Consider the following 72,089-nt stretch of genomic DNA (forward strand, 5'->3'; position numbering starts at 1 on the left):
TTTTCATTACATCATTTAGACTTCCCCCAAGTCCTCTTCCTCGACACACTGTTTTCTAGAAGCACGCTAAGAGAGTCTACAGGGCCCAAGGTTTGCTGAATGTTCTTTAAAAAAAAAATGCCCCTCATGTAGGCTTATAGGAAACACACTATCCTGTATTCTATGATGCCTAAACCATGTGGAACTTTGAGAGTTCTCTCTGAGTCCTCTTTCCTGCATGGGCTTCTGGAGGCCCTGTGCCCTTCACTCTAGTTAGTATCCAGTGATGGTATCTTACCAATAGCAATAGAGAAGAGAAATATTTCAGTCATTTACAAATTATCTGCTGTTTCAGACCAACCAAGCCCCTCTCTTGTGGGGCACTCGAAATCCTGCCTTTTTAGAAACGTACAGGTTACAGAGCAAAGTATGATTATAGGAGGGTAGATTGTATTGAGATTATAAAGAGCCAAAATATTTGCCTTGAGGGAAAAGAGGAACTATTTCACTATGGATGGTCAAGGAAATTTGTTTCAAACTGTACCAGAAGCCAGGTCATCAGGAGCACCAAGGACTATATTTTAGATACACCCCAGATTTGCTTGATATAGATGGAGAGGGAACCAAAGAGAAGTTGACCTCTGATCTTACAGATGTCTAAGGTTTGATTCCCAGACCCTACATGGTGGGAATCCTCTCATTCACACCAGTTCCAGGATACAATGCTTTCTTCTGACCTCTGAAGGCATCAAACACGTAGGCTGTAAACTTTAAAAACTCAATCACAACAATTAAACACATAAACTAAGTAAATCTTTTTAAAAATAATAGCCAGTGGCAATCCATTGAAGAAAACTGATGTTCCTTCTCCAAGCAGGTATACATTGCAAATAGAACCTATGTTGGGGACTAGAATTTATACCTCCTTACCAGTTGTGGGAATTTTTTTTTTTCTGCTTGAATCTGTGCAGATCCCCTACATACTGCCATAGTCTCTATGATTGCTTATGTGTGTCAGTTCTGTTAAAGACCTTTTTCTTTGGAATCAGTCATCATGTCTGGCTTCTATAATATTTCTGCATCTTCTTTGGCACACATTCCTGAGCTTTGAGGGTGGAGGTTTGATAAAGATGCTCCATTTATAGCTGACTGTATAATGTGGTAGCCTGAATAAGAATGTCCCCTAAGGGCTCATGTGTCTGAAGGCTTGCATCAGCTGGCAGAACTGTTTGGGAAGGATTAGGAGGTGTGGCCTTGTTCAGGGAAGTGTGTCACTGAAGGTAGTTTTTGAGATTTGGGCTTACGTAGCAATGATAAAATTGTAAGAGAAGAGCCCAGTAAAGCCTGGTAAAAGTATTTGATGCCAAATAATATCCTAAAATTAATTAAATTTAGGAAGCAGAGATACCTTTTTTTTCTAAGAAAACTGAATAATTGCCATGCATGAAACATACAGAGAAATTCAAAACTTATGAGTACTAGAATCAATCCTGGAAAATCTAAACAAAAATAGAAAAATTTGGAGCAAGTCCCCAAACATGACAATCCATAGAGAATAGGAATGATCATCAACCATCATTAGTAGTAAAATTCTTCACTACTTTTTTCTTAAACTACTGGTAATCACCTTCGTATTTTTGAAAACTGTATAAAAATAATGTGTGAGGTTCACAACACTGTTAATGTGTCAACATGTGGCAGCTCTACATGAACTTATGCTGTGAAAGGTATTTCCAAATTGCACACAAACTACTTTTATTCTGAAAGATCGGTTGCAAATATCTAATACGCATTCAAATGTTAGAGCAATCACTTAAAACTCCATGGCCTTAAGAGCTACAGTTTCAGTCAATCTATTGTCCAGTTTGAGAGCTTTCTATTTTATATCCTCAAACATAGTGACTCTTCCTTCAGCAGTGTCTCTGCCTTTCTTACAACCCTATCAAATCAAACACATTTCTGCTACAGGCTTTCTTTCCTCTACTTAGAAGTTTTAGGTATTTTTTTTCCCAGGAATTTTAGTCTTCTGCTTATAGTACCAATAGTTTTTCATGCAGGATGCTTTACCCATTAGTGCCATTAGAAGGTATTTTAAATCCTTTATATGGAGACATTCTGGCACAGCTGCTCTCTGCTTCCTTTGTCTCCACATTCTGCAGTTTCGCCTGTAGCTTGCCTTGTGATAGGTTGTTCAAAACAAGATAAAGTATCCTATGTAAAAAGTACTGCTTTTAATAAAAAGGTGGTAAGGGCATTGGCCATGAATATAATCTGTCATCCTATGTCTATATCTTACTCTTTTAATATGCTCAAATCTAGTGATGTGACCCTCCTATAAGCTTTAAACAGTCATGCAAACTAGAATTGATATAAAATAATAGAAGCTATTTTCTACAATGGCATGATAAAGAATAAAATTTTGTTTACAATAAAAGCATATTAGACAAACTTAAGGGCCTTTATAACAATGCTTGGGTGGCTTAATTTAACATTAAAAGACAAGAGCAGCATTAAAAAATCCTCCTCATAATATACATTGCCTCATTCTTTTCAATTAAAATAACTATTTGAAAATATGCACAGATAAAATTTGTTTGCAAATTAAAAGAAAAGCAAAATTGTTTCCAGAAAGTATAGGATCATTTATATTTGCTACTGATTAACCTAAACCAATTTGTCATTAAAAATTGCCCTTCAGAGAACAGAGCAGATTTTCAGGAGATGCTATAAATTAATATTGGTTATCTATGAAGAGGTTGGGAGAAGGGAAAAGGACACAGGGAATCCTAGGAATCAAATTGATTTTTGCAAAGAAAACAATAGCAGAAGCTTAGGGTGACCAGAAAGGGAGAACATTGCAAAATGCTTGGGAAGTTCACTATGCGTGCTGCTCCTCTGATATATTTTGTATTTTATTTATTTATTTAGTTATTTATTTATTTATTTATTTATTTATTTTGGTTTTGAAGATTTATACCTGGTGATGAGCTTCTTCACAGAGCTACATCACCAACCTTCTAGCTCCAAATCTTCATAAGGAGTCCATGATTTCTAATCAGAAAGGCCGGCCTGGTGAGCTGTAGTTTAATCTCAGTGCCAATTGTGGGCAGGAGGTTTGACAGAATAAAGGTTTTAAAAGTTCACTGAGAATTAAGCTACCCCTTTCCAGGTGATCCTGTATCTGACACTACAATTATGATGAAGACGTTAAATTTCATAGATTTTATAAAGCAGAAGAAAGACAGTTTGGGAATGATTTCAGTATAGAGTAATATGTTGGTGGCGCTTTCCAATGCTGTATTTGCTAGTAATCAAATTCATGCCTCTAACTTCAAAAAGAAAAACCTGTCTATATTTGATCTGTTTCATTTAGTAAACAGATTGATTTCATTTATCTTCAATTATTTTTGTATTATGGGGTGAATATATGCATGTGAATACAGTTACCTGTAGAGGCCAGCAGGGGAAATTAGATATCCTGAACCTGGGGTTAGAGTGTTGTAAACCACTCAACATGGCGGCCAAGAGCCAAACTCAGGTCTTTGGGAGAACAACAAGCACTTTAAACCACTCTGACTCTATCTTATTTCACTAAATGCCATTGATTATGTTGTAGAGCAAACCACTGGTAAATGATTCTGTATAAAACAAGATATCAACCACTTCGGTTGGTAAAAATGGTCACTTAATTTATACTTTACTCATTTCTGTATTGCTCATGACAAACCAGAATATTATGCTTGCCTTTAACAACTACACTTCCAAGACTGAGTATCTACACTGGCAGAGGTTTCTCAGAAGTTCACCCTGCTATATCTAGGCAAAAGAAGCAGAGGTGTTGCACTAAAGACTAAGTTGGGGAAGTTCAGAGTAGTAGTTTGCTATATATGTGACAAGACAGACATGCAATAGGGTTTCTACCTGTGTGTGTAGCTTCTCTGGTACAATTCACAAAGACAGTTTGAAAAAGGAAGAATTTCAAGATGGTCTAATATAACATAGTTCCTTTAAAGGAAAGGGTTTCTCTAAGCTTTTTGTACTGTAGTAAAGTTTGAGTGTCATAAACTTTATCAACGATGTGGAAGCAGACATTAAGCACCCAGTGTGGTGGATGTGCAAGGAAAGAGAGAGAACTTCACAGGTCTGTAGTCTTCTTCTTAGTTTTTCAACAAGTTTTCTCCAGTATTGAGGGGAGACACAAAAAAGAACATACTCATTTTATCATAACTGGAATGTACACAGTATATTTATACATACCAAATGATGCAAAACCTTGATCTATGAATCCTTTGGATTTCTAATTGTTAACATAAAGGATATATACAGCTGGGGGGTAAAACCCATAAATTAGTCTACTAAGTACTGAGCTAATAACTCTGATTTGACTTTGAAATGTAGAACTACTTTCTTCCTGCAAAGAGTAATATACTGGGAAGTGAATTAATGATTCCTGAGCTTGACTACAATTCTGCAAGTGGACTTCCTGAGTTGGTGATGTATTCTGCATGCCTGGTTAGTGGAAAGAGTGATTCTGGCCATTTTATTTAAAATGGCTCACCCTGGCAATGTATTAGGCATGCTTCAACTCCTGAAAGTAAAATTCCAATATATAGGAATATAAATGAAGCCAATCTGGCCTGAAGAAACCTGAACTAACTCAACACATAAGAGAAGAGCAGTTCTCATATCCACCACTCAGTAGCACATGGACGAATCATAGAGAGTCGCTTAGAATTTTTTTAAAGATATGGGTCCCATGTAACCCACAAATTGGCCAGTCCTAAGACCTTATTATTCTCATAATATTGTTAACTATCATACTTCAGTGAAAGATTGCAAACTGACCACCTATTGACCACATTTGCTTCACAAGAATGTCTGAATGTCTGAGAACTCCTCCTTCTTATTATTATTATAATTGGGCAAGATTTTTCTATAAATATGTACAGGGAAATTCATTACAGAAGCACTTCAGAAGTCTGTGAACTACAGAAAGAGTGGTTTTTGTTACTTTTAGGATTTTGAAGGTATATTAGTTTATTTTTCTGTTGTGATAAAATGCTCTATTAAAATTAACATAATGGACAATGAGTTTGTTTTCATTCACAATTAAAGGTATTGGTTTTCATAACAGCATATGAAAACAGCATATCCACTATACCACAAATAATAAAAACTATGAGACAGATATTGGGGTTCAGTCCGAAGACCAGAAAAGTAAAGCAGACAGCCACTGGCTCTCTCTCACCTTTACCTCAGACTGAAATGGGTGTGGTCCTGTCTCCATGAATCCTCAAATTCCACATCATACTGAGTTCCTGTCTCTTTTCCTTTATGTTCCTCTCTCTGACCAACCATATCACTCCCATCTCCACCTCCATAGTGCTGGGATTAAGGATGTGTGATTCCAAATATTGGAATACCCTTTCTCTTTTTGTTTTTTTGTTTGTTTGTTTGTTTGTTTCTCTTTTTGACAGACTCAATCTTGTGTAGTCCATGAGGGCCTTGAAGTCAGACCTTGCTCTGCCTCTGTCTCCCAAGTCCCAGTGTTAAAGGTATGTGCCACCACTCCCTGGCCTGTTAGTCTGACTAGTATGGCTGCTTTGCTCTCTGATCTTCAGACAAGCTTTATTTATTAAAACACAACTAATATACCACTATGATCTACAATTATAGAACAGAGAGAAGAAGGCATATTTATTACATTTTGTAGTCTCTGTTTATAAAACAAGGCATGTCTTTACACTTAATGTCATCAAAACAGTCCTTAACAGGCATGTACTAAGCCCAGTCATTAAGATGATTCTAGATTCTGACAAGTAGACCACACTAACCGTCACAACTCTGTCTCTAATGAACTTGACACCCACATACATCACTTTTAAGCCACAACCTACCACTCCTTATTTGGCGAGGCTCACAACTATGTCATAATGTAGTACACTTAGTCTAAACTGAAATGTAATAATGTAGTTCATTTAGTCTTTGAAAGTTTCAACATGTTAGGTGACTAAATCTCTTAACTGTGGGAGTCTACAAAATCTGAAAGTTGTTTCAAATTTATAAGTTATGATGGCAAACCTATGTCCAAAATTAAAGAACTGGGGAGTATAATAAAATGATTAGACCAAATCAAAAGCAAATTCCAACAGGGAAAGCAGGAAATACTGCAGATCAGTGTCCAGCATCAGTGACTTTCTCTGAAATTGGCTAGACTTCAAAACAGTTGGGTACTTTTGTGATTAAATTTTGATTATTTTTCTTAGCATTTGTTTTGATTTCTAGATGTGGTCCAACTTAAGATTTACTTTTTTGCTTTTTTTTTTTAATTTGATACTGAGATATGTCTCTCTGATGACTGGCTATGGATTTGAATCCATAGTTGCCTGGGAAGGCTGGTTGGAGAGGTTTAAGTTGTACATCTTGATAGCTAGCTTTGTCCAGCAATCAGACTAATGCTTGTGTATTTTACAAATGTCTAAAAGTCCCCTTCACAGGATCCTTAATAATGTCATGGGATAAGTTGGTGGCTATTATCTGACTTGTACCCAGTTTCATTCTTGCTGAGATATCTGTCTTGAATGATAGTGTACTCTTGGGTGTAGATCAAAATACAAAGGAACTTCTTTCAATTCATGTTCTCTCTCTACCCGTAGACCTTACTTCTGCAGTAGAAAATAAAGTCCAGAATTCTACAAGAATTCCTTAATCAGAATATACTTCAGTTACATTACTAATTTCGTAGTTTGCACAAACTTTTATGTTAGATGCGCTTAGAAATAAATTTGATTGTGCAGGTATTGGAAAGAAAATAGAGCTAATAATACTGACTACTCAGTGAGCTCCATATGTTATGGAGTCAATCCTATAGTCATTGATGTAGCTTTATTCATCTACCAAGTAATTCATATCAGTGCTGGGTACAATTGAGACTTGTAGGGTGATATGTTATTCAATGTGATCAGACATTAAATTAACTTCTAAAAATATCCAGGAACAGCTGTAGAAGCTGATTGTTTGTACATAATAGGAAAGGTTATATAATGTGAACAACATGAACAGCAATAGGTTTAAAAATACATATAATATTAGAGGCAAATTGTGAAATGGATAAAATTGCGATGAAAACCAAATAAATGATCTCAATATTAGTTAATAACATTTATAGTAGAAGTAGTTCAAAAGCTGTCTTACTAGGAACTTGTGTGCAATCTTGCATCTACTTTTGAAATACTTGATGAAATAAATGTATTTATATGTTCATATTCTATACTAGACTACTATTTCATTGAAAACAGTTACTATTTGTTATGAATGTTCCTGAGTTTGTATGAGTGAGCAATTTTCTTGAGTCAGTGAAAGCAGGGTCTTTTTGCTGTATGTCACGGGAAACTCTGAGGCCAACCTCTACAGCCCTGCACGAGGCCCACCTCCTGATGAGCTGGAGACAATTGGATTTCATATCTCTCCAGAAATTAGATTACTAAATAGCAGCAAAACCCAAAAATACTAAACAGACACACTAAAACCAAAGCAGCATTTTCTAACCAAGAGGTATAGAAGTCATCCTGGTATTAATAAATTTGAGCAGATTTTTTTTAAAACTTAAATTATTGGTTATTCAAGGCAAATATTCTTGGAAGAAATAACATTTTTAGAAAGGTGGTATAAATAATTCTCTGTAAATAATTATCTTAATCTTTCACCAAAAATAGGTATAGTCAGTGAAAACCATTAACTAATATTTTCTGGTTATGTAGTTGAGGGAGGGAATATTATTTTAATGAAAAATGTATAACTCTGTTTGGTAAAATCACTCATTATTGCTGCTATAAAAGCTCTTGGCCTGTTGATTCTAGGTGCTTTTTCTCGCACTGTGACTAGAATCACAATGACTGCCTCCACACAATGAACGGAGGGAAAAGTTCTCTCTCTGGCTCCCTCTTTCTTGCCAATCAATATGCTGGCAGAAAATGTCACAGACTCCATTGAAAGTAATAGGTTTAGATCACCATTGTGCTTTCTATTCAGTGAGCTGAGGCTGTTTGGGCCAGCCATTTCTGTGAGAAAATTCACCTGTTTGAAAAGATTCATTTGATTCAGCGCAGTAGAAGGAAACAGCAGAACCGTGAGACCGTTACATCTCCAGCTCCTGCTGCCCGTTTTCTCTGCTGTGCATTCCTTTGCTTTGAAGAGATGCAAACTAAATCTGATTGAAATATTTAGAGATTTCAGGAGCAGAGCTATTTGCAACAGGTGTAACACATATCAGGCAGACATCGTTCTTGGTGACCTTCCTGCTTTTTCAGCACTCCTCCTCTGAGGCTTCTCTGAAACCCACTCTAATGTTCTATCTCGGTCCACTCACTGCAAGAAGTCCCAGAATAGAGTCTTTAATCTGGGGTAAGCTACAAGATCCATGAACACGCTGCGTTATGAAATCATGACCAATTAAGATTTGAATGCTTACAGAAATACGGGAGTGCTGGCCTATCACTTGAAGATAAGTTGACAGGTTAGAAAATCACGATCTGTTGGATGAAGCCATTCATGAAGATGCATAAAGGAAGCTCTACTCACCCCAAAAAGGAAACCAGTAACAGGCCAAAACAGGGATAACACTGGAAAGCAATTTTTTCAACTTTGTAAACCGATGAGTTAGTTGAGGGTATGGGACTATGTATGGGGGTTACTTACAGAAGCAGAAATGGCTCAAAGACAACAACATCAACAAAGACCATCCATGGGTGACACATCACAAAAACTGTAAACCTGACTGAAGTTTACCTCTTGATCTGCTGGCAATGCAACAGGTTGGACACTGTCCCTTTCCAGGTATTTAAGTTGGCTGAGACTCTTCCAGGAAGCTGGGCTGTTCTCTGTTACTTCCATGCAACTTAACTTGTCCAGGAAGGCCTCTCAGAGGTCCTTACGGTTTATATTTATTTCTGAATAAGAGTTCTAGTGAATCTTGCCAGTTTCAATGACTTCCCGAAGCTATTGTTTTTTGCTTCCTGAATTAAAATACTTCCATGTAGGATGGAATACTTCATTTGTCCCTGTTGTTTGACCATCAATTTAATATCTTCTTCCTTAACAAGTTTTCCTCCAAGATGGGAGGTTTTAATCACAGTGGAACGGTCTATATAACACCATTTTATCTTTAATGAGTACTGAGTACAACATGCTTCAGAGAAGGCTTTCCTGGGACAACCAAGCAGTCATTTCCTCCTTTTTGGTAATTTGTAAAAGAATAAAAATATTTTATGTTTCATTTCTGTGTGGTTCATCTGAAGATGTATTAGTCCAGAATAAATATATCTCATTATATGTTTGATTTTTCATCATCTCTATATAACTTGGTGTCATCATAGTTCAGATGTTAACATCTGAAGTCAGCCGGAAGGTTCTGAATCTCAGCTTGCTGACTGACTAGAAATACGGCCATGAAAGACTGGTTTTTATGCTTCTCGGCCACAAATTTAGGGACAAAATGGCTCCTGGAGTTGCACTGCAGAGTTGGAAACAAACTTTGATAAGCAAATCTTTCCACTTGCGAATAGAACTCCTTTGTATTTCTTTATGTTCATTGAACAATGAATTAGAGGATTCAACAGCTAACTCCTTGGACTCAAGTTGCAGTATGGAGTGATGGCATTAAAGGGCACTAACAAAGGTGTGGAGATGTAGGGAAAGACACACAGACTTCACCAAATCCTGTTGTCTCCCAAGACTGACAGTCACAGCGTATATTTGGAAAACATTCCAATCAGTTAAACAATGCCCCAAATTTGCTTATTAAACACACTGTGACAGTATCATCTTTTAGGGATGCTTATTGTAAGTGAGAAATGATTAAAAGTTCAGATTCCTAAACACTGGGCAGCCTTGGGTCTTCAAATAATTTAGTCAAGCAAAGATAATTCTCATGCTAATGGGGGCAAAAAAATTGGATTCCCAAGCTTATAGAGAACACCAAACTGAGCAAAATTGTCAGCATAACATTTAAATTACTTTTTTGATAAGCTTGGCTATTTACAAATCATCAGACAATTACATCTTCCAAAAACTATTTAGCATCAATTCACTCTGCCTTTTCAACAGTGCATTTGACTAATTCCAAATAAATTGAAAAAAATTACCTTGCAGATTGCAAGGAACTGACCAAAAACAATCACTAGAGTTTTAAATTATATATTTTTAAATAAAGACTTTTATTTGTTTTAGCCTGTATGATCCAGATATTAACTCTTTAGAAGACATAGAAGGACAATGAATATTATATCCAAGACCAAATACTTACTGTGGGATTTCTGTGCAGTCATTGCCATTTCATTTAATGGTGTGGTGTAAGGTCTATCTCTGACATACAATATCCCTGTAAAGTTTGCTGATTAGCCATGATATTAAGGTTATGAGAAAGCTAATAAACAAAGTTGCAAATGAGTTATGGTTAATACAGAGACTCACAACTAGGCAAAGTGTTGAGAATAAGTAACTTGTTGAGTGCTTAGCCTTAAAGAGTACATCTGGATAATCCCCCAACCATTCCCAGAGAAAAACACAGAAGATGGGGGAAGAATGCAATTCTTATGAGTCTTCTATCTATGTCACACTTGTGCCCCCATTTACTCCCAGCAGCTGTATTTGCCTGTATGAGCATTGAACTAGATGTGGTACATGGGCATCCCATTAGGAGTGAAGAAGGATCTTGTGAAACCTGGACCATAGCTCAGGAGTTATAAGCGGTGGGGGATTGTTTGAGGGAGTATTATTTTTTTTTTTACTGGTATAGGCAATGGTAGTTGCAAATGTTCTACTAAATAACCTTCTTTCTGAGTTCATACAATAGCCTTAATTAAATTCACAGGAGGAATAGGAGAACCATGGGTAGTCCAGGATGATGATGATCATAAAACATGGTAGACACATGCAATTGTACAAAAACTGGGATAACCATATTCAAGGCTACAAATCTAGACCACAAGAGACAAAATATTTTCTGTCACATCAATGAAATCTTCAAGAGTGAGTCCTCTCCCAAGACACTCTCAGAGATTTCTCAGCATTATAGTGTTGTCTTGTGGAATTTGTCTTGAGTCTCAGGTGTAAGAGAGAATAACTATTCTGGAGTAGACCTGAAACAAGAACTTCTCAACCCATCCCCATGCTGGCAGGGTCCACAAGAGTACTGACTTCTGGAGTTCACGCATGATCAAAAGTATTTCAAGATATTAGCTCTCAGATATATATGTAAGAATATTTGTCAGATATTTTGTATTCTAAGATAGGGTACTTTTTTATCCAAATGTTTCTTCCTCCCCTGATCCACACATCATTTACTCAGAGAAAAGTTAATTTATTATATAAAATCCAGAATTCTTTAAGAATAAGACTATTAACTGTTGTAGACTATTACCTATATAAAGATGTGTTACATTTGTTTATGTTGCTAAATATTCCTTTAACTGTGTAAAAGTGTGTTATATTTGTTTATGATGTATTTGTTTAATTATGTAAAGGAATGTTACATTTATTTATCCTGCTTTTGTTTAATTATGTAAAAAATGTTGCTGTTTTACCTTACCTAGTTAAGGCACTTACTGGTCTAATACGAAGCTTAGTAGTGATCGATAGCTAGACAGTAAAGGAATGGGCGGGGCTTGCAGCAGAAAGAATACTTAGGAGAAATCTAAACTCAGAAAATAGAGAGAATGAGGAAGAAAGTGTAAGAGAGCCGGAGCTAGCTAGACAGACAACTAGCTGCAAGGAAGAAGGACATGGAGAACATATAGAAGGAAAGAAAGAAAGAAAGAAAGAAAGAAAGAAAGAAAGAAAGGAAGGAAGGAAGGAAGGAAGGAAGGAAGGAAGGAAGGAAGGAAGGAAGGAAGGAAGGAAGGAAGGAAGGAAGGAAGGAAGAAAGAAAGAAAGAAAGAAAGAAAGAAAGAAAGAAAGAAAGAAAGAAAGAAAGAAAGAAAGAAAGAAAGAAAGAAAGAAATCCCAGAGACAAAACATTGATGAAGAGAAGCAGGTTAAGTTGTAAGAGCTAACAGAGAAATGAGTATTGATAACGGCTAATACATTGTCTCCATGTTATGATTTCAGAGTTAGTTGGTGGCCCAAAGGAAAGCCTGCTACAATTAACTTTAAAGTACATGTTCACCATTTGCAGTTTCAGAACTGGGGAGCTTATATCAAAGAAATCGTGAGTTTAAGCTAACTTGAGCTACATAGAGGAAGTCTGTACAAGAAACAATAAACATGTAACTTAACTCGAGGGGGTCAGAAGCTTTGTGTTTGCTTTTCAACTCTGCTCCGCCACTCTCAGTTTGCCTTCTCAACGGGCCACCTTGAAGTGCAAGCAGACTCCACTCATAAGTCATAAAGAAGCTTAGGACCCTGTCTCAGCTCTCTTGCTTCCATGTGACCTTATCTGAGACATCAGTTTCTATGAGTTCAAAGAGACTGCAGCACTGATTGGTATAAAATACCTATGCAATGAGTTTCTCTTGATCAAATTGATATGAATGTCAAATGTCTTGGTGGATGCACTGCTTTTAGGAGCAATTCACCAGGCAAAAGGGGAATTTCACAAGGAGCTTAGGACAGAGAGGCATACAAAGATGCCTCCGGGATCAACATGTCTGGAGACTGCTCTCCTTCCAAGGCAAAGAAGGAGATTCTAGACGTTGCTTGTCTTTTGTTGAGTGATACATAACTCTGTCTTCTTATAAATCAGGGTCTTGTAGGGACTTTGGGAAAGGTGAGGAGATTGCCATTGTATCACTTATCAGGGGATAGCATTACAGGACAGTGATTAAGGAAAGACATATTAACAGTCCAGTGACCAAAAACCCTCCACTGAGGACAGTTTTGGACAAAAGTAATTAATTTGATTTACAACAGCTACTGATCCTAGAATACACTCGAGCTGGCTGTCTCTCTGTAATTATTGAGAGAGAGTGTGCGCTAAAGAGAGCGGAGGGCAGAGAGGCAGTGTTAACCCTTCCTTATTTGTATGGCTGTCTTCCTTATCTGAGAAGCTGTTGGATACACTATATGGTCTTAGGTTTAATTCCATCGAAAAGTCATAATGGCCCTTTCGCTGAGTGCTTATAACTGATCATTAATTTAGCTTCAGGGCATGAATACGAAAGGAAAAAGGATACCAATTAAATTGCAATTGGCTATTTTTTAAGGCTGCAAATGGCAGAATCTCCATTCCAGTTTAATTAACTGAGTGAGTTAGAAAAAAAAATGCGCTTTCATATTTTGTACTTTGCACACAATACAAACTTTTCAAAGACGTTTCTTTTTTAGGTTAACAGGAAATGAGCATAGAGAACAATAAGAAAACAGATAGTACTGACTACAGAAGACTATTATGGCTGCCCTTATTATAAACTTGTATTGTATTGCACTACAAACCGAAACAAAAGTCCGGGTGATGAAAAGGCATATGGTATCTTCTTTCTCTTTCATTCTCCAGCCTCCTAGGTTAGCGGAGGTTCAGCCATCCTAGACAACTTGAAAATCTGTCAAATGAGCCAAAGAGAAACTGAAAAGTGACATTTGATGTTGTGCATGAAAAAGGCTATTTCTGAACCGAAACAGAGGAGGAGTGCATGGGGTGGCGTGGAAGGTAGGTGTGCGTGGGAATGGGAGGAAAGGAAGGAGGGGAAACTTCGGTCAGGAAATAAAGTAAATGAGAAATTTAATTAATAAAAAAGAAGCCATTTCTTACACAGGAAGTAATACACCTTTCATGATCGAATGGTGAAGAGCTGGAGACAGGAAGACAGCTAATGCTGGGAACTATTTTGCTTTAAGCCGTAGAATTCTTTCTTTCCTTTTCACTTCTATTGTTCTGCCAGGCCACAGCCAGCATCACCTTTAGATGCGGAATTTTCGAAGGTGTCTATCTGAACCTGAAACAGTACTGTACCTCAGCCACTAGAGCTGTTCTTGAAGGATCCCTCAAACGCAAACGCTTACTAGAAACATGAACTTTAATGGTATTTAGAACCAGTCACCTAATTAAGTGTTTGTTGGAATGAGAGGTTGTTGGGCAGAGTCCTACACAATTAGGAGGTAGGTAGACTGCTGTAGTAATGAGTAATAGGAGAAGGTACTTTGAGTGAGACAAGAAAAATCCAGCCATGGTACCAATCGTAGGTTCTGTTGGGTCAACATAGTTTTTTGAGTGCCTGTACTGCATTCGGAAGAGCTGGGTGCCTGTGGATGATCACCATTTGTCTTTAATCTTCATGCAACCATAGACAGATCAGTACACCTAGATGGAGCTTCAATACCTTGCAGCAGGACATGGGAAGTGCTTCAGCATCATATTTTTCAGTTACAAGTCACATCTATTTCTTGTGTTATGAGTCACAAGAATGCAGATAACCAACTAGGTAATGTGTAAAGCCTCTTACATTGTCTCCATGTGTCAGCATCGTGACAGCTAGACACTATGTAATCACTTATAATTAGGTAAACCAATGTGAAGGCAACGAAAGTACTGTTTTATAAAAGAAAGAAATGGCTAATATGTACTGTGGTGACCAGAGAAAACTGCCTGTAGCGAAGTTTAAAATGCACTGTAGAGACATGGCTGTCCCCTTCATAGGCTGGTGTTTTTTTCTATTAATGTTATTGTAAAGAGTATGCACAATCTTGGATTTCCTTATAATCTTTTACTATATACTTTTTACTATACACCTGCATTTTTCATATGTCTCTTCTTAATCTTCCCACAGTCTTTGTTCATGCTTCCCAGTGTTCCTTTACCATCCCCTAAACAGCCTGCTCCTTAGTTTTATTTTAATGGCTCAATTTATCTCCATTTTTGTTTGTGTTTTAATCTTTCAATATCACAGATTCATGTTATGTCGTCTGGGCCTTGGTGACTTAGGCAAGACAATCTTACTGGTTTTACTCTTTATTTCTCATACCCCCACCCTAGACTACCCCGTTTCGAATTCTTCTCCTTGTGGATTTCCCTTCGGAAATTCCGCCAGGGCTCTCGGCTTATGTGAGTCACCTCAGGTAGCCATTTTGCACTTCACACTTCCCTCATTAATGTGCCGGGAGTGTAGCTGATTGCCTCTGTGGCCCCTTAATTAAAGACAATTAAAAGTTGCTGAGTTTCCATGGGGATGACTGATTACCCAGCGGAGTTCACATTTCAGAAGATGAGCCCTCAATAGTCCTCTTGCATGAGAAGCAAGGACTCAGCCCTCAGGCTCCTTTATTTCATTCCCACAGTGCTTGCAAGTTAGCTGAGCTTTTATTAAAGTTGAGAACTAGAGCTCTCACCTAATGGAATCATATCACAAAACAAATTCTCCGTATCTCCTCTTCCCTTTTTTCCAGACCTTTTCTTGAATTTCTTATCGCCAATGGTAGAGACACACAGGGCTTGATAAAGCTTAATTCGTTAAGAAAGTTAGCCCGCTTCGTGCCACGGATGTAGCAACTGAGTCTTCTAACTTGTTGCCTGCTATCTTGCTCTCAGACAGTCGGAATTAGCTAGGACCTCAAATATTGCAAAGCCCCTCACCCTCTGCAACCTCCAGGGGACAAATATGGGCACAGGACACTTCTGCATTGCCTGTGGCTGAGTTGTTTTTTCCTGAAATCTTCAGGAGCTTTGATAATTGGCCCCAGCAGGGAGATGATGAAAAATGCAGAAAAGTTCATACTTAGTATGGTTCTTAAGAGTATCAACCAGCATTTTGATTTTTCTGTCGTCTTTTGCATTGCCACACTATTCCCCTTTATTTTCCTTCAGGAGTTACCCAGTGTTTTACCTGATGGCTACTTCCTTCAAGATTTTCATGGAAGAGACTACTTTAGAAAATCTCTTTTGTAATTGTGCTGGAAAGTTCTGCCAATGCCTAGGTTGCAGACCTCTACAGTGACTAGTTTTGCAAAGGATAGTCTCTTGGTAGTGGGGGTGGGGTGAAGGAGATTGGCTAAATTACCAACTGCCCCCATAAGGACAGAGGTTAAGGGGCATTTAGAGGATGAAAATCCTGATGGTCTGAGATGCTAGAAGAAAGTGACTAGAGCTAAGATGGATGCAGAGCTGCAACAGTTGAATGTCTGTGTTTACAACACCATGATTCGGGTTCTTCATATGAACGGTGTTCAGAAGTTGGCAGTGTTACCATGACTTAAGGGTGGATGTCTTGACCTCTGATGTAAACATACTATTTGTTAAAATATACACAGACCCCAGTAAAAAGGCAAGTGGCTGCAGCAAGTTTCGGATGGGCATTTTGTAATTTAAATGTGAAGTGCCTCCGTCCTCAAAAGGCTCATGTTTCCTATCAGGTGACACAATAATTTGAGAAGCCATTAGTTCATGGAGTAGTTTTACCAGTGAACTAACATGTCAGTGAGTTCATAGCTAAATGGCCTACGAGAAGTGAGAGCTACAAGGATGAAGTGGGTAACTACAGCTATATGAACCTGTTGTATATCTTACTCCTGGATTTTTCTTTCACTGTCTGGTTCTGAGCTACCATAGAGAAAGCATCTCCTCCCTAATACATTTCTCACCATGATGCCCAGACTCATTATCGCCAGAACCAATGAGGCCACCTGACCATGAGCTGCAGCCTCTGACACTGGCAGCCTTGTTTAAATCAACTGTCTCAGGTCTCATGGCCCAGTAATACTCCCAAATCCCTACAAAATAAAAGCATGGACAAGGAGAGTCTATGTCATCAGTGTTATCTACAGCCAGGCCAACAGCGCAGCTTCACCCCATGGTTTAGTCAAGAGGCTAAAGGCAATGTTTAAATCCAGTAACTAAACAAATCAAGCTCTGTAGCCTATCCAGACATGCTCTCACCTTTAAAGGAAGACTCTCATCATTGCTTTGCAAACTTTATCTAGAGAGGTGAATAAGTCTTTAATAAGTGAGAAAGCCTACATTGATTTTATTATGGGCATACATTGCAAACATCATTGTCAGGGGCCATTTTCCCAAAGATGATAGCAGGGACCATTGTCCTAAGAATGTTTGCAGAAAGTCCCCCTACCTTGAGAGCTGTTTGCTAACAGAACCTGCCTCACATCCCAACTATCTTAATAGCAGGGACCATTGTCTTAAGGATGTTTGCAGAGAGCCCCCACATCCCAACTACCTTGAGAGCTGTTTGTTTTTTAGGTTTTTTTTTTTTTTTTGTTCGTTTGTTTGTTTGTTTTCGAGACAGGGTTTCTCCGTGGTTTTGGAGCCTGTCCTGGAACTAGCTCTTGTAGACCAGGCTGGTCTCGAACTCATAGAGATCCGCCAGTCTCTGCCTCCCGAGTGCTGGGATTAAAGGCATGTGCCTGTGCCACCACCGCCCCGCTTGAGAGCTGTTTGGTTTTTTTGTTTTGTTTTAAAGATTTATTTATTATGAATACAACATTCTGCCTCCATGTATGCCCGCACACCAGAAGAGGGCGCCAGATCTCATTATAGATGGTTATGAGCCACCATGTGGTTGCTGGGAATTGAACTCAGGACCTATGGAAGAGCAGCCAGTGCTCTTAACCACTGAGCCATCTCTCCAGCCCATTGAGAGCTGTTTGTTAAGCGGAGCCACAGGAGCCACAAAAAGAATGTTTCTGCTTACCAGGTGTGCTGACTAGTGACCTTTGCTGTCCCAGCAAAGCCCCCCACGCCAACCTAGGTTCCTCATCCAGGGGCTATATAAGCTGCTGCCATTACGCTAATAAACTGAGGCTTTGACAAGAGAATTTTGCTTGGCCTTGTTCCTCTCTCTTGCCCATGTTCTTTCAGGTAGCACCCCTTCAGACCCTGGAATAACTGGACCTGCTGGACGGGTACACATCATCCCTTGAGTTAACAATACATTTTCAAACAATCTTAATTCCTACTGGTAATCATGTCCTGCACTGTTGTGTGGTCCTCTGGATTGTCGAAGTTTCACATCAGAGCAGCTCGCTCTGTTCATGGGATGGCAGATGTGCCCCTTGCCCTGGCTCCTACTCGCTCATGGAATCTGGAACTTACTGCACAGGACTCAACATACTTAGTGAAGATACAATAAGGTTTCAAATTCATGCAGCTTCCTAAAAGGGGTTCAACTTATTCACTCCTACCTTACAGAATAATAGTGCCCATGACCTCCTCCTGCATCTGTGCGTGTATTTCTCCTTTATTCCTAAGGATATTTAAGATGTCGGTTCTATGTAGCAGTTGCTATTTTGGGGAGTTCTGATTTGCATCTTGTCATAATTGTGTCTGTCTAGAAAATAATTAGTCAAGGTATCTCCCATGTTCATTTTTAGTCATCTGTTAGACAAATCTTCCTAGAGAATCCTGGTCCTTTCATTGGAACACAGGACAGTCCTACACACAAGAAAAGCTCTCATTAATCTAAAACTAAGTATTTCATTTGCTAAACCTAACCACTAAGTTAAACCTTCCAATGAGCACTAAAATCTGAATCATTATTCATCATTATTCTCTCTCATTTTCTCTCACATTCTCCTTCTCTCTCTTACTCTTTCATTTTTTCTTCTTTTTGATCAGAACTTAATAATTTTTTAGGTCTTACCATCTAAAATTTTTGGTTTTAAGGGTTGTAAATAATACTCAACTGTTTTTAATTCAAGGGTGATGATTGCAAGATGTGTTCAATGTATTCCCTGTTCTTTGATCAACCTTGTAACTTATTCAGAGACAGCACCTTAGGACTCTGAAACCAGCTTATTATTAGAACAAGTTTCTCCAGCATACTGTGCATACAACTCTGAACATTCATGATTGAGTAGACACTTTAAATATAAAATAATCTTAATTTTTTTTAAAAGCAGTATCATGAACTAATTTTAAAGGCCTGTTTTATAGAGCTTCCACACAAAGTACTCAGTGTTTTACTTGGATAATGGAGGCGTAAGAGTTGTGAATGGCTGACAATTTGGCCCTCGTGGGTGGCCAGAAGCAGGTCACTTGTGGGTCCAACAGTCCTTTGTTCATGTGCGCCGCAGCCAGGTTTCACGCAGTCCCAGGGTAAGAAGCCCCCATGCTGCGCTGTCTACGGGAGGTGAGCCTGACCTATAGAGACCACCCCTGAGAGTGTGTGTAGTTCACTTTGCAGGATCCACTCTGTCCTTGATCTTCGTGCTGTGAGTGACATCAAGGTGACCAATTAGTGGGCACTGAGATGGTGTTTTCTGTGATGTTCTCAGGGCACAGAGGTCACAGGCTATTCAAGCCCAATGGAATCCCAGGAGGCTGCACAAAACCAGGCCTCTGAAGTATGACTTCAACCCAGCATCCCACAAATGAAGCTGGCTTATTTCTGAACTTGACCGGGAACCCTCTTACTGAGCAGGTGCAGGCAAGGTAGCTGCTACAGCAGTTCTGAATAGCAATGACTAGCACTGATTGCCAAAACTAGGCTTTACCCTGTGACAAGGTAAACTGGGTCATTCTCAAGGGGAGATGAAGGCAGAATAACTAGGAAGGAAAACAGAGTCACAGAGCCAGAGGTCTGGGAACTAAACTGTGCAGACACTCTGTAAGGGCACATTAACATTCTCCCTTTACTTTTCTTCCACTACTAAATGTGTCCAGATGACTTTACATGAAGGCAACTGTCATGATGTTTTTGCTCTTACGACAAATCTGTGAGTAAATGTGATTGTTGTTACCTCTTTGATGACTTTCATCAATATTTTCTGTTCCATTTAGTTGACAACTGCGCAGGTCCAGGGCTCTAAACCTAGAAGAAAGAGCATTCATCTCAAGATAGCCCATGCCTGCTTGTTCCCTTCCCGCACACTTGCACACTGGTAGACACCAAAATATTTTCAGCATATTAGGGATTAAAGATCAGAGTAAATGGAAATTCTGAAACTTTCAATGATGTTTTATATTACATAATATTTATGGCGCAGTTCATATCTGAAGCGCATAGAATAGGGGAATTAGAAAGCTTTTAAAAATTTTTACGGTGGAAACATCTTGATATTTGAATATATATATTGAGGTATCTTGGGGAAGGGACTTGACCATAAACATGAAATTCATTTACAACTCACACATAGTTCAAAGATAAATTTACATTCTGTTTTGAGTGACACATATTTTAATAATAACCTATCCTGTGAGTTCTGAAGTGACATTGCCCTCTTCTGTTTTCATGTATTCATGTAAGTGCTTAATTTTTGTATTTTGGAGATTTTTATTAACCACATTTTTCAGAGCACATATATTTAACTTGTATTTCATTTGTCTCTTAGTCTTTTTGTAATGAAAAGTACATAAAGAAACACAATCTACATTTTGCTCTATGTCAGATATTGTAGTTTCAATACGGTCAAAGCTAATTTTATCTTCTGTTTCTTCTTTGCATGGCTCATCTTGCTGATCAATACTCCCACAGTTTTTTTGGAGAAACAACCCTCCAGATAAGCTTTGAAGATATGTCCTCCTACCACCTTCCACATAGAGATACACTGATACACACACACACACACACACACACACACACACACACACACACTACATACACAGAGACATATAAAGACACAGAGGCACTCATAGACTTTCACAGACATGCATAGGCACCCAGACAAAGGAAGATGCACTAAGAAAAACACACATACACAGTTGCACATACAAAGGCATACCCTCTTACTCAAACACAAAGACACCCGGAAACATATGTTTGAAATCTGTCCATATTCATCCTGTTGACCAACTTGGTATAAATTGTTTGAAAGCAAATTCAATTTTTAAAATTACATTGACCTGATAAATGAGGTTGGGTAAAAGAGCCAGCACACACCATCAGAGCCTTTTATGGACTTACCTTGAGTTATGGATCAAGTGTGGATTTTTTTAATTGTTCTTGTTCAGTCCAACAATATTGAAATCCCATGGCAGCAGAGATGAATCCCCCTTAGGGATTAGGAACGTTTTTGGAACTGAGGTTGTGTGGAGGCTGGCTGCAGAGCAAGGGTCTCCGCTCTCCCGAGGAGACAGTGCACAGGTTAACCTACCCCGCCCCTTGGACAAACATTATAAACTTTGCCCTTGAACTTTCATCAGATTGTGAGGCTGCCTCTTTGGCCAGCAGGATTTTTTTATTGATCCTAATGACAGTACTCTGAGTTATCACATTCTCTTCAGGAAAACCAAAACCAAAACAAATCACTGGGCAAAAAGAACACTTGTGGGTACATGCCTCAAAGCTACACACAGACATGCAGTGATGTCATAAACACAGGCTCATGATTTTCAGATGAGAAGGACTATAAAATGTGCAAATGTCTCGTGTCATTACCATCACAGAGTTCATCTTTCTAAAGCTCATAATTTTCAGACATTTACAACAGTTCTGTCTGCCCCCACGGAGATGAGTTATAATCAGATACAACTACAGGCCATTGTCTCTGAGCCAAACTCAAAGGCAACCTCCATTAAAAATCCCAACATCATTCATTTGCCTTTATTTGTGTAGTGCTCGTATCTAGGGAGCGAGACACAGAGCAGAACATTGTATGGCTCTGTGAGGTCCAGGGTTACTTTCATCCAAGCACCCGCCACCTTGATTGACATTTGTACACACAAAAGAACAATAACCTTCTACAGCTGGTGCCTTTCTTTCCCTCCCTATTTACCTTCTCTGTTTTCAGGTTTTTCTCTACTTAGATTTTTCTTCCTACATTACCCTTTCCTTTATCTTTGCACCATTATCCCACCCTGTTGTCTGTTGTCTTCCTTCTCTTTTCAATTGTTACTTTCTGTAAGATAGTGCTGTGACCATAATTGATCATGTCAGAGAGGGGCTTTGAACTGATAACTAAACACCAGCGAATTCACCAGGGCTCTGGTTTATTTACATTCTGGGTTGTTTGGGTAGGATTTCAAAGTGTATTGTCTAAAGCAGTGAAACCGAGCCTATTTGTTTTCTCATTCTAGCTTGCTCTATTTCTTTAACATATTTTTTTTTTAATCCTTTCTCAGAAATAGGCTTTGAAAATACTCTCCAGCACCGATGAAACTGACCTGATCAAGTGGTGTTGGGTAGAATTCCAAGATGTTCGTGGTTCCATTTCCTGTCAGGAGGCTGGCCTGGTACCTCCCATTCAGAGAAGAACTTCTGTGAACGTGACACACTAATCATGCCTCAGACAGTGTCTGGCAGGAGATCACTCAGTGGTCCTACCCTCATGTTTCTGCAGGCTGCAAATTTGTTCCTCCTTCTGCCTGGTACCCAAAGACTAATTCTTACTTGGTACCACTAATATTCTCTTCCTTTTGAGTCATTTCTACCAGTCTCAGGGCACAAGAAGGTTTTAACAGAAAAGAAGCCACAGGAAGCAAACTTTCCAGCCCACCTGGGGAGTCGTTGACACCCACTCCAGTCAGTAGTCACATGGTTCTCTCTTTAAAGCAGAGCTTTACAAATTCCTGTCCATAATACCATGTAGATTCTTTTATACAAGCTTGTATTGTGTAAACCATACCAACAAACTTAGTTCTACAGTTATTAGGGTCACCACTAAGTCTATTCTAATCCTGATGCTTTCCTCTGCATAAAAGTACCTTGACATAGACAAACAGGTGACATCAAGAGAAGGCATTCTTTCGGCAAGAAGGTGTGATTCAGCCATAATGAGCAAGGACTAAAAATGAGGCCTAATAATGATCTATTTTCTTTCCACTGAGAATTTAAACCATGGTGGCGATATTAAAAAACCAGAAAATATTCAGATGCTGAAAGGACAATCTTCATGGAATTATTATAACTATTATGACATGCACTAAGGATTGATGACAGCGTGGTCTTACAGGTGATATCTTCCTAGTGTCTATATTGAACATAACTGCAGGGATAATGGAGGGAATAAGACTGAGATGTAGTGATCACTTGCCAGAATAATCCCCCCACCCACTTTTTTGAACGATGCATGTAATCTACTTAAAAAATAAAGAACCCTTTTCTTGAAATAGTGGTGACTGCGTTAACACTTGAAGAGCGATGCTCTCTTCAGGGCTGCCCGGCTGTTAGGTATGCTTGCCCTAGAGGACACAGCCATGTGCTGCTTAACTTCCTTTCCCAGTCTGCTTCCACTGATGTTTTGTGTCATTTCCTATTAGCAGAGTTTTCACTGCGTCTAATCCCTGATGAAGAGAGAAAACATAATCAAATGTGCTGATATCATATCTCAGATAAAATCAAAGGTGATCTGAGTGTAGACTCTGTCTGGGTCCATTTCACATTTTTTTTAAAGCAAAATATCACGAATCTGGTAGATTGTAAAGGAAAATTCTTTTGGTCTTCATAATTCTTGAGACAAAGTTTGAAGTAAGACCGGATTTGTACTGAGAATTAAATATTCACATAAACCTTGAAGACAAAAAAAAAGGCATTTAAACAAGAGTGCCGGCTAACACAAGAAACTGTAGCTGTTTAAGTGGTTTAACTTCCCTTGTCAACCTAGCGGACCCAACAAAGAGATACATCATATACACTTTCATGCACAGGGCCATCTGTCCGAAGTGTTAGGAAATGCCTCTAGATGAAATACTTATAACGAATGCTCCCTAATTATTAATTTCCTTTGTGTCTTCTAATTCAGATCAATCTCCCACCCTGTTAGGTACTATTACTATATAGGTCTGCTTTCTACTGTCATTTAAGCCCACACGCCTTAAATCTTTATCTTTTGCCAAGTTTATACAGACGCCAAAAGAAATTTACAGGCTCCTTGAGGTTAGAAACTAGTTTCATCACATTTTGTTTTCGTATTCGTTTTACTGTATTCGTTCTAAGTATTTATATCCACTTTAATCTGAAAATTGGGGTGTACAGTGATTAACAGATTACAATTCTGCAAGATACAGCAGAAAGAATAGAAAATTTGGAGACAAAACTCTGGTTAAAAAAAAAAAACAATAAGAGGAAGCAATTGATACAATTAATAGATGAAAATGCTTGCTAAGAATCTCCCCCCAATGCTTTGGATAGATTGCTCGCTGTTTTGGTGTCCTAACAGCAAGCAGAAAGATGAATTCATGAAAAGTATGGGATTTATTCTTACTGTAACACAGACCAGCAAATAAACAAAACATCCGGTTGCTCAGGAAAAGCCAATCTAGTCCTCACATTGAAGAAAAATATCTCCGGGGTTTTTATAAATCTGCTGCTATGTCAAGTAGCACAAAAGTTGGTAATACTATCTCACATAATATATCAGCCAACGGGGCTTCATCTGGCTCTTTTGTATAATGCTTTTTGGCTCTGGCTGATGCACCTGGTCAAAAATTAGGTTTTCTACATTGTTACACACACATTGATTCAAGCCATTGATATAAACAATATTCAAAGGGAAAAAAATTAAAGCTGCAGTGTGTCTCTGGAAGAAGCCAACACAGAAATTGAACACCATATCTACCCATACCCAGCAAATGTGCAGTTTAGATTAGTTTGTGCTTTTATTTGGCTCGAGGAGGAAATGGGACATTTCTAATGAGTGCTCATCACTGTGGCAGCCAGACACTGCACAGATGATATGAGCCACTAATCGCCAGGGACAATGTTTGCCCAGATGTGGCTCTATCTCTGCTACAAAGCCCCGTAAATGTCAAACCCCTGGTTGAGATGCAGTTGTGCATTTACCATACACAAAGCCAGCTAGAGAACAAAAGGTGCCAGAGAGGAACACATAAATCATTACAATGGGACCAACAGATCAACAGCATCGCCCCAAGAAATAGGATGGCCCCAGGTCACGCTTCTTAGATCACCAGCCCCTTCTCAAAATGCCCTTTTTTTGTTTGTCCTGTTTTTTCAAGAGGCACCATGGGCTTTTTGTAATTAAAGTTGTATTGATTTTGTATTTTTAAAAAAGGATTATAAAGGGGCCGGCATGAGCCAGAACAAAGGCAGATAATGGATAGTAAACACGAGGAAAGCTAACAGTCCACAAATGTGCTTATACAGTTCTCGCGTACCTGCTCCCCAAAGTTGATTCAAACACTTTGATTCAAAAGCCCCATCCTGTGTACCAGACTTTTCCAGTACTGGACCTGGCATCGACTTACATTGATTACAGCAATTATGTTTGTAGCCTTTTGATTTCCAAATCTTTAATTCATCTTAAATGAAATGTTTGTTCCTGGATTGCAAATACAGTGGATGAAGCCTGGGGCACCATGATAAAAGGACGCTTTAGAACTTCAGAATTCTCTTTGTTGTGCGCCGGAGCCCACCCACAGACCAGGCAGCCTGACACAGCCTCAGGAGCATACTGAGTATAAGGATTCACTCTGCTTCACAGTGTCAGGGGGAATTGGGAGCATTAGGGAATAGAATGTGACTGTTTCTGCCGCTCAGCCTTGGTGCAATATCCAGCATCTTTTGGTCCTTATGGGGACATTAATTCTACAGGGTCATGTAACTCTACAAGTTTTTTATACATGTGGCCAGATGCTGTCATCAGAATTGTGGTAACGCCTATTTTTCAAATTCTTGAATGGTGTGTGTGTGTGTGTGTGTGTGTGTGTGTGTATGTGTGTGTGTGTATGTTTGCAGTGTGCACTATCTGCTTATAGGTGCACATAGCTGTGGCTGCATATATTTTGAGGTCAGAGAACAATTGAGTTATCCCTAGATGCTGTTCACCTTGGTTTTTTGAGACAGAGCCTTCTTTTGGCATGAAACTCCTTGATTAGGCAAGGCTAACTGACCAGTGAGTCCCAGAAATCCTCTTTTCTTTAGCTTTCCAGCATTCTAATTACAAGTGCACACCAGTGCCCCCGGCTGTCTTTTTAAAATGTGATTTCTAGGTATTGAACTCAGGTCCTCATCCTTGCGTGTAGCAGGCAGTTTATCAACTGAGCAATTTCTTCAGTCTGAACAGTTCAATTCTCTTGAGGGTGTTTTTTCTAGTATTCTCAGTCTCCCTGAGTAAAATGTGCCACATCTCGGCTTTCCACCTTCCTGAGACTCTCACACCCAACTATGTTTGAGAAGCAGTGGAGAGAACTTCCTTAGCACCCGGTGACTACCGAGTATAAGACAGTTACCACTCCTGAGACAGTAAGGAGCCCTGCAGCAGACTCTCAAAGCCATTTATTACCTTGCAGAATTCCCAATATGAATGCTTTCCCAAGAGGCTGAAGCAATAGCCCTTCTCCCCCAAATTGATGATTTCCTGTTTCTTCTTGTTCTTCCCAGTGATGCTGGTCACTCAGGCTAAGTCTGTAGCTTTACTTGCCCATCTTTGGGTATCAGGTTCTGGGATGGAACCCAGGACATAGGCTATGCTACTTCTCTCCTCTCAGTCTCCTATTGGCTCCACCCCCACATTACTATGCATAAACACCCTCCAATTTCAGTCAAAATGTAAAGTCCTTCGCAAAGCAATTCAGATAAATGAATTGTTGTTATTTGAATCTCAGTTTGTGTAGGAGATTGAAACTAAAGAGAAAAAGGTTTTAGCTGGAGCAGAGGCTTCCATGGGGTTCTCTGTGGGTTACTGGCTAGCATGCATAATGATGGGGCTGAGATGATCCCAGAGCTATCTGGAAGAGCTAAGCGAGAGTGACTGATGTGATACTTGGGCAAATCACACGGGAGAACTTTGAAATTTCTATCCAAAAGCCTGTGATCTGGTTACGGATCCCTATGGCTACCTTCTTGGAGTATCCTAAGGAGTGCAATTCTCTGAGGGCTGTGACCACCACCTTCCTCTTCCATTACTGGTAGGCGTGTGCATACACTGAGCCACTCCCAGCTTTGTGCTTCTGGGAAACACGTTTCTATACTGGAAGTTTGATATCAAATGTTGATGTATTTTCTGCTTACATTCTTGAAACTTTACTAGGTCCTAAACAGAAAGTCTATAAATAATCACTAAATCAATATTTACAGGTTGTCTGGTTTAAGCACAGCTTTAAGTAAAACAGAATGAAATGGGAAGAAAAATCAGCAAGTACTAAGGCACAGACGTTTCAAGAAAGTGATATTAAGACATAACACTGCTTCAGATATAAATTATGTCCATAGGGGAGTTTTGGACCCAAACAGAGGAGCAGAGAACAATCCCGGGGCACCACGTGATGTGACAGGAGGGTTCTGGGAATTGACATGGAAATAACAAACTTCCAGGTGAGGGAAACACTGAGCCAATCAATGTGTTCACACAGAAGAACCAATGGGACAAACTGGTTGGGAGGGGACAGAGAGAGAGAAATCCTCTGTCTTGCTTGCTATCATGTAATTCCAAGGGAAAGCATTGGCATCTCATCCCACCTTTCCCACAGAGCAAGGAGAGTCTTGTGCTTTTATCAGGTGAAGGAAGTGTATACCGAGGATAAAGACTTCCCTGTGAAGACTGAAGGTTGATTCCATATTAACCTTTAAATTGGGTGCTAAATCTGAGAAAAGCTAACTGAGGAGCAGAAAGGAATGACATCACCAGAAACTTCAAAAGCATCTGTGATGTTGCCGGAGAAAGCTCATGGGGAACTGTTCTAAGGCAGGAAGAGATGAAGAAACAAACATGAATACAAAGTCTACATTTGGTTTGTGCCTTGAAGCCACTGGCATTAATTAAGATTCTACGGCTTCCAAACAATTATGACATAATTAAAGTAAGATTCTTTCTACAGTAAAACGATAAGAAATGACTTTTAGAAACCATGGGAACCATTAAAACAGCACATCGGCATCAAAATGAGCAATATTTACTCGTATTAACACTATTAAAACGCCTTTGAAGACAAACTCGGGCAATTATTACGCAGAACAACTCACATGTGGAGACAGAGAGCAGTGATAATTAAATCCCACACTCTATATATCTCTCTTTTTTGTATTTGACAGAGCAGTCTTTAAGCGAATCTATTTTAATGGCGTTGAATTAGCAAGACATTCAAATAGAGAAAGGGCACTTAGCAGGAGGTCGGTATTCAAGGAGACACAGCCTCCATCATCATTGTTATTTTTTATTATTCCTACTCTTTTGGAGACACTAAAGCTCCATTGGTGGGCCGGGATATGCACAGATAAGTTCAGTCTCTGGCCCATAAACTTTCTCTAATGGTGTAGCACACCCTTAATTACAACGGACAATGTGCAGCTAAGTCGGGTGAATTATGCGGGGCTAATAGATGGAGCACTTGAGACTTGGGCCATTGGTTAGGATCAGATGGCAAGCCTCTGTCCAGCTGATCCAAAGCGTCTTGGAAAAGCACTGGGTCTTCCAGGAAATTTGGAGGCCTTGAACTGTAGGCAGAGGAAAACATCACTCCGGTTAAAAACAGTCTTTATAGAGACTCAAGATGGCTTATTTTCTTTCTAGGGTATGCGTGTTTAAGAAGATGAATGGGGGAGAGGGTGTTCCCAGGAAAGTAAGGTGTCCTCAGAGTGAGGAAAAAAGACAGTTGGTGAAGAGCCTGTGTTTTGATTTTGTTGCTCTGTGGTTCTGTGGGGTGCCATCAACCCAACACTTAAAAGGGGAAAGTCGTGGATACTAGCAGTTCCTAAACACACGTCATTATTTATTTTAAAGACCATGAGACTGTTTCTAAAAAAGTAAGTAAATATCTTACCAAATGATGAGTGATATAAAACGAATGGGGAACAAACAAAAAGGATGAACAAGTGGGAAGAGGAGTTAAAAGCCTCACATCATGAACAGGATCTACCTACCTTTCTGAAAATACATGGATGGAAAGACAACATAAGAGAATATCTCCTGCCTCCTGTACCCAGAACTGAGGCTATTGGCCACATACTAAAAATAATATATTTTTTTTCTTTGTTTTGCAGACTGAGGGACTGAGCTAACTGGTTCAAATGACTCTGTATTCAACTATGACTATTGTTATGCTTGTATCATAGAAAGGGCAACATGTTTCTAGAATGGATTTCTGGAGCTTGAAGAAGAACCTTCACTCATTCTACCACTGTGGCCAATCAATGACCTATGCCAGAATCCATGCTATTGTCTTAGTACTTTAAATGTTGCTCACTGTTGGAGCAAAGGTACAGGGTCATTGAAAAGCAATCTCGGGATTCAAAGGAAGAGAATACAAGTTACAGAGAGACTTCATTCAGATCTTCAGCTTCAGGAGCCATGGCAGGAAGGGTGGTTAGGGACAGGGCACTGGGTTATGCTTAGAGGTGAATGGGAGTTAATATTACTTCTGTGTAGTAGCTAAAATATCTCAGTCTCTGTTGTCTTGAACATTTGTGGTTAACACACTCTGTAAGAATGTTTGTCTACCTATACTATGAGTTCTTAGGAACCTAAAAGCATACATTTACCATCCCAGCAGTTTATGATGTAAAACACAAGGGTCACATGTTTCTTACCTACATGGGCCCGAGAGAGAGTTCAAGGTTGGAAAACTGGTAAGACCTTGTGTCAAAATAAAAATTGGAAAGAGAGCTGCCCATGAAGCTCAGTGAGATCTTGGGGTCTGATCCAGAGTATTGACAAAAAAAAAAAAAAAAAAAAAAAAAAAAAAAAAAAAAATTAAAGGTAGTATTTGACGCTGGTATGCTTCAATTTGAAATTGTATTTTAATTTCATAGTGTTTGCATGTCTACCAACGTATCTTGAGCATGAGACTATTTCTACATGTGATATCCTTCATAAATTCCTAATACATGAAATCCAAAGGTAAATTCACACAGGTGTTCGAAGGACTTTTATGCATATTGACTGTGACCCTTCACACTAACAAGGTAGTATTCAGAATTTTCTTCTGTGGTGTTGTGTCATTATTCAGAAAGCTTTGCAGCAGCTTAGACTGTGCATTTTCAAAGCAGGGGTGCTCTGTCAGCATTTGTGGACACCCTAAGCCTCCCCAAAACATGTGTAGGTCTATAGCGCTAGGACAGTTTCTGGTACAGATTCTGGTGGCTGAGTAAGATGCCATGGGCTTGCTCTATAATTATTCGTAGCTTCCTGGGGACACACAGAAACTGTCTATAGGAAAAGAACAAAACAAAACAAAAATGAGACCAATGAGGATCAGATAACAAGCCCTTACTAGTTTCCATGAGGCCTCTTTTCCTGATGGCTCCTGAATCACTCTTCTGCTTCTTGACATGTGTCTAACACACTGTCTTGCTTGCTGTGACCCTTTTATTCCATGACTTTCCTGTTCTCTGCTTGTCCATGTAATTCACTTGGTTTTCTTACTTACCTTTTTCATTTATCTGTAATATTTAGAATCTATACCTTTCCATTGCTTTATTGCAGAATCACCTGACTTTAGTATGATAGATGTCTGTCCTTTATGAGTTTAATATAAGAATTGAGTTCCTTTCATTCTTATCTTTTAGTGTGCATAATGCCAGGCATGAAAACATCCACAACTTTTGGAGTATAACTGAATATTTTTACAGAACAATTCTAAGTATGTGGTATTAATTACAGCATGTTAAACTTTGTTGAAATATGAGAAATATGAATGGGCTCTCCAAAGTTCCAATGGCTGAAAAGCGAAGATACAGTTTTACCCTTCCAAGGTTCCAATGTTCTAAATATTCTTAATCTCCAGAAGAGGTGTCATTCATGAACACCCTCATAGTGCTCTAGGCAGGGAGAAGAGTTATTCAAGGTAGCCAAATATTTTTAATATTTGTGCTTGCAATTCATTGATCTAGTTAAACCATGGGAGGAAGCTATATCCCCACCAAAAAAAAAAAAAAAAAAAAAAAAAAAAAAAAACAGAAAGGGACCAGAAATTCTCAGGCTCAGCATGAGGCAATTCTACTGTACTTACCAGAACTATTGTCAAAATTCCAAGCAAGGCAAAAGCATAGGATTTTCCTCAGATATATTAATAGTCAGCAAACCAAAAAAAATATATTTCCAAGACATGCTGGAGGCAGTTAAAAATGTATATGTTGTTCTCTTTCAGTAACCATAGTTAAAGTATGATGCATTTTTAGTATGAATTCTTAATTCTTATTTTTCAAAAAAGCGAGGCCAAATGGATTACTGCATTGAAAGGAGGCTACCAGTTGGGAGTTGATATATCAAAACCATATAAATAAAAGCCTCGTAACCAAGCTAACAAACAAAATAAGTGTGGTATTTTATAAAGGCAATGCTGTTTGCAAATTAAATTCACGGAAAAGAAAGGTTTATGTGAAAGGCAAAGTTAAAAAAAAAGTCTAATTAGATGGTGACATAGACTATGGATGAGCAGCATCTGACAAGGAAAGATAAGCAAACACCTTGAATTATTGAGTGTATACAAATCAGCATGTCTCCACTCAGTCCCGTCAAGGTTACCAGGAGACAGACAAAGAGATGAATGACACACACCTTCATTATTTAGGCCGATTCTCCGGTCTGTCTGGAGGTGATTGGGTTGCCCAGATAAACCATTTAACGTTTATCCCCAAGCAGTGGGTCAGATAGCAATTTATCTCATTTGGTCTCTAAAGAAACTTAAAAGAAAGAAGGACCATGAAATTGCTAGCTCTCTTGTTCAACCGTCTAAACTCTGGGTCTGATTGATCTCTGACCATTTGCATGATTGAACTGTTGCTCACCCCTAGCACATTGAAAATGTTAAAGATATTTTAATATATGCAGATTTGATCAGAAAGGATGTCTAAACCTAGGGAGTGTGTCTCTTTGAGAGCAGCAAATCATTCTATATGGTTGTTTTGACAATAGATAGTATGTCTTAGATCCGCTGGGTGTAGACTATTAGTAACAGACGTGTGCCACTCCAGAGACATTCATGGGAAACATGGAACTGAACACACAAAACATTTCCATAGCAGAGTCCATCAGCAATTTATTGGTTACCAGATGGTGGTATATATAAAGCCAGAGTATAGATCTCTGGCTTTTCAAGATATTTTGTGTCTTGCTTATTTCTGGTATCATTTGAGACATTCTCCTTGCTTAACTTTTTAAATATATTGGCTTGACAGTATCTTTTGACTGCCTAAAGAACTGTGTATTTTTGCCTTCTGTTTCAATCTTTCTTTCTTTCTTTCTTTCTTTCTTTCTTTCTTTCTTTCTTTCTTTCTTTCTTTCTTTCACAGTGAAGTCCTTGCCCTGCTCAAGTATCTATTAAGTAGATTCTACATCTTCGGCATTTCCTGAATGTCTCTTTGGAAGACACAAAACTCAATTCCACCATGAATGAATCTTCTTTCTAATAATTGCACATCATCCTTAAAGCTTTCTCCACAGGACCAATGATTCTTAACATTAAGACCATCTCTCTACCTATTTGGATTCATTTCCCCAGACAGCCCATAGTCATGTATATAAAGAATTCTTACTCCCGTTTTGAAGTTTGGGTGTGCAATTTTTCAGAGCTATAAACCACAATATATGCACATAGTTGTAAAACCAGAAATGTAGGTACTTCATATCTTATCACAAATACCATGGTTTGAATGAAGAAACTTGTGGTAGTGAACTGGGCACAGTACTGGAAGTCTTTCCATGGAAAACCTCATCCACCTGTTCAGACTGATATTTAGAAGTCCTGCCATGTCTAAATATTAAAAAAATTAAAAGCAGCAATAGCATTTAACATAAGCAGATAAACCAAATATTACTTAAACTCCAGCACTAAAAGTATTAAGTAAAGAAAATGCAGAAAGGTTTCTTTTGGTGATAAAACCAGGAATCCCAATAGGTTCTACGTCTTTACTCCTCCCATGGAACCAGCAAACTCAAAATGGTACAAAGTCTGGCCAGTATTTTCTGTTTCCCACACTCTTGAAATAAATATCCAACTTCTCTTATGACTACTTTTAAAACAATATTGTTTATTAACCCTTTACCATAGTTTACAGTACAAATTTTGGAATGAATGGATGAATTAAGAAATACTATCCTCAACCTCAAAATTGATAAAGGACATTCCTTTATTATAATTGCTTTTGAAAATTAGGCAAAAGAGATTGTACTTACCATTGTGGTTGTATTTATAACTAGATCTCTATTCCACTAGAATAACCATATGCAACATTTGGTTCATGCAATTTAAACAAAACAAAAGGTACCGTATTTAAATAAAATTACATGTTTCCCTTGTGCAGTTCTGTAGCACTTTGAATGCCTCAATTATCTCTGCTCAGAAGACCCCTGTGAGCCCTTCTCATTCCTCCTCTGTCATGACAGATGCTTTGAGGATGTGGATGTTAAATGTTGCCAGGCACTGTCTGCAGCATCTTTCCTACCAAAGTACAGAGTAAGTCCTTCCTAAATAAATACACCCAAGGTGGTCCATGTCCTCCACTGATGGAAACCTTCAACCTAATTTGATTTGTCTTCAAACTCAAGTGGAAGGTAAGAAGCTGCAAGTATTGGCATGAATTGAAGAATGCCTACAGTCAGGTAGACAAACTGAAATATCACCGTTCCTCCTGCTATTTTTTACCCACTTATTCTGAATCTTGGTTTAGAACAGGAAAATTAAATGGAATTTTGTGCTGTTCATAGAGGCTGGTGCTTGTGTTTTCTCTAACCGTGCATGGATGGAATGGGATAGCCATTTCCCCACTGATTGCCAAGTGTGGTTTTTATTCCTTCTCTTCTGCATGTAGCTAGAATGCGCCTCTAGTGAGTCTTTTAATAACCAACTAGTCTATAGTAATCAGTTCTAGTCCCTCTGCATCTCCACTACTCAACAATCTGTTTCGTGGCCTTTGACCTAGTTTTAGGATCTTGCAGCCCAGATTTGAGACCATGGTAGCAAATACAACAAGTCCTGATGAATGTCTGATCTGATGTGGAAATATTTTCATGTCATGCTGGATACCCCATATCCATTACATTTTGAATCCCACTCTCTGAAACTCTCACTCTTTGAACTATCTTCACAGCTTCCGGAATGAAGTAATAAAGGCCCAGAAGGATTACAGAGATGAAGATACCACTATGTTTTTATTTGAATACACTTTTGTAAGTTCTGTTGCTTGCTTTTCTGAAGTCATGAACCTTTCAATAACCTATATGAGGGTATTTCATCCCCAACAGATACCATCCCTCAGTTTGCCTTCTTCATGAACTCAGAGATGATTTTGTTATATGAAGGTAAGGATGTCAGAATGAAGCCCTAGCATTTGATTTTCATAGATAATTTTAATACTTTCTGATGAATCAGATGTACAAGAACAAATATCTCAACAGAGGAGAAAATTCAAAAATAAAATCGAAACATATATCGGGTTTTGTTCCATTTTGGAACCAGCAGTTCACCAGCCCTGGAACACATTACTGAAACCAGGCTGTGTTTGTTTTTAATACCGGTGTGCTTGTCATATAATATAACAGCTTTTTATTTTCAACGATATTAACTGTCTGCAGGGAGAAAGAGGTAGCAGACCTCTCCAGGACCTGAGAGTCTTATAAATAAATGAGTTTTTTAACCTCTGCTGTAATACAGATATCTTTTCAATATAATATTAAGAACCTTTGTGACAGGATCTGTCATTTAAAATACATAAAAATGCTATGCCCATGGAATAAAAATACTTTCTTGGCAGATGAAAAATATTTATCGTCCATTTTTTCTTCCTGTGGCTCACAGTTTAGAATCCTTTGTTGCTATACCTGGCTGTAATCACATGATGATGCTGAGAAGAGAATGACTAGATGAAGCAGGGGTAGGGCAACCTCTCTTGAGGAATAGTTGATTCTGGTGAAAAGGATTCCCAAATACCTCTTTTTCCTGGAGTCCATTCATCTCTATCTAAACTAACTAGATACTAATGGAAACATTGAGGTGTTCCAGAAAGTTCTCTGGAGATTATGAAAGTTAGCACAAGGATTATCATTATGACCTAGCATTTCTCAGCGTCCCTCAATATCATTCTTACATACATGTAGAAGACTAACTGTGGTCTTAGGCACCAAACAGCTACGTCACATTTGGGTGCAACAATCATGAGCAAATGGGGCATTGCTAATAACCAGAGAGTGTAGAACATGTATCAAGCTTAAAGCCATGTGCGAGGTGTCTTTGAACTCAAAGCAACATCTGTTCTAAAGAAGCTAAATTGTCCAATTGATAAATACTGCAATGTCCTTATATTTAAATACATGTTAAAGACTATTAAAATGAAAATAAAATACTATATATGTCACACAAATACCAAATAGTGAAAACACGTTCATGGATTTGTAGTTAACTAAGATGATTAATTTTTTTAAATATTTCATCAGATGGAATAAGAAAGAATAGAAATGAAAAGCTGAGTTATAAAGATTAAATATATTAGCAGAAAATAAATAATAGACACAGAACAAAAGATAGATGACAGATATTTAAGTAAGCAGATAGAGGGACGGCAGCTCATGATCATTTCAAATGGTCCATCAGCCACACCTGAGGTGCAGGAAGATATAATGGAATTTTCCCGTTTTCAGTTCCATCATGTATCTGTTGGCAGGTACAATGACTATAATGCTTCATTAAAGTTAAAAGAAAAATGTATAAATTCATTTTAACGTCTCTTCTTGGTTTGAAAAATGTTTTGCGTCTATTAAATTGTTGATAGAATATGATGAAATCTGTCTTTGGCCTGTTGTTTCTCACCATAGAGGATTCTGCCTAGGATCAATCTACCCTATTCCTTTGAAGCTGTGACAATGTGTCATAGTGGGTGTAGTGATTGGAGCATGATCTCATAGGATCATATATTTAAATGCTAAGTCACCAGGAAGTAGGACTCTACGAAAGAATTACAAGGATTAGGAAGTGAGGCCTTGGAAGAGTGGCTGTGGCCTTGTTGGAAGAAGTGTGCTTTAAGCTTTTTAAATCTTATGCCAGGCCAAGTCTGTCTGTCTCTCTGTCTCTGTCTGTCTCTCTCTGTGTGTCCCCCCCCCCCCCCGTTGGTCTATGGATCTAGATACAGCTCTCAGAAACTACTCCAGCATCATGTGTATGATATGCTTCTCAAAAAGGATAATAACAGACTAAACCTCTGAAACTGTAAGCAAGACTTCAATTAAATGCTTTCTTTCGTAAGAGTTGTTCTGGTCATGGGTTCTTTTCAAAGTAAAGATCCGTAACTATGACAGTGGCTATCCAAGACAGAGCAAACGTTATACTTGCTCACAGCTGAAAGGAGGCAGGGGTGGACTCTAAGGACCCCACATTTTCTTGAAGATCTTTTTTTTTTTTTTCCATTGACTTTACATATTCCCATAGTCCAGCCTCAGACTGCACCGGTGGAGCGGGTATCTTTCATAAATTTAGCAGGCTCTGGAAGCGTCATTCCCCACCTATTCTTTCCCCATTCTTCCTGCGTCCCTCTCATTACCAACAGTTTGCTGTGGAGCAGATGAGATTTTAAATTATAACTTTGGAGCAAGGTCTGCCATGGTGGCTGATATTTTGTACCGTATGCTTGTATGAATATGGAAAGGATTTTTCTCCCAGTGACCTTTCAAAAGGTTTAGGTTATTAAGATGAATTTAAATATATTTCTTTTAATTACTGTAGTCTTAGAATATGAAACCCAGGTTTATTTTCAGTAGCTAAACTTGGTAAGATCTTTTAAACTTGTTGAGTTTGGCCTTTGTAAAATTGACTTTAAAAAAAAAAAAAGTCAAAACCAAAACAATCAGGCCATTTTCCATTATTCCTGACTTCAGTTTCGATTGAAGTTTTAAATCAAGTATTTGGAAATGTCACTGTGGGGAGACGTTGAAACATCTAAACTAGTGGCGTGGCAGCGGCCTGGTCTGTTCTTTCTCCTTGATAGAAGAGAAAGGGGGCCTTTGCTGTTGGCCGTATGCTTTAGATATTTGTCTATATACAAGCACTGTAAAAGGAAACTGAGCAGAATAAACATATGCCAAAAATTTCTACCCTCTATTAAGCTTGTTTGTTTAAGTTTACAGCCCAAGAAACAAATTTCTCCACATGAGGAAAAAAAAAAACAGAAACAAATTATATGTTAAAGCAAACAACAACAGTGAAAAGAGAAGTATGGGCAGGGGACGGATATTTGTCTGTGAACAGACATGGAATTGTACAGGGTTTCTTGTTGGATACCCTCCTGGGTGTCACCTCATCCAGGTACACTCTTCCAACTCATGCCTGTTTACTCCACTATCTCCTCGCACTTTAAAGTCTTTGGATCAATAACTCCTATGATAACATTTTGAGACTTCCACATGTTTTTCTTCACAGTAGTTATCAACTTGTTTTTAAAAATTTTGCATAATTGTCTCCCACAAAACAGCTATAAAAGCACTTGAGAATTATCCAACCAGCAGCTACGGTGTGCATCTCAGGACTTTGAAAATTGTTGTAAGCAATGCTGTCTCCTCCTCCCTCCCATCACTAGAATGTTAGGTTTTCAGATATAGAGATGGAAAAATCAGGGGGAGAAAATCTGTCTTGCTAGTCCTATCCCTACCCAGCTCTCTTTTCTGAAATTCAATCTCTTGTCTGTTGCTTTCCAGGGATTCTGTGATACCTGGTGGAAAGAAGAGTGCAGTTCTGTGCACTTTGCCCCTTAAGTTGTTGTACAGGAAGTTCCTGGACAGGTGTGGCTTCCAGGGTCTACCTCAGTGTGATAGACTACAACCAAAAGTAGGAAATATCTGGCTTGAACGTCCTGCCTTCATCCCCAGGGTATCTTCGCATCCATGGTATGGATCACAGGCTGTGATTCTATTCTCAGTTTAACAGAACAATTTGGAATCTATAGTATTACTTTACGAATAAGAAAATTATTATCATGGACAGTTAAAACAAATAAATAAATTAGGATTTCCAGGTTCTTATACCTGGTAATCTTATACCTTAGTCATCAGTTCATCAGATCAATGAACAAGGTGTCAGTGTAGGGTTGCCTATGGAGGGAACTTCCTCCTCTACAAAGCAGAAGGAGGAGAAGCCACAGGTTATATGTTTCTGTGAGGCTACTTTCCCAGCTCTCAATTTGTTAGTCAGTCAAAGATTACTGGGTTTAAGTGTTTTACCATGTCGTTAGAATAGATACACCTTCCTGGTGTGGAATGACCAACAGAGTTTTTGATACCTGGTCACTGGGGAGGCACGTTCTGTACCAGTTGTTCTCTGGGCGGCATCTCAAGTGAAAAGGCTTTTCTGTCCCGCTTTCTCATCCATCCTGGTGCGAAGCATACCCAGTCAGCCAGAGCATTCTCAAATCCCTCCCACAGTCTCCACGGGCAGCCCTTTCCCATTGATGGTAATGAGGAAGGCTCTCAGCATCGCTCCTTATTGTTCTTGTTTGGGCGATGGGCAATAAAACTTTACCACCTCATCATTATACATCACTTTAAAAAATAAAATAAAATAAAAATAAAATCTAATTTGCATTTTATTCTGACGGGCTGGTTTTTCTTTTCTTTTTTTTGACTGACAGTTGTCCACACCTCAGTGGCTGTTCTGTTCGGTGTACTTTAATTTTGAGCTTTCACGTATTTGAGAAGCCCATTCAGAAGTAAATTCTCAGGGAAAATTGAGCTCTGTCATGGATGGATTAGTACTATAATAGTTGGTCACATATCTTGCATGAAACCTTTCAGAAGCAAGGCAAATGAGAAGGAAATGAAATTCATTTCATACTTCTTCAAGCACGCTAAGAGACTTTCTCTCCAAGTAATCTGTGAAGTAGCGCCGGTTTATTGGAGGTTCGTATAACTACCATTACATTATACCTTGTCACAATCTCATGTATTGGGTGACTGCTTTTTCTGAACGGATGGTACCTGCAAAGTGCTCTCTGAAGGCAGTGAACAGCACGTGTCGTTTCTTTGATCAAAATGTATAGGTCTAGGGAATAGCATAAATAAAAGTACTTGAGCTAAATTGGGCCATTATAGGTCAGAGGTGAATGAAGTCTGAAAAGCAGATATAAGTACAGAAGAATCATCATGTTTGCTTTTTGATCTATTGGTAAGCCTAAAACCTAAAGGGGAAGGGAGCCAAACAAGGAGAAAGGGAAAGAAACAGGGGGAGAGAATGCATGGGCAAGAAAGGAGCCATTGTTACCTGTAGTAATGAGTGCTACAATACCATGATGTAAACATGTGTGAGGCATGTGAGCCAATATCATTTACCATGTGCTGAAAGACTTGCTTCACTAGTAAGGATACCACTTACATTATTTGGAAGAAAATAAAAATAAATGCAACAGTTTTACTTTGGTAGACTTTTACTTCTTTTTCCCTTTCCAGCTAGTTCTTTGATTAACTTCTATGGTGCCGAAGATCAAATGGAGGTCTTCATGGTAGCTGTGCCCCTTATCAGATGAGCTATTCTCCAGCCATTATCTTCTAAGGTAAAACAAAAAGAGCAAACAAGAAAACAAAACCCCTAAACTATAGAAAATGTAGAGAGAAAGTTCAAGGAGCAGTTGCTTTCTTATGAACCCTAAAAAAAAAAAAAAAAAAAAANAAAAAAAAAAAAAAAAAAAAACAAAAAACAAAAAAAAAAAAAAAACAAAACAAAACAAACAGAAGCAGTGGGCTCAGTCTTCCCTGGGAAGAACTCAGTCTTTCTTTGAGGTCTGTGTAACTTGCTGCTGTGGGGTGGTTGTTGAGACAATCTGAAAAGCACCATGGTAGCTCTAGGGGACATTTTCAGCTTATAAAAAGGAGAGAGAACAGATGCAGCTTTTTGTCCTCTTCCAGACTAATTTGGTGGATTAGCCTCAGTCAGTTTCCCGAGAGTTGCAGTTATAGTGTTAAGAGCTAAGCAGGATTAGATTGTTCAAAACTTTCAATGCCTGGATATGTCTTACCAGTAGCCAAGGAGGCAGTGGCATGCAAACCTGGCTGAGGAAGAGAGCCAATGGTGCCTCAGTCTGCAAAGACCCTCATGATAGATACCTCAGTGGCCAACACTGGCTCCATGTGCTCCTACCGGTGATTTCACTACCTTTGCTTCTAGGAGCTCTTGGAGAACAAGGACTTCTCTGGGATGTGATCTGCTGAGTCTTTAAGAAAGAAAGATTTAGGCAAAGGAAAGGTAGAATAGTGAAATCAAGCTTTGCTGTTCACTTTTTTCATGTGGCTACCAGATAGAAAATGTACACATATGCATATGTATAAGCACATTGTATATAGGTGTATGTGTGTATATATATATATGAATATTTATACTTGTATGTATATTTTTAAAAACAATGTATGTTAAGACACACATATGATTAAACAAACCAACCCACACAGACTCAGATAGGATCTGTTGGGCAAGCCCAATATCTAAGTGAAAAAAAATGTGTGTTTCTGCCTTCTACAACTTGCAGTTTTTAATTGTTTTCTGTGAGTGGATATTTCAAATTCTCTTCGCCACATATTTCACCGTCCTTTGGTTGCAATGTCCTGAGTAGTTCATTGAGACTGTCTGTGAAATACCGTCTGTGAAGGAAAACTGTCAAAAGAAATGAGGTAGGAAAGGGCAGGACAGATGTCTGTTCCCACCCTCTCTACTCTCTCCAGATGTTCTGCTATTGGCGCAAAGGGCAGGGAGATGAATACAACCCACATGTCATCATGAGTCACAGATCACACTGACCAATTAAAAAATTGCTGGTGATTGCAGGGAAAGGCCATGGGTATCCCGTTGCAGGAGGATAAACATTGTATGCAATGATTTCTCCCTAAAGCAGGAATGATTAGTGAGTGGATTTCAGCCGAAGGTATACCATGGGACTGAAGAGACTGTGGAACAAGGAACCTGAGTCAGAAAGAAAATTAATGAGAAAGTTGAGGTAAAGCCACCTGCTGAGGTAGCTCATCCTGTCACCACACCAAGCTTAAAACCTGAGGGATTATGGGAGCGCTGTGCCCCTCTGGTGAACTCCCATTCAGACTGAATGCGAGGGCCTCTGAAAACCTGCCTTGATTTCACACCTTCCTGCTAGAAGATGTTATCGCCCTGCCAGCTCTGTGAGGGGGAGAAGCTTGCTGGGAGAAGGAAAGCTGGCTGACACCCTCAAAGGTGCCCTCGGTTTGCAGCTGGCAAAGGCAAAGATCAGAGTGGCATCCGAGACAATCCCGTCCCACACGGCTTCTGATAAACAGGCACACATGAAGCAACCTTTCTCAGCAATCTCATGTCCTCATCATTTCCTTTCTTCCTTTCCCAGTGTGTTCTTTTATTAGCCACGGTGATCATGAAGCTAATAATAACCTGCTCATTCCTGCCTCTAGAGTGCCACTTAATAATGTATGATCTCCATTTTCGTCTAAAATTCAGCACACTTCACCTTAGAGAAAGAAAAAAAAAAATGAAGTCACACACAGAGAAAAAAATGAATTATGCACTAAATTGTAAATATTCCATTTCTTTTGCTGATCCGAAACTCCCCAAAGAAATATGAAGACTTGATTTAAATTCGGTTACAGTGACATTTCCTAGCAGCGAAGAATGCTTGCACAACTTCACAAGTGTTTGCAAAAAGACAGCTTTTTTTAGTGGATGCTCGTACATTTTAATGCGTTTTACAAAACTATCCTGTTTGTACTTAAGTTCTCCAAAATGAACGAACTATTTCTGAGAGAAACCCCATTGTTCACAGGCATTAGAGCACGTCTGCAGGGGGGAAGCTGGCACTGCTAGGGAGGACTTTCAAGCATGCAGCTTCCTGCCCTGAGAAAGGAAAAGGTCACAAGAGCCATTCCTAGCGCACTGACGCCTTAACTGTAGACAATTAGCAAGATGGTTGGGCACAGCCAAGAGGGAGGCGCCAATAAAGTCTCAAAGGGCAAGCGATCTTTCTTTTTCATTTGTGTTGGATTCTTCCAAGCAGGTGTGGCTTGGATACGATACTGTAAGTTTCCATTTTTGAATGGTATGCAAGTTAACATACGATAAAAACGATGTACTCTCAGCCCAAACCCTTCAGACATGTGGGATAATCAGGTGCAAACGGAAAGGAGACAAGATACTTCTTTGATTTTTTTTTTTTTAATGCACATCCCATCTCCAAAGGTCTTTGAACTGCCATAGCAGGGTTAATCTCCCTCACTCTTTCCTATGAATAAAATAAAAATGATGAAGATTACACATTAGAATTCTGCATCACTGTTTTTTTTTCTAAATAGTTATGATAATTAGCACTACTAAGTAAGTTACAGATGCTTAGAGTCAGAAGCAAAATGACTTGCTACGATGGCATAGCTTAAGGTCGTCAGCTAGGAGGCAGGCAGGATGAGCACAGGTAAAAATCAGGACCTAGTAACAAAGCAAGCATCCCAAGTACCTTGCTCCCAGCAGGACCATTCTTAATGTCCTGGGTGTGACTAAATCGCTAACATGATCCAAACTTAAATGTTCACTCAAAACAGAAAAGAACTGCAGATTTTGGGCCTGGTCTGTCACTTGATGATAGTGGCAGGCCTTAATAAACATAGGGCAGCTGATGGGATGGGGTAGGGGGCGACAAGGCAACAGGCTGGAAGAAGATGACAAGGGAAGATCACTGTAAGGGTGATGAAGACGTGCATACATATCAAAGGGGCTGCTTTCTTGTCTCACTTCCATAGAACACCATGACCATGCTGACCAATTCCACATTAGGAAAATATCAGGAGGACAAAAGTGAGTAAAATGGTAAAACGTGCAAGCACAATCAATGAGAACACGTGCACATGCACGCACAGGCATGTGTGCACTCACAGGTGTGCTTGCACACACACACACACACACACACACACACACACACACACACACACACACACTTTTAAGAAAGCCTGATTTTCAGTTCTCTTTTGGAGCAAGCTAAAGTTTAGAATGCAGAGTTTTGCGAAGTGTTTTTGTCCGTAGTTTCAAGGAGATGTTGTCAAGCAGAGATGCCATTGATTTCTGTCCTGTGGGAAAGGAGAGTCTATGCATGGCCTTTTCTCTTCTATAGACAATTAATGAGCTCTGTATCTATTAGCAAATCCGTGATATATGGCATGGTATCGCAAAGGATCCTGCATTAATGGATAAAATGCTTGACATTTATTCATTCTGCATTTTCTAAAGAATAATAAATGAAAATTACAATTTAGCATACCTAAGTGTGACTTTTTCAATTTTTTAAGAGAAAACCCAGAAGAAACCGAACTTACAGGTTTTTTAACTGTATTCCCTGGTTTCTAAGTGGGTCCCCTTATTTTATAACCAGGACCAATTTCCATCTGTGTGTCTTTGAACACTTCTTCGAAAGTGCAGTCACTCTCTATGTTCTTAGAGAGCCATTTATTCCCTTTTGGCAGTTTTTATGTGTTACTGAAGAGTCCAGGATGGATATTAACATTTTAAGTTGCCCTTTTAAACATTTTCCTCTGATACACTTTTAAATATTAGAGAAAGTTAACAAAGTAGTCACTGAAAAACATTCTTACACATACATACATGCACACACATGCACAAAAGACCCATTAAGTATGCACACACATTTTTTTCTGAAGAAAAATTGCATTATTATTTTTGTTGATGATTCTACAGTCTAAATTTTTTAAACCATCCATATCTAACATTCTGTTTAAACAATATATGTGATGCCAGAATGTGTTCAATTGGCTTATTATTTCTGGGATGAAATACTAAGACCAAAAACAACCTGGGGAGAAAAGGGTTGCTTTTGCTCACAGTTAACATTTCATCATCAAAAGCAACGAGGGCAGGAACTCAAAAATGCAGGATCCTGGAGGAACTGATGCAGAGGCCATAGAGGGGTGCTGTTTTATTTGCTTGCTGCTCTTGACTCGCTCAGCTTACTTCCTTATAGAACCTAGGATTGCCAGCCCAGGAATGACACAGCCTACAATGGGGCTGTTCCCCAAAAATAACTAATTAAGAAAATGCCCCAAAGCTGGATCTAATGGAGGCATTTTCTCAATTGAGGTTCCCTTCTCTTTGATGGCTCTGGCTAATATCAAATTGACATAAACTAAGCTAGAACACTGAACTACACTTGCTTTAGTGTTAGAGAGGAGGCAGATAGTGAAAAGGACTGGGACACCCTAGGGACCAAATGCCTTTCCCAAGTGCCTACCTAAGACTTTTACTAAGAGGAAGGCAGGTAGTCCCTGATTACAGGTCTTCCAGTGTTTTAACAAAATTGGATACTTTTCCTATAAATTCTCTTGTTCTTAAATATGGCTTTCAAATTTCCATATACATTAAATAAAGCAAAACCCAAACCCATCTATAGGTCACATCTTGTAGCCCCAGTTTACAAATTGAATTCTACAGAATTAGGCAAGTCAATATATGATAGCAAATGACATCGAACCACTTGTCCAAGGCAGAGAATATTATCTCATGTCTCTGTCTTCTTGAACAACATATATATGTCTCTCAAACAATGGAAGCCTATCATGTAAATTTTTCTGAGCCAAGCCACGGACAAAAAAAGGTAACATTTCCTAATTGAATCTGAGGTGAAAGACAGAAATCAATGCAGACCGTATATTTATTGAGAAAGATGGCATTTCATTCCTCTGTTCTATGATTTCACTATCAGAGGATCATGAAGAATAAGAAAGGGATGTATTATTGTCTCATGTCCTTTTTAAGGGTTCTTGTCTTCATTATAAAATCTAGTATAGATTTGCATGTTGATAACTAGTCTGACCAAATTTTGAATGGAAGCACTGTTTTTCCCCTTAGTCTTTGCTTATTTGAAGTTAGGCAATTCTGATCTATATCAGAGAAAACAGAGAAACAATGTAAAATATCAGAGCATAGAAAACACACTGAGAATAAGTTCTCATGTTTCAAGTTTAGTTGGGAGACTGGGAAAGAAGTAGACCGCCAGCACAGAATTTCATCACTGGAGACAGAAGGAAACAGCTGGATCCCGTGCCATTTAAAGTTCAGTTGTTCCTATAAAGTTCAGTTGTTGGGCCATAGTGGAATAGACTCTGGCAGTTGTAGGATATACCTTCCTGTTTCCCATTGAATCGACTTTAAAATGGACTCTTGTGATTAAGAGAAACAAATGACTTCCAGCCATGATTTACTGCTCATGTCACTGGGTTTTTAATTCACCCTGTAGTTTGCATGAGTAAGAGAGGAATCAATTGTCAAAAGCAAGAGGTGGCTAAGATGTGGCACATATCTTCTTGCTTAGCTCTTAGCACACCTTCCTAGTCTCTCTTTCTCTGTGTCTTTTCCACTTACTTACAGAGATGAAGTTAAACTATCTTCAGGTGTTTGAGCAACCACTTAACATAACAGAAGAGATGACGGAGTATAAATTACATAAGATTAAATAACAAAATAAAAACAGTAACAGGTAAATAAAAGTCATTAGGAACTAGGACCAACCAAAAACAATATATTTAGCACAGAATGACTGGAACTATGGCTGAGCTTTAGAAACAATGCTTAACATTCAATCTCTGGCCACATCCCCAAAAGGAAAATAATTAAATGGGATTATCTAAGTAGAATAAACATAAACCAGAGGACACATTTTAGACTGAATTTTGTGGCTATTATAAAGTACTTATTATTCCTTGAAGCATTATGTACAACCATGGAGCTCAGTTACAAGTAAGGAAGTTCAGCAGGAACAATAGAGGAGGATGCTTGCTAGATACCTTGTTTTCTGGCTGGTTCCCTGGGGACATAATCAGTTAGCTTTTCACACAGCTGGGGACCACCTACCAGATCAATGCTGCCACTCACTGTGGGATGGATCATCCTGCTTCAATTAATAAGCCAGCAATCCCTTACAGCCTGGTTCTCAAACCAAAATAGGCAGTTTTCTTCTACTGAAACTTTTCTCTTAGATGACTAGTTTTTGTAGAGTTTGTAGTGGGGCTAGCACGGATAAAGTATTAACCTTATTAATTCAATAAACTACTCCATAGTAAAAACATAGCTATACAGCAATGGCAGGAAAAGTTTCATGGGTAACAGTTAAAATACTTTGCTATTAGACAGTGTAGAGTTCAAATTGCCCTGTTCCATTCACAGTGCAGACTATGCTTAGATATTTATCTATGTTCTGGGCGTTTGAACTTGGTTCCTATGATTGCTCAGTAATTGCCCTTATCTTTTGAGCCATTTCCCTAGCCTCTGTTTTTTTTTTTTTCTTGATGCCAATCTAATATAATTATATAACCCTAAACATATTGTTAGACTCAAATAAAAACCTAAACCATATAAGATTTTAAAAAGTGTTTCTATTGGTGCCATTTTCCCCACTTTCTCAATAATAAGCCAGTCATTGTGGCAGATGAAACAGTCTTTCATGTAGAGGAAAGTAAACTCAGAGGGATCATAGAAAGTCCAATAAAATATGATATTCATATAGGAAGACACAAGGATGCAGAGTCAGATGAGACTGAAGAGAGACATATAACCTCATGAATTGGTGGTCTGACATGGGTGTGAGAGGCTGAGCTAACAAGAAGTTTCAGAATGGCTCCTTGAGCCCAGGAATGATCAGGACAGATATCTCAGTGTCCAGTTCCAAACAAGACTCAAGATATGCAAAGTATTGGTACTCAAGCAGGGCACACAGTGAATGTAACTCCACACCGTATGCCAGGGCTTCAACTAGATGATATCCACTTTTGAACAATAGTAGGGTTCAGTTTATTGCTAAAAAAATTAAGAGGCAAATTCTATTTTTTGAAGTGGAAATATTAATACAATGAAGAGTTTGCAATATATTCTTCAGGAAATCAATTTTAAAGCTCCTCCCACCAACAATAATTTAAACACACACACACATATGCACACACACAGTACAGAGCTTGGCCACAGATCATTTTCTGAGCCCTTGCCAAGCATACACAAGGTCTTGGTTTCAATCCCAAGCACTGTAAGAAAGAACATTTGTAGGCAAATATACTGATAGTAGTTATTATAGTATGGAAAGTCTGTGTTCTTACTAATCTCCCCTTTGCTCTTTCTCATTTCCTGTGATTCTCATGTTTGTTTTTTATTCTGTCCTTTATAGAGTGATAATGCCTCAGAGCAGTTTGATCAGAGCATGCATGACTGTTCTCTGCACTGACATTAATGAATTCAGTTTCAAAATATTGTGAATTCCTTAAGGAGTAGCACACTGGATGCTGAGATTAAGTTAATGTTTTTGTCATTGTGTTCTCATAGCTGAAGCATGGTTATGTTACAGACCCCTTCATTTCATTGGCAATTAATGACAACTCTGCATATGTGACCAGGTGTCTAACTTGCTACATTATTTCAGCCAACTTTAGGCTTCATATCATGCAAAAATAAGGCTATGCCAGTGAACATACCACAGACTTTCCTAATGGCGTAAGGAGGACAGGAGAGACAACAGGCACTAATGACTAATTTTCATGCTCCACAGTCTATGAATTATTTTTATCAGTTTGTTATAATTTTGAAAGCTAAATCTACTCCCCTTTGAGGAGATGGCTAGCATGCAGAGGTCGTAACTGGTAGAGTCATCTTGGGTTATGTTTAGATGATAGTTAATGAAGTGAGCAGTTGGCATGACTACATAGAATTCAACAACATGGCTAACTCTTCCAGATAATAAGTCCTCTGAGTGAATTATTTTCACTGACTCATCAGGTTTGGCTATCAGCATGTAAAAGTAGATCAAGTTAATAAGTTAATTGTCAAACTTGTTCATACCTTTTGGATTACATATGGGCTCTCAGGAACTTGATTGGCACTCTGGGAGACTGAAGTTTCAAACTGAGTTAACAGGAACAGTAACTGGTGGGGAGCTTGGTGGAGGTAGTACAGAATATGATATTTATGACTGAGCCTAGCAATTACAGATGTCTGAATTGTTAAAGGGATATACTATTAAGTTGTATCTCTCTAAAATGGCCTAAAACCCATTTTTTGCATTTCACAAAACCAAACATGGAATCAATAATTTTAATTTGATTTCTCTAGAGAAAGGATAATCAAAATCAAGTTATATTTTTTACATGTACTGGTCAGAAAAAAAATAGTCCAGGGGCAATTGAGTGCACATATAAACACAACTCTAAATAACAGTATTTAATATTTTATATTTTCATTAGGTAATTGCTCTTCAGATGCCTGACTGGTGAAAATGGGTTTATTAAATGAATCATAATATGAATATGATAATTATGTCCTCAAAATGACATTTATTGGCATCTACACCTTATTATATACTCTCAGCCAAAACCAGGAATAATTTAGATGGTGTTAGTTATTAGGCAAAGGCATGGTTTTCCATTATAGAATATTTAGAAAGTTCGGAGTGTTTCTAAGGCAACCATCTATGCATTTTTCCAGAAAACAAGCACCCATTGTTCATTATCTGAAATCTTATTTGAAAGACATGAAGATAGAAATATCATTAGAAGTTCTTTTTTATCTCTGTCATTAATCTAAATTCCGGGTATAGTATTTATGAGAAGAAAGCTAAAGAGGAAATGGTTTCTGAGTGAATAACTCCATTCCCAAAACATCAAGTAAAGAACACTAACTAGAAACAGACAGTAGTCTTCTCTGCCCCTGGTAGAGGGACAATCCCAGTGACTAGAGGAAATATGCCCAGGAGTCAAGGAATAGGGAAGGTTCCTGGAGTGAGGGGATGGTCTGGGGTACAGAAGGATACAGACTATGAGTCTCTGAGAACAGCAGCAATGGGAGCATCTAAAATTTCCTAAAGTAAATATTTTCATGGTCCATGTCAGATCCTAAAACTGAATCTCTAGAGGCAGAAATCAGTGATGCTCAAGTTAATCACTTCTAGATGTAGACTCCAAATCACAAGTGGTTCAGAGAGGGTAGAATCCCTGTGTTGATGGGATGGAAGGATGTGACTGAGTTGGGAGTTGAAGGTATAATTCTGGAAGCCTAAAGACAATAAGGCAGTGTGGGATGAATCTATAGCCTTGTTGGGAAGTCATCTGTTACTACACAGGTCAGTCTTTATAAGACTTCTGTAGTTGACTGTAAGATCTCCAAGAGTAAAGACCAGATTTTAATTCTTTTTTGTCTCACTGTGTAGTCGGGGGCTGCTCATTCATTCCCAGCTGCTCAGACTCTAAATAATCACACACATCTGTCTCTTGCAGGCAGCTACATGGCTTCTCCCTGACTCTGCCTACTTTCTCTCTATATCTCGTTCAGCCTGACTTTACTCTGTTAAACCATTGGCTGAAAGCAGTTTCTTTATTAACCAATGGCAATAAAACCTATTCACAGGATACATCACCTCCCACATCATCAGTGCTTCGCACACAGAGAGTTCCCAGTTGTGAATATGGCTCAGAGCAAGGACAGATGACTAGAAAGACAGATCAACACATAAGTCTTTTAATCGAATGAAAAAAATCATCTAGTCCTACTCAACAACCCTATGAATATGCTTGGTATTGCTTCATTCTGAGTTTTGGCTTTCTCAGCTACAAATTGGCCGTGACAAATTTTATTGTGAGGATCTAAGTGCAAGGCAGAGGTGGGAAGATTACTGTGAGTTAGCCTGTTCTACACAGTAAGTCCCAGGTCAGTCTGAATTTCCATGTCAGACATTGTCTGAAAAACAAAACAAAATTAAGTGGAAAAATAACTGAAGAGTTGGTTCAGCAGTTCAAAGCCCTTGTTGCTCTTGTAGAGAACTAGAGGCCAGTTCCTACCATCTTTGTTTATCACCTCACAACTACTCATAATTCCAAATTCAAGAGTTCCTCTCTGGCTTAGGCAGGCATATGCATGCATGTACACATATACAGGCTCATACACACACACACAACAAAAAGATAAAGGCTTTAAAGATACTGAAAAGGGACTCAACAAAGACAGGGGTGAACAGATGGTGTCCTGCAATGCAAAAGTGTCTGATCTGTTCTGTGATACTGCTGATTAGATGCTTTTGAAAAAGAAGTTGGTGGTATTTCCTCTGAAGAGTCAAAGACGTGGTTATTCTATAATCAACTTGCCTGCTCTATTGCCTGACTCTGCTTGTTTCTCACTTGCCTGGGATAGCTTGCATCCAGTCCCTTTCCCCTCACAGACTTTCTCATGCTCTTCAATCACTTAGCTTTCCTGGGATTCTGTTTAACAAACTTCACTCCCTATTTAATTATTTCAACTGGTAACATTTACAGAGACCCTGGGAAGTGCTGGAAGGGGCTTAAAGACTTCGTAAGAAGCAGCTTATTTAAAACACATTCTTAAATAGGCAAAACTATTTTTGTTTTGTGGATGAGGCTGTGGAATGAAGAAAGATACAATTAAAATTTACAACGGTATGCATTTACTGAATGTAAAAAAGGGTTAGAACTTGGGAGGTCAAGGCCCGTAACATCACCAGTGCCTCTACTTCGATTCTACTATGTTCCCACAGGCTTCACTCTTCTCATAAGAACATACAAAGGTGTACCATAATAGAGTCCAGTTATTTAAAGCTCAAGAATTGTATCTCGTTTAATTTTAGTCCTTTATTCTGTTTGGTAAATTCTATTTCGCACAAGCCATAATCAGCGAATGGTTTCGGAATGATGAGCTTACAAGTCTCCTTAGGCATCCTCAAGTCAAACTTATGTGAAAAACCAGAGGAATATTGCAGCATGCAGTTGAAGTCCTGACTCAAGAATAAGCCTTCGAGCCACATTTCCTTAACAAAAGCTTTGTTTGCTTGTTTGTTTAGTGAAGAAGTTATCAAAATATGTTCACATCGAGGGACATTGTTTTTGAAGGGAGGCAATTAATCATGTGTTTTAAGTAAGATCGTCTTGGCCAACAAATGCTTTGAAAACGAGACACCGTGCACTTAAAATGGGAAGTTTTGCTGCTCTGGAAAAACTCAGTTATTTTCACCTCTTCCTTCACGCAAAGAGTACCCAACAAATGACACGTTGTGCACGTCGCTTTTCTGTGGGGCCATTGCCTCAATTATCTGTGTGATTGCTTCATTGTGGAACTTTCCTTTGCCTGTGCAGGGCATTGCCCTGGCTCATAATTGCCTGGCCTATTATTTGCGGCACATGGATAATTGCTATGCTGTGAACATCAATTTTGTTGCATTGTGCTGAGTGGCGCCACTTCCAGGGGGAAATGATGATCGCTATGGTTCTCAGTAGGGGGTGGGCTGTTGCTCAGGGCTAGAGCACTGCCCAGTAATTCCCTCTTTACAAGGAAGACTATACATAGTACATCCTAGAAGTCCTTCATTACCGCATTTGTTTTCTGCTTGTTAACATCATTTCACGCCGGAATGGGCATCAGTGCAATTTTCCATTTTGTTTCATCAAATTAAGAGAAGAAAGGAGGCTGTCTTGCAAGGTTTTTATTTTATAGACAGTTGGTCATTTCATTAACACTTTTCATATTCTTGTTTGTTATAAGAGATTATGATGGTAAAAAGATTTCCCCCCATTAACTTAGGAGGGAACAGCATATTTATTTATGTATTTATTGGGAGGGGGCGGGGGCTGAGAAGTATTGACCGGCCACAAAGGACATTTATTAAAATGTAACCAGCATCTTAGCACTTGCAAGTAGCTCGCACTTTAACCGATTAAATAGTCATGGAGAAAGAAATCAATACATCTTGGATTCTTCAGCTTTGGACTCTGCCAGCAAAGTGGCCGGGCAAATTAACAAAGAAATAAACAAATGTGTTTGCTCTGAACGTTTAAAGCACTTCAATCTCGAAGTAAATGCATTACTAATATTGGTTGAGTGGGTGGTTTGCATGTGGTTACTCTTGTGAAATGCTGAGAATAAGTAAGAAACCCACCCTTGGAATTTCCTGACCACAACTGGGGGTAAAGTAGCTCCATGGCAGAGATGCTGCTGGGGCCAACTGCACTGTAAAGCACAAGTCAGTGGACCTTTGCATAGCTAGTACCATCAGTGTTTTGTTCTTTATAATTGTTTTACTGCAATTAAATTGATAAATTAATTAACTAATTAATCAAGTGAATCCAAATTTAAGGGGCCTAAAGAGTTGGAGTATTTGACCTTCATGTGATAAGTAGCAACCTGGAATCAACAAAACATATAAGCTACAAAAGATAGGTCATATTGTTGATATTGCTAGCATCCATGATGAGTTAGGATTCATTATCCCTTCTGGGGTGTTAGCCCAAAATCTACCCCTTTGAAGTTCACATCTTGAATATGTTCAGAGATGAGAAAATCACCAACCTATGAATGGTCCATTTTATTATTTGACTTACAGAGGTTTCTTAACATTGCCGTTATGTTGAGTGACGTGTTACAGACCTGTTAAAATCCCACTGCCAAAATTCATCTATCTGTTTTAATTTATCATTCAAGGGTTCTGTGATTAAATGTCTGACAGAGTTGGGCACTGGAGAGTTTAAAGAGTACCACCAAATCAGAGTCAGGGATGATGCCCTAGATTGAGTACCTGTAAGCACGGGATGTTCACAGTTGACCTGTATTCAAAGGGCCCCAGTGAAATGGTCACTGTGGCTGGAGAATCTGGTTTTTGGTGTAACTGAAAGACTTGCCAGATTGTCTGCACATTGTTTGAAAACAAATTAAAATGATATTAAGGGTAAAAAGACTTATTCCAGTGTAAAACAGGCTATGTCAGTTTCAGCATGGAGAAAACAGAGGTGTGCTTTGAATTTATCACATTTACATAGCCTTTTATAAATGATAACTTTACTTGGATAAATTGTAATATAGTCTACAAAGGTGTGATTTCTCACTCTTGGTCTATAGGGGGTTTGAACAGAGTGCCATCCTATAGTTGTATCTACTTTGCCCACTCCCTTTCTGCCAAGGCTAGGAATATGAAGAGGAACCACTTTACCCTCAATCCTTGCCTTCCTGCAGGTCCTGGCAATGGTACTGCCCCACAGAACACAGCCTCCTCACCGATCTCAGATGGAACATCTACCACGTGCCCCTTCTGCGCTCTACATATTGGATTCATTCTCATCTGTATCTTAGATGTGAACTCCCCATCTGGATAATAAACTCATCCGAGATAAAGGACAAAGAATGTTGCTTACATAGCAGCCTTGATATACTTAGCACATTTCTGGGAATACATTGTGTATACTCAGAGAGTTTTAAAAATGTCAAATACTTGAAAATCTTAGCTCTGCAACATATTTCAATTTAATAATTCGTGCTGTGGCAGCTTCCTATTTAAGTTATCCTCAAAATGTGAAATTATATGCCATCTGTATACTTTATTATATTTATGATTATATTCCTGATTGATATTGATGTCTCAGGAGCTTTTTTTCACAGTAATACTTACAATATATTTCTGAGGATGGACAAAGCATGTGTTACTAATGAAGACACAAAATATGAATAAAGCATAATGAATAAAATATTTTCATTAGCTTTAAAACTGCCTCACATAAGGGAAGCTTGCTCTGGTAAGCTGTGTAGAAAGAAGAAAATGCCCATAATAATATCACTCAATGAACAAACAATCGAAGAAAAGAAATTCCAATTGTTATTGGCTTCTAAAGTAGAGCTGAATTCATAAAAGAGCAAAACTGGAATTTTCAATAGTTTTAGACACATTTTTAAAGATAACCAGTTAACAGTGAACAAAGAAGGAACGCAAAGAGGAAAAAGTACTAAGTTCTGAAATCAGTAAAGATCTCATAAACCAAAGATATATGAAAAAGCAAAACAAAGCAAGAAGTAAAGTCTGTAAGCTCAAAGAATGCGCCGAGGCATCGGACCTGCGAAGATAAAGGAGGTGCTGCCTGGACTGAGAATATTATCTCTTTAACCAGCCGAGCAATCGTGGTAGGCTGCCCCCTCCTCCTAGACAGGGATGCAGTGCAAAGATAGCAAAGGCCCGACGGCAGCTGACGGGCTCTCATTTTAAGGCTCTGCTGAAAGCCTTCTCTGGTGCAGCGTGCTAGTATATGTGAGGTTTGGTGTGAGTGCACAGTTGTATAAAACTGGTTCTTAGCATTTTCTAGCAGTCATTTCCAAATTTACTAGAAATATATGAAGACATGTTTAACTCACAGTTTTGTTTTGTTTTGTCTCTTTCCTGAAGTCTATACAGAATTTAGAAGGGATCAGACTGAATGCCCCTGGCTCTGGGTGACTTTCTTCTCTTTCTTACAAAGCTATTTCTTTTCTCTGCATAGCCATTTCCCTTCTACATATAACAATATTGCTAATGTGTGGATTCCTATTATATTGTGCCTTTGGGTTGGGCCTACATTTTCTTGGGACAATTCTATTACAAATGATCTCATTTTAAGGTATGGAGCTTATCTGCTTTATTAATATATTCTGTATTAGAGTTCTGCAGTGATTTAGAACCAATACCTCCTGTGGAGAGAAAAGGATTCTTCCCCCCTGAGTACTAGCTCATTCTTGTAGGGCCACCGATGTGCTATGCCATGCCTTGCCATGTACAGGTGAAGAAACAGTTTGAGTTCTGATATTTGGGAAGAGGAAAAGGAGGGTGTTCTACCCTTTAAAAAGAGGCAGGGAGTTTGTCTTTATCTGGTATATTGTTGAGTCTAACGGCTGGTCTCATAGTTTTCAGTGAAGTGTGACCAAAATGAGAACTAAACCATTGTATTCAAAAGTCTTGTGCTAGTTAGCTGGATAGGTTTTTATTTTCATGACTCAGCTAGCATTATCTATGATGACACAATCTCAGATGAGAAAATGCCCCCCATCCGATTGGCCTGCAGGCAAGTCTATGGGGCATTTTTTTTTTTTTTTGATTAATCATTAACGTGAAAGGGCCCTGGCCACTTTTGTCAATGTTTTCCTTCTGGGCGGTTAGCCCTGGGTTGTATAAGGAAGCAAGCTGAGGAAACCAAAGAATCCAGCCACTAAGCACCATTGCTCTATGGACTCTGATTTAGTTCCTGCTTCCTGGCTCCTGCTTTGAGTTCCTACAATAGTGGACTATTACCTGGAAGTGTAAGATAAAATAAACCCTTTCTTCTCTAGTGTGATTTTAGACATGGTGCTTATCACAACAAAAGTGAAGCAAACTGAGACACATTTTTCTAGAAAGTCTTTTAATTTTAAAATTTAATTTTAAAATTAAAAATAATTTTGGCACAGCAACCTATGAAACACAGATTGCAGCCAATCATCTGCCCTCTGATTATACTGTGTCTTTGCTTCTGTAATAGGGTCTAGTGCAACACAGTCTACACGATTTGTATACCCTTGAAAGATATAAAACGATTCTGTGATGGCAGTCACCAAGTATGGAGGGCTTGGTTGTGGGCATTGTACTTGGGATGGATCTCTGCTCGGTTATCAGTTTCACTTCTAAATGACTAGTTCTTTACCTTTCTATTTCTTGGCTCAATATTTTGCCAACTCAAAAGTGACACATAGAACACATGAACTCTGGGTGCTAGAGCAAGAGCCACGAACATGCCTGTGTAGAACCAATCTATGTCCCTGTGTCACATAAAGACAGTTATTATTTTTCCCATCTACCCCATGCTACTTATTGGAAGACAAAGGTCTCATTTGGAAGCTAAAGGGGGCACTGTATCTAAGAAAAATATGTCTAAAGAAAATCAAGGTGCATTTAGTTCAACGGCTTAACAAACAGTCAAGTTACAGCTATAATTTCACAATATTGCTTCTTTGACTTTATACTTAGTATAACATTTAAATTCAAGGAAAATGTCACATTTATTTGTAGTTTATCTACTAATCTCAAGAAAGTCAAGTTTTCCAACTGAAGTTCTGAAAACCTCATACTATCTTGGGGACTTCCTTTCAATCTAGAGTTTTTTTTTTTTTTTTTGACAAAAGAAGTGGTTAAATAATCTTTGATTAGATCCTTAATTCTAGTGTTTATCTTTCTTCTTGGTCTTTTAATATATTCATAGAAAAGTGCTCAGTTAAAAGTGAAATTACTTTATTGACATAAATCATTGCCTGGGGCAGATATGAATCTAGAGGATGAAGTGAGGTTGTGAATACTGGAGAAAAAAGAAGGGAATATTCTAGGTCAGGAAATAGATGCATCTAAGAATAGGTACACCTTAATGTGTATGTAGGGATTAGCTAATTAGGTCTTCCTGTTCCTTAAAGTAAGGCAGGATGAGACCCTCAGTTTATAAAGTGCTGTTGAGGAATTGTTGACATGAGTTTGACTAAGTCTCATATACAAATGTAAACATAGTATCACTTACCTGTAGTCTTATCAGTAGTGGCTGGAGACCCAAGGATACCTAGAGTTTGTTGGCCAGCCAGTCTATTCAAATCAGCAAGTTCTAGGTACACTGAGAGATTTTATTTGAAAAAATAAAGCTAGGAAATTTAGGGATATAGGTAACATTCACCTCTAGTTTCTACCACCCAGGTATACAAGGTCATCTGCACATGAACATACACATACAACTGGAGAGGCAAAGAATATAAATACATTAATATTACCCGAGACATGCTCTTCACCTTGTGAAATATTTATCTTCATCACCATCTGCTTAGAGGGCTGCTTTTGTTCACTGTTTAGAGTTTAATATGACTTAGTTATTGTCCTGCACTTAATTCATTACTTTGATAAATCTTTGGGTTTTCATTGACAGCAAGTTCCAATTTTAAAAGGACTTGGAATTCTATGTGTCTCTTCTCCTTAGAGTACACCCTAAACCTGCTTCCGCCCCATGCTTAGACCTAGTAGTGCAGCGGCAAGCAAAAATATCGAATTAAAGTCCCTATGGTAATGGTTATCATTCAGTTTCTCAGAAGCATAATCAGTTCCAATTTTCAATGTATTGTGAAAATTTTAACAAAACAAGTGATAAAAGAAAAACTGCAACACCAATAAAAGTCTCCTGCTCTGAGGATATGTTTAATAGTTCCAACATGTATAACATTAAAATTTTATCAAGAAATCAGGGAAAGGACATTTTGTACACAGAAATCAATTTACCTAGCTACTATCTGCAAGACTTGCTTGTAATTTATTTTGCCTCAAAGAATACACTGCTTTTAAACCCAATTCTATTCCATTTTAGTGTGTATAAAGAGAAACGGATGAGAATATATTGGCTTCAAGCATAAGTAAAAGATTTAGAAGATTTCGAAATGTCGCCTACCAAAATAAAATCCCTGGTGAAGCAAAATGAAGTTTTGTGATGCCCACCATGGTTTTGAATATATGTATGTTTGAGTGAAAAAGAAAACCTTTGGTCATATATAGGTTCCTCCATTGCTTCTCATGACGAGCCAATCTATTTTTCAAAGGGGAAAAGAGTCCCAGATCAATCCATGCTTAGAAAGCAGTATAGTATATGAAATATTCGCTCCAGAATAGTATAGATGAAGTGAGTCTTGCCATGCTGTAAAGGAAAGTATATTACATGAGTAGATAGGTAGAGAGAAAGATGATAGATAGATAGATAGATAGATAGATAGATAGATAGATAGATGATAGATAGATAGATAGATAGATGATAGATAGATAGATAGATAGATAGATAGATAGATAGATAGATGCATATAAACATACATTCCCAGATACAAGGGTACATAAATATACAGATGCATCCTCCCTAGCTTAGACAAGTTTGAAAGTTGTATAAAGATGAGATCGAGTATTAGTTAATGCTATTTAACACCTGTGTTTTGGTAGTTACTCTTAAATACAATCCAGTTTCATGAACCAGAAAATGTGTACAGTTTACTATAGAGAACTTAGGAGGTGGTTATGAGATTTCATTGACTTTACACCAAAAACCACCAGTAAAACATCAATACCATAGTGGGTATTTAATAATTGCTAGATCATTGCTGATCCAACAGTTCTTATGAGGGTTCTTTTGACCACATGAAACATAGGTTTGTACTGTTTAAGGGACACAGCCTGTTGCCAAATCCCTGCAACTAGGAGCCCTTCTGGCTCTCAGCATTGCAGCAATATTTCCCAGTGGACTGCGACCTCCATCACAGGGATGTAGGACCTCTGTGTAACACATCTGAACCGCAGTGTTTCCATTGGGATGTGGCCCAGCCAGCCCTTGCAGGGCTCTTTCTGCTTTATTATGGCTCGTTCTGTACTCTACACACAGTCCCTCAGAGTGGTCCAGTCTCTGTTTTTTCATCTCGCTGAAGAGAGCATGAAAGCTGTCGTAGAAAAGCAAGTACCTGACTTGCCTGTAGTGTCACGATGGGGAGGTAGAAGATCAATAACAAGTAACAGTTGGCTGAAGACTTTTTATTTATGGGATGTCAGCTGTTGCCTTCAGGGTGATGAGAGAGTCCCAGGCCTCAAGCAAGTCGAGGTTGAAAACAGCAAAGTAAAAAGAATAAGCTTAATAAGTCCCCTCGGGAAGGCAAACCAATGGAGTGACCAGCACAGAGAGTCTGTGGACATTCACATCATGAATCTAGATTTGAGAAGCAGTGATATATGAGAAGCTGCTGGGTGGCAGTGACTCCAGACTCCTACCTCAACTTGACTAAAAGACTTGGGACAAATGTGATAAGACAGGACTTGGCTAAGAAACTAAGGACCAGTGACAAATACTAGAAATAGAATAATCTCCTAAAAATGTTTTAAAGCAATTACTTATTAATTTAAATTTTTATGACTGTAAAAATTAGAGTCATAAAAATTTAGGTAAAATGTTGATATAGTCTCATAGAATTTGACTTCAAGATAAATGGTCTCATTGAAACTAATATCATGAGGTTTATTGCCACTTCAAGTTTCCATATAGGCTCACAAACACAACTAGTGTTGACGATGCAGGGTGAAGGTGTTGGTATGAATTTTGACTTTACTATTAACCACAAGACCCTGAGCAAACAACTCAACATCTTGAGTTAAAGTTCCTCTGGAAAGATAATATTGAAAGAACCCATGTTCCCTATTGATTAAGTTGTATGCAAAGTCTGTAAAATAAAATCATTTAAATAGCAGTCCATTCACAATTGTTTGTTAGAGGCAGTAACTCAGTAAGGTAGCTAACTGTATTTTTACCCTAACGTTCTTAAGAATCTAGTTGGAAACAGGTATTGAATTCTGGTTTACCCATTAATGTATGAAAATATAGGATAGGAATCAAAAGAATCAATATTTATAATAAATGTATTTTAGGCTACCACAACGAAAACAATAACAAGACCAAGAAAAGAGGGTATTTCTACTCACAGTGAATTTGTAGTTTCTATAGATAAGTCAATATGATAGTCCGCTTGATTTAGAAACAAAACCACTTGCTGGCCATGTCAGTGCTGTTAGCCCATACACGTGTACATCCAGCAGCTGAGACTCTGGACACAGACATGTGTTAGCAATCTGGCTCAGGGTAGCCCCAGGATGCATGCAGCTCCACAAATGGCCTCCTGGCCCAGATTTTCAAAGCACATTGCTACCTAGGAGGCAGAAGGTACTCTCAACGTAATGGGCATTGGCTGCAGACATGTCAGCTTGATGTGTTTATGATCAGTAGACCCCTGTTGGGTCACCACTCTTTGGGTAAAAATGCATTAATGAGGTATAGCCAACCCTGCTTGGCACTCTCTGACCAGCCTAGAGGGAAACCCATGGCAGAGAGCCAGCTCAGGGCCTCTCAACAGTGCCTGTTCTACCTTGTGCTTGCAGATTTGGAAATACAACAGGGGAAGTTGAAAACTGTGCTTTTAATCTTTATTTTTCTTTTAAGTATAGCTGGAACCAAGCACTTTTTAGCCAGATACAATCAGATAGTCATATCTAGTAAAAATTGAATTTGAAGATTTTGGTTTTGCTCTGTTATTTCTCTGTTTAATTTTATGAAGTACATTTTTTGGATTTCTTGGTTGAGCATCCTAACATTTTGTAAATTAACATTCCTAAAATTGTGTTTATGTAATAGTTAATTATTGTCAAAAATTTCCTTAGTACTTATATGTGGTTAGTAGTAATTTAATAAAAATAATATGGTCTATGCTCCTATATATGTCTGCTTATACACATATATAACACATGTATCAATACACTTTCAAACATGTCTATACACGCACATTTATATCTATACAGATATATGTATTTTACACTCACATGGATCTTTGCATACACATTTCTATACACATACACACTACACACATATATCTATACACACACCTATACACATACATAACCAGTTTCTGCCACAATCACAAATCCATTTGGAATTTCCTCATTGGTGAGCATGTCTTGGTAAGATGTGAGCTCTGATACTGTCAGTGGATTCCGTGTATTGGGCTGTAGGGTGTTTATTAATCCCAATTTCTCAGTGTCAGGACTAGCTAAAGGCTTCACCAACATGGTATGACTGACTCCTTGTGTGCCTTCACAGGGAAGTATCAGATCTTAAAGAGAAACATTCCTACATTTTTTGAGTTTGGATGTCTTTGGAGGACATTTAGGTATTAGTTAATTTGGTATGAATGCATTTTAATTTTGCTTTGTTATTTCTCTGCTTAATTTCAAGAAGTACGTTGTTTGGATTTCTTGATTTTTGGTCTACACATCTGCTCTTGGTTTATTTGCAAATCACCTTTGCCATAATAAGACAGAAATCTCTAAAATAGTTCTGCATATCATGCTAAGAAATCATACAACCTGGGGATAGAGAGCTGTTGAAAAGTCACAATTTATTCAATATGCACAGAATTTACAAGTAGTTTTGGCCCACCCTAAACTTGTACTTGGTGTCTGAATTTCAACGTTCTGGGAATTAAATTGAATTTTAGTCCATACTTTTGGTGTCCAGGCATTTACTATTGCTTGATAATATGTAATTAATAAGAAAACTTAAAGTATATTCAAAATCTTGAAAAGGATGTGACAAAATTACTTTATGCTTAAATTCTTCACTTATACACCAAGCGGTCATGTGTTACTGAACAGTTAGTTTATAAAATCACTTCAAGAAAGCACCATCTACATATTTAACATGATATTCCCTGCTTTTGTGTTAGGTATTTGTAAATAAAGCTATAGGAGTTTGCCTCACAACAAGTGAATCCATTATTACAGTCCCATTATTTCACCACAATGCTCCAGGCCTCTATCTTTGCTTCTATTTGTAGTTCTGATTCAAGCTTACATATCTTTAAGAAAACAGCTACACAATCTCTGAATTGTCAGAAGCAGTAGTGAGCCCAGGCAGAATCATTGGGTTTGGGATTTGTGTAAGAGGCATGGAGAGAAATAGGAAGAGTGACATAGGAAGAAAGACAAAGGGTGTTGAAATAAAGTCAAGACTGCAATCAAGGTCTGCAAACCAAAGACAACAGAACTGTCCATGAAGAGAAAAGAAAAGGCAGTATGGGAAGTGAATATCACCTAAGGATGGCAAAGATTTTTCCAATCCACTCAGTTCTTACTCCTGGCAATAACCAGTTCTACACAATCTGGGCCTTCTTCATTATCAGCAGAGGCTAAAATCAAGGTTGTATGTGAACATATTCCTTTTCGGAAAATAAGTTATAAAAAATCTATATGCATGCAGTCTCATATTTGAACTCAGGCTGCCTCCTTAGATTTGTAATTTTTTTCCTTTGGAATATATGAACAAGTCCTGTTTGCAACATATCTTTTGACTATCTTGTCAGCCTTGTGTAGTTTATAAGTCAATCTCTTAGCACTCTTGATATTATTGAATTACATCCACTTCCTCAACTCTTTCCTTCCTTTCCTTCCTCCCTCTCTCCCACCATTTTTCTTCCTTCCTTCCTCCCTCTCTCCATCCCTTCCTTCTTTTGCTACTTCTTCCTTCCCTTTCCTTCATTCTTAAATGGTTTCTCCTAGAATACTTAGCAGAATCTCCTGATATCTAGTAACATACTATATTTTTGATGAATTGAAACTTAATTTATGCTTTATCTTTCATGTGAATCTGTCACTAAGTCCTTCCTACCTAACCTCTATGACAGGCTTCTCCTCTTCATTCTTTGCATAAATATTACGTACCCAAGCTTTTCCACCCCAGCCTTATAGCTCACAATGAGTCCATAGTTTACAAATGCCGCTTCCTCTAGTAGATTTTGTAAAAATACAGACATTCTTGGAAGACAAAGTTGGAACATTATCTCATTTGTTTTATTTTAAAACAGCAAAATGTATTTTCATCATGATGAGGGATTCCAAGTTATTATTATTATTATTATTATAAAGCATATTTCAAGTTATAAGTCATGAACTATAGCAGATAAAATATTTTCACACCAATGAAGAAGCAAATTATAGGTTAAAAATCAAGTTCAATATAGAAAGAAATTTACACATGAATGTTTCCTCATTTCTAAAAGTTTGATTTCTGGGTCTAGACTATGATGAGGAAATGGAATTGCTCTGCAAAATGAAAACAAGCAAGATATGTTTCAATTGGGGGTATTTGTTTGGGGTGTTTTCTGGTTCTACCATGTCCCATGGTAAAAGTCAATGGGAAGCTACAACAGCCTTACCCAGGCAGTATGACAAAAAGCACGGACATATCAGGAATGAAGGTATGGATAACTTCTCCAGGAAAAGAGTCAAGACCTAAAGTGGAGGAAATATAAAATGGGTAGAAGTGGAAAATAGTTAAAAATAATAGCCAAGCCGTGGAACCAGTTACAAAAATAAGAATTATAGTTGACATGATTGATTCTGTTTTATTTTAATACTGCATTTGTACAAATATTTGTGTTTTCTTCCAATTACTTTAGTGTACGATATTACATCAATTAAGAGAATATCAATGGTTATATTTAAGTTTGAGATACTAAAAAATGTTCCTCAAGTGACAGTATCACCTATTTTAAATATACGTGTTTGTAGTTGTACTTGGGATAGTTTTATTATGGCTAGACATTGTTATGACTTGGTTATTGTTTGCATTTAGAAGTTAATTATGAAATAATAAGATAAGACGGAAGACAGAATTGTGATGTTTATTCTCAGTTGTTAACTTGACTACATCTCGAATTAACTAAAGTTTAAAAGTGGAGGAAAGACCTGCTAGGGAATTTAGCTTAATTTGAAGTAAGTAGAACCACTTCAAATCCAAAACAGGAAGACACATGTCTTTAATCCATATATTTATGTTGGAAGGCCCACCTTTAATCTGGGTCACATGTTCTGCTGATATCCAATGAAACTGTAAGCGTGCTCTTTGCCTGCTTGTCCTAACCTTGCTTTCAAGTCCATTTCTTCACAGGTATTAGGGCCTACCTACTTCTTCGATGTTCCAGCTGAGACATACAATCTCCAAGACTGCGTAACTACTACATTCTTAGACCTTCTGTTCACAGACAGCCATTGTTGTATTAGCAGGATTGAAGCCTATTGCTACATGTGGGTAGATCTATTTATTGTCATTTTGCTCAGGGAAGATCATCATTCACATCTTAGAAATTCTAGAGATAACAGCATTTCCTTGAATTCCGAGGGTAACAGTCACAGATCCTGAGATGGAATTGTTTCTGAATCCTGATAAAAGAACCACACCAGATACAGTATCACCTTCACACAAAGCCAATACTGTGTACTGCTCACATCGAGTGTTGACTAATGGCTCACTGGAGTTAGCGGAGTGTTTCAAAGTCAGCTTTGGTAAAACAACAGCATTCATATATAAATATGAGAAGGCACATGTTTCTGGACTGTCTCACACCGGATGCCATAATCCAGGTGCCTCTCCTGAAATGGCAGCCATGAAAGAGTACCCCTGGTTCCAGGATTTCGTATAGCCCCAGAGTATCAAGAACATGATCTCTGCAGGTAGATATCCTTTTTATTGTTGATAAGGCTTCCGGCTTTATATTCTCCCATCCTCAGTGTTCCTGACAAAGAGCAGCTGGTGGAGATTTAAAAAAGATTCCAGTCCTGTTTTCAGTCTGTGGAAAAACTACTTTATCCCTCATTATCACTTTTGAACAAGGATATGAACCAAAAATAGGTGTCTTTTAACACACAGCAACTATCAGTTAAAGAGCGCACTACACTGTAACCTGACATTGAACCTCTTTGGATGCCAAATGAGATTCTCTACCCAAAGAAACTTTGGAATCTCTATCTCCTTAATGTGCATATGAAACTTCCTTATTGTAATTATTACTATTGTTATCCATTTTCATGTATGTGAAATGGTGATAGAGATAGGTGTCTTCCTGGATTTTTAGAGATTGAATTAAGTAATAGAAATAGTCCTCTTACTCTTGTATCTCCCCCAGAGGAAGGTCAGCTCTTTATTTCCCAAATGCTTGCTTTCTTCCATCATTAACGCCAGTGGATTTGCTTCATCTTCTCCTACACATCCCAAGCACCTCCCTCCTAAGCTTTCATTGTTATCACAAGATAATGCGGAAACTTAGAGGTACTCACTGCTTCTTTCATCTAAATTTGCTTGTTCCTAAATTTGCTTTTTACCTGGTTAAATGCTTCTTATATTTCAACAGTCATATTAATGCTGTTCTCTTTTCTTCTTCCAGAGAGAACTGAACCCTTAACTAACTTTGGGTTAGCAGACCAAGCAGAGGAGCCTAGCACACAGCAGGAATCCAAAAACTGCAACTTGTTGTATTATCCCCTGCCAAGTGCATATTCCTTCAGAGGCACAGAGGCCTTCTCCTGCTCTGAAGTCCTGTTACATTCAGTCTTGTCTGGAAGAGAGTGCTGAAAACATTTCTGAGGAATGGATAAGCAGAGCTGAAAGAACTCTGAAACTGAACGGTAAATGTGGAAATTCTTGGAGATGGGGCATCTTCCAGTTGGAAATTCTCATGGGAACGAACTCTTACATAGAGTCCCACCTGCTGGCACACTCATTCATTAATGAAAATTCCTTGTAGTTTTACTTGGACATGTGCCGGTGACTGTAATGGCAGAAGTGTAAGCCTGACTCTAGGTATTTACTAGACCATGAAAAGTGTTTATTATCTGTAAGGTATGTATTTGACATTGCATAAGCTTTTCATCTCTGATGGCATCAAAGGAAAACACTGTAAACAGAAGCTTGTTTCAGTCCTTAATGCAAGCATGTCTCCTGAATGACTAAAACATCTTTGTATTTGCACATATATTGAAATTGCACATTCTTGAAATATGCAACTGTCTATAGAATCATCTATGCTTTGTAGACTCACAAGGGAAGAAATATCAAAACCATTTCCTGGAATTAAGAACTTCAAATTCTCTTTAACTTTGCTTACTCTTGTTTACATTGCTAAAAAGTCTGCATTTTGAAAAAAAGTCAAGGTTTCCTGCATTCTCTGTGAGCATCGCTGTCCTTGATGGAACAGCCCACACATTTGTGGGAGCATTTGTCCTCAATAATTTCTCCTGTGTGCCACTTCCTACTTGTTTCTGGGTATTATTAAAGCGTGTTATTGCATCAGGCAATCTTGTCTGCCTCTCATAAGGAATCAGACAGAGCAGTGTTTGATTGCATATCATCTGTCATGGTCACTTTTTCTGCCTATGTGCATCATTTTCCCTACAAGTCTGGACTTGGGCACTGATTGCATTTCCAGGTGGTCAAGTGAAAACAGAGGGGCTCTGGGAGATGGGAGGTCCATTGCATAACTCCTAGGAATGCCTTGGCTCAGCTCACTGCTCCTCTTCTCTCACCGTTGTACTCTGTACCAGCTCTTGATCTGCTACGTTGTCTACTTCCACAACAGGGATAATGGCTTTCTCCTTACCCACTTCCTTCAACTATCCTCATCCTAAGTTAGAGCTCTTGTTTCCCATTAACCACGAGTCCAGAGGGGGAAAGAGCAATGCACTTTATTTTTTTCCTTTAAACCTAGATTGGGTCTCTTATTTGGACAAAACCTGTTAACATTTTTCAAATACAAAAATACTCTTCCAAAATTATTTTTAGTTCAAAATCAATGCTTCTTTCTCATAGCACAAACACCTTTCCATCTATATTGCTGGCTGTATGTTATTGCAGTGCTGACCAGAGATGAACACACTGCTATCCAATAGTCTTCTGAAAGCAATTGATCAATTCTAGTTCACTTACTATTCATTGCAAACCTTTATTAGAGAGACTGTTTTTGGAGGTCTTAGCCACTCTCCTATTGCTACTACTTCCATATCTCCATCTAATCACACTGTAAACTTCCAAAAATATTGGGGAATTGACTGTGTAATAGAGTCTTATTATAGATTCATTTTGTATTAACTAGGAAGAAACAATCAACTGCATTTCTGGATCACAGAAGATAAAAGACTGTTGAAATAGGAGCGGCGGGGCTGCGTCCCCAGCACCCCGGCCGCCTGGCTAGCTTATGCCCGAAATAACAACACACAAACTGTATTCACTTAAACACTGCTTGACCCATTTCTATCTAGCCTCTTCTAGGCTAATTCTCACATATTAATTTAGCCCATTTCTAATATTGTGTGTAAGCACCCCAAGGTACGCTTACCGGGAAGATTCTAGCCTATGTCCATCCTGGGTCGGAGGAGCTTCATTGAGTGCATCTGCCCGGGAGAGCAGAGCATGCCTCTCTGTCTGAGGCATCTGGCTCTGAGAGGAGCTGCATTACTTCTGACCTCACTTCCTCTTCCTCCCAGCATTCTTTTCTGTTTACTCCACCCACCTATGTTCTAACCAATAAAATGGGCCAAGCCAGTTTCTTTATTAGCCAATGACCTTCCTCCATCAAAAGACCAGCTATATAAGTCATATAAGTATTTCCTGAAACATGGAAATGATATTTTGAACCTTATTACAAGAGCCATTGGGAATATTGAAAATGCCACTTTGTTTTATTTTCAAAGCATTTCTAAGAGTTTGTGATCATGTCCTTGGGTGGTGTTCCTGAAGATGATCAAGGAAATTAGTTTTCCAAAATCCCTAATAACGTCACAGTTAAAAAAAAAAAGTACTCGGCAATTAACAATAAAACCCCAATTTGAGCTGAAATCTCTAATATTTCAGAAACACACTTAATCTCAGACTGCACTTTACATATCAAACTATTCAAATGCAGTAGGCATGAAGGGGTGGACAAGCCACGCACATGCTCTTGAACGTCACAGACTTTGTGCAGATAATGTTGTCCAAGCTATTGACTGTATGTTGGAAGCTCTTTCTGTGACTTCGAGCTATAATTCATAAGCATTGTCTGTTCAAACTCTGCTAACTTTCTATTTCTAGACAATGAGCTAAATGACTTTGGAAATGGAATTATAATGGAACTGAAAATCATAGCTATTAATACATATCTGTGTGCTATTAGTGGAAAAAACTAATAGAAACAGAGCAACAATAAGTAGCATTATTAACATGTCCTAAAGTTGTACCACATTGTTGATTTGTGTGTTTTCTTTATAAATGAATATTAAATATTAGGTGATTTAAATTCACATTTTCATAGCTGCCACTTGTGCATTAAAATATGGTGCTTGCATTCAATTTCAAGAAACACCTGTTTCTGCTTGTTATTTCTCCAAGATAGTTATATAATATTTAACACAACAATAAAATTCCCATGAGCAGTAAATCACACGAAAATTTACTATGAATGAACACTACATACTTTTTCATTCTCACAGATTTTATTCATTACAAAAGGCATTCTTTACTAAGGACATTAAAAAATCTACTAAATATGAAAAGGAAATTCAGAATTACACTATTAGCAAAATTTGAAAAGTAATACATTTTATTGTAGGAACATTTTAGGTTTATCATTTTAATTTGAAATATAGTGTTTCCATTTATTAATCAGCCAGCTACAAAAATCATTATATATATAAGATTGTTTCTGTGAGCTTATTTTTGTTTTTGAAAATTCCCGAAGTTTTCTCAGAAATTTGAACATTCAATTTTATCATAGATTATTAAGGATTTATGAATGAGATCATTTTTTTGGAGTTTTACTGTTTAAATAGTGCATTGTTCACTTCTGCAATTTCAGCAACGTAGAACCCAGGGACCCAGAATGAAGAACTGAAACCAACCATGCTTTTCTATAGTGAGATTTGTGTCTTAGAACAAACAGCAAACAGAATGAAAAAGCATAAAGCATTATTCTGTGAAAGCAGAAAAGAAGTTGATAATGGGTGCTAAGCTATGTGCAAGGCTACAGAAAATCATCATAGAACTAAGAGTGTAACTGAAACTAATTTCTATGTTGTGAATAAGGAAAAATATCACACTAAAGTTTACAGATATCCCCCAACCTAGATAATACCTCATCAGGAGATCTCAGTCTTGTCTCCTTTTTTGCTCAATAATTATTTTGACCACACTGAGAAAAATTTTTGCATTTTCTTCTAGTTTAATTATTACCACAATATGCCTGTGGTGTTTATTCACTTTTAATTCAGACAAAATAAATTGTGGTGACTTGATGAAGATTGACACTGATTCTGTTACGTCAGCAAGTTTTCTCTTGGTCAAGAAAGAGTACTGTGATACTAGATAATGATCAGAATTCTTTACCTGGTATTGTAGACTCATTGTTTTTTCTTCTATCATTATTTTGAGAAAAATCAAACAGGTCTGTATTTTGGCAACCCAAACTTTTACAATATTTATGAGGTTGTGGTTTCTTGTTAGTTGGATTGGAACAAGGCTAGTTCCCTTCCTTCTATATCTATACACTCAGACTTCCTCCTCAATCAGAGACATCCCTTGCTTTTCAAATCTTAGTTTCATATGCTTTTATAATTTCAGGAATATTTCTTTTCAAAGACTTCTATTGCAAACATCTCTAAGCATTCTGGCATTTCATTTCATTGCACATGGTGAGAGAAATATTTACATGTATTTTAGCTGTGACTTGTTTCTATGTCCCCTATGATTATACTTACAGCAATGTACTTTTGGTGTGTTTAACTTCCCCTTTACTTTTCTTTAATTTGTTGTGATTATAATAGTAACAACACTACCAACTTGCTTTGCTTTAACCCAGACATGGTCATATAAACCTCCTTGCTCTCTGTAAAAGTTATGGCCGCTCTCATAAATTCTTACTACATGTACATATTTCTAAATACATAATGGCAAACTGCTCAGCCTGCACAATTAAAATCATTTTGTATCCTGTTTTATTATCTCATGTATTTGTTTTAGGTGTTTTCTACCTCCATGTTCTTTAAAAATTGATATTTTACATAGTGCTCTGTTTTTAAATGAATACATTTTCAATTTAATAATTGATATTAATATATAGTGAAATGATAGTAAGAGTTCATATATTATCCAAAGTTTTCTTGATTTCTATGCTTTTCACCCTTAAAACAGATATGAACAAAAAGTCACATTGTGTGAGACATCGTGAGCAAGATAACATGGGGCAAGATAATGGGTTATGTATATTCTAGCAAAAGCAGCTGTGAAACATGATTCAACACGGTTATGCACTACCTGGGGTTTAATTTTCAGAGCCTAACAATTGACTTTTTAATCCCACTATAAGCCATGATTGTGGATTATAATCTTTTCATATATCTTCACAGTAATTATAAATGTAATTTGAATGTGTTTGTCAGAAGTTTCTTTCCAAACAGTGCTTTTAAAAAGTAGTGCAAATACATACAAACATTAAGCACTGACAAGTTAGTTAGTTATTAGATTAATTTGGTCAGTGAGTGATACCAGAATGTTATTGTTCTTAAGAAAAACTTAAAAACTCTTTTTAATTTTCTAATTATGCTCTATGACAGGTTCTATCTACACATATAAAAACATACATTAAGATCTAGCAATATAAATATGTGATCACAATGTGGACAGACTTCCCATCAATAGTGTTATTGAATAGTGAGTAGGATAGGAGCAAATAGATACCTTGTCAGAACAATGAACAACCAGCAGTTTTGTACAAAAATTAGTAAGGCTGGGAAATTTTATATCAATAACCATGTATTACTACTGAGATATTTTTATGCGCAGGTGATTAGAGGCTTTGAGTCATTCCATGGACTCTACCATGTCACCAGAATATAAATTTGTAAATGTGATTTCTGATAAAGTAATTTAGAACAACCCCCTTATACTTTTAGTGAGTACATGAAGTGAAAAGCATATTCCATGATCTTTTAAATGGAATCCCTCCCCACAATCATCCTTTTAGTACAAAGGGTCCAGAAAAGCCATGCCACTCACCAGGCTCAGGCTCACTGCCTTATCAGAACCCAGCATTTCTGTTAAGAAAAGCTATGTGTAGCCGGGTGGTGGTAGTGCACGCCTTTAATCCCAGCACTCGGGAGGCAGAGGCAGGCGGATCTCTGTGAGTTCGAGGCCAGCCTGGTCTACAAGAGCTAGTTCCAGGACAGGAACCAAAAAAAGCTACGGAGAAACCCTGTCTCGAAAATCCAAAAAAAGAGAAAGGCTATGTGTGTGTGTGTCCATGATATAACCAAAAGCACAATGTTGACAATGTTGGAAAGATAAGGTTAGGTTGATGTGAAAACCAGTTTGGACAGGGGTGAGAGGTTCTCCAGAGAGTCAAGAAAGATTAAACATAAAGAAATACGTATGGAATATCATATGAATAAACAAAGGGACAATGAACTTTAATTGGCTCTAAATTTTCTTTTGCCAAATGTAATACATTTTCACAGTACGAATCCTTGGGAAGTCAGAAATAAAGTGAAATGTCTAACACAATGCAGGACATTTATAGAATCCAGAAACTGGTTCTGCCCTCAATAGTAAGTGGAATATTCCACTTTGGGTTAAATCTAAGACAAGTCTAGTTTCTTCTGCCACTACTCTTCAGAAGTACAGAGAATATTCTAACCAGGTAATCTACTCAAAAGGGAACCAGTGGCAGATACCTGATGAGGTTTGAGAGAGAGCAAAGTGTCTCTCATCATGAACAATATGATCTCACATATAAAATCCCTTAGGAAGCCACAGGAAGATTATTAAGGCTGATGAGCAAAATCATCATGCCCTTTGTTTAGAACACCAGTATCTACAATCCTTGTGCTTTCAAACCTGCCATGATTCCAAGCCTAAATGAAACACAAAACAAGGTATTAATAATGCATTCTATCTAAAATAGCATCAAGAAAAATAAAATAACTGAGAAAGTACTGAGAATAAATTTAAATTTGGATAAAAGGAACATAAAAATGTAATCTGTCAAGCAAGGGGAAGGAGCTCGTGGGACATACTCTTTGCCTCTGAACTGCTGCTTCTGAAGATTTCAGAGAGGCACTGTGTTGAACTGTGTACCAACTGCTGAGCCCACTCGGTACAAGTGATAGCTCCAAGCCCAGAATCACACAGATAGCAATACTTAAATACAGTGGAGCACAAATAAAACAATTAATAAAAGATATGACATGAAAGAAAATTTTCTTGGGAGGAGATGGAGTGGACAAGGGTAATTAGGAGATGTGGGGGAAAATAGTCAGAATGAATTTTATAACTTGTAAGCTCTAAAAATGAAATCATCAATAAAAATATGTACATCCTGTAAAGTTTATAAAGACAGCAAAATATTTATGGGAAATGTTTAATGATGTAAATCAATTCAAATTTATTTATTGATCCTGGGTTTACAGATTAAAAGCAAGATTATTGAAAATTTAATGCACAGATCTATTTACCTGTTTGAAACTATACTTGGGAATATTTTGATACTCTTCACTGTACAAATAGAAAATGATACAAAATGTAAGAGGAAAAGGATACCCAAAACAATCTAAAAGGAGCAGAACATGATCGGAAGATTCACACTCTTAAATTTCTAAACCTACTTTCAAATTATAGCAATCAATACTATGGTAAGGCTATAAGTAGGCAGATGATGATACAAGATTTATAACCTGTATTTTTAGTCAGTTGATTTTTTTTACAAGAATGAAAAGCCCATTTATAAGGGAAAACAACTTTTCCATAACATTCATATCATTTTGGATTCCTACCTTTTACAATATAGACTTATCAGTGAAAGGATCAATGTCTGATTCATGAGTTAATACTAAAGACATTTTACAAGAAATCCATAGAGATGTATCTTCATGAGCTTGGATAACAATTCCTAATATGCCATCAAAGGCACAAGCAAAAAGAGCAAAACATACCGCTCAGTCTTTGCTAAACTGAGAATAATTTTCTGCAAGACATTATGAAGAATGCAAATTGACAAGGTACTAAATGTGATAAAATAGTTGCAAGTTATATATCTTGAAAGCTTCTCATGTTCAGATATATAAAAAATTCCCTGAACTCAATCACAGAAACTGAACAAACCCAATGTAAAAAATGATCAAATGACT

The sequence above is a fragment of the Alexandromys fortis genome, unplaced genomic scaffold (assembly GCF_014885135.2).
Source record: "Alexandromys fortis isolate MF-2015 unplaced genomic scaffold, M_Fortis_MF-2015_v1.1 scaffold_25, whole genome shotgun sequence".
Lineage (NCBI taxonomy): Eukaryota > Metazoa > Chordata > Mammalia > Rodentia > Cricetidae > Alexandromys > Alexandromys fortis.